The following is a 60,948-nucleotide window of genomic DNA, read 5'->3' as shown; positions in this document are numbered from 1 at the left end:
TCCTTATATAGAATATAATGATTGGTCTAAAGTTTGCAGCGCAGTAAAGGATACATTTTCGACTTGATAACTATATATTTTCAAGCTGTTAATTAGTATTAACAGTCAAGTCGAAATCTCGGGAACTATAGAAGCTTAAAAATTAAGATTGTTTCTGAAGATTACTGGATATTGCCCCACTCTCCCATACGTTCTAAAGATAATTAATTTTTGTTTCAATATTGGCCCGTACTAATATTAAAAATTTTAAGTATGTACTATTTTGATTATTATTATCTCTATTTTAAATGCTAGCAATAGAGAAAGCCCTTTCAACGGCTTGCAGAAAACCGTTACTCAGCTTGTGTACAGTGCGGACAAGAAATTTCAACATTTGAGTACTATCGGTAGAAGGTAAAACAAAAAAAATTAATAAAATGAAAACAAATTTCAAATTTTACAAAAGTTGTGGGGGTTAGAGTGGGCGTGGCGGTTTTTTGGCAAATCGATACAAATTTACAGGACTAATAAAAACCTTCTAAATATTTTTCAAAAGTGTGGGTGTGGCAATTATGGGCGTTTTGTGGATGCGCTAAAATCAGTTAACAAACTGGCGCTCCGTTTTAATCTTTGTATTCTGCATTTCTTATGTCTTTCTAGCCTTTATAGTTCCTGAGATCTCGACGTTCAGACGGAAATGGGCAGATTGACTCGACTATTGATCCTGAGCAAGAATACATACTTTATAGATCGGAAACGCTTCCTTTTACCAGATACATACTTTTTAACGGATCTAGTATACCCTTTTACTTTACGAGAAAGGAGTATAATAAAACCGGACAGCGCTACAGTTTTGTTTCTCGACTATCAGATGCCCGTTATTTAGATAGTGGGATTGCACAGAATTTTCACAATTTTGTTTGGCAAATGGATAGAAATAGGCAAAAAAAAAGGTGGAGTCAGAAAGGCATGGCCGAAATGTTTTTGGTTTTCCGATAGAAAATGGGTAGACTAATAAAAAAAATAAAAGTATCCATGTTTATTAATATTAATTAATTTAATATGTGACAACAGTAATTAAGCATGCGCTGCGGGTATGCCTTTGGAATCTGCATGGCCAATCTTATACGGACGGACGGAATATAAATAAAAGAACATATACTTTACATGCTTTTACCTATTACAAACTTTTTAACAAATCTAGTATAATCTTTTACTGTACAAGCCACGGGTATAAAAAGGCTTTATGATCAAAAGCGTTTGTGTTTAAATTGAAACCCCGTATTGTTTTAGAGCAACCAATATTCGAGCAGTCTCATATACTAATTAATTCATTTAATGATAAAGTTAGAAGCAAGCAACAATTAAGTTTTGTTTCACAAAAAAAATTATTTCTTGAGAGAGGTCACAATTCGTAGGTTTAATATAGATATTTGTTACAAGAAAGTATTAGTCTAGTACTATTAAGTATCAAATAGTTAAGTTTTGGTTTTTATCGCATCCTATAAGTTTCTAGTCAACCCCCAACAAACTTTTTCGTGCAAACGAGGCACAAAAAGCTGGTCATATTACAGTCCTTATGCTTACAATTAACCGTTCGTAGGTGTATCTCAAAGAATGATCTTTGAAATGCTGAAGTGCGAAAGGTTTCTCATAGCCTTTTTCAATTTGGGTTAATGTTGTACTGACTTATTATTTTTATATTACTGTTCGATGGAACAAAAAGTTAGAAATTATAAATTTTTAAATTAAATATTTATTATGAAAACAGTATAAAAGTAGGTTATGTAACAAAGAACATTAAAAAACTAACATTAACAGTGCAACCCCATCACAATCATTTTTGGAGCTAAAAAAAAATTAAATGTAATGTATTACAAAAATAATAATCTACTTCTCTCATTAATTAACAGGTTTGCCGCAATGGTTTGGTTCAGTTGATTTGTAGTAGAAAAAGTCAAATATTTTAGCGAATTTGGAAACACTCAAAAGAATACCTGAAAGTTGCAAAACATTAAGAGCTAAGCAACAATAGAAATTCTTATAGCACAAAATTGTTTTGAGTAAGTACTTGACTTTAATAATGAAATTTTCGTCAAAATGTAAATCGTCAATTATAATTCTAACAGCGTATTGTGTTAGTATTAAAATCGGTGCAGGCGCGCATGTACATCATATGATATTTGTTTGGCATTTTTAAATGAAAAATTATCCGAATCGTAAGTACGAGATATTTACTAGACTAGACAATAGTTAAAATTCAAAAATGTAATTTAAAACATCATATATGTAACATTATTTTAAGTATCAACTTTGCTACTGTGATGCATTTGTGCTGCCCTCCGACTTGCTGACTTCTTGTGCATGACTTTGTGCAGATTGCTGCGATGAGAAAACATCAGAAGTCCACGCCCCAGTTGCTGCCGTTGGAGTTGTGGAGTCTTTTTGGTTATTACTATTGCAAGAATCAAAATTAGCACTGCTATTGCTGTTGAGCGCCATTCGCTGCATTTGGCGGATCACTGTAGCGGCGTAGTAGGCTTGCTAAAAAAGTAATTAAAAAATGTATACATTGCTATTATAAATACTCTATGACACCCACCTTCCAACGAGATTTTGCAAAGTTTTTCTTTAATTGCTCTGACACGGTTCCGTGAATGTTTCTGCTGCTGGCCTCATTTCCTGATATCCTGGTTTATAACGGTAAACAAAATGTAAAATATCCTGTTGGTTTTTATTTGACACTTACCAAGCATGGGCAAGTGCTTGCTTGCAAGTATACCGCTTCTCAACCGTCACGCACATAAGGTTTTTAATGAAATGCTTTGCGGACTCGCTTATTTCATCCCAATAGGGTGAATCGAATTCGAAATCGCCTAAGATCAAAATAATGTTGTTAAATACTGATCAATCATAAAGGGAGAAAGAATGATTCACAAGCTCGGATTTTCTGAAATTATTTACTACTAAACCCAAAAGTAAAAGAACTAATGGTATATAATCTTTTGCTGCTTCCCTCTTTAATGTCGTCTAACAAATTAGTTCCTTTAAATTTTATTAAAATGTTAACAATACATTATAAAGGGATTATATTTATTTCATTAAAACGATCGCTGCTAATAAAGCGCGTCTTTGATACGAAATAGTATATTGTCAGCCGTTCTGCTTCAGATTTAAACTGAGACAATAGTTTACGCAGAATCAGTCGGACGACAGCCATTTTTGTACTAATCCAAAGATAAATATTATTTATATGGTCGCCTAAGTCTCCTTCACTACATTGCAAACTTCTAGTTGAAATTATTTTATCCATTAGATGATTACTTCGTAAGTATTCTGTCGCCAAGCGATAATGGAGCGTATTACTGCAGACATTAATTAAAACATTAGGGAACGCTATAGTCGAGTTCCCCGACTATCTGATACCCGTTACTCAGATAGTAGAAGTACGAAGGAAGTACAACTTATAGTTGTTGACAGCTCAAAGAAGCTGGGTCCGCAAAAATCGAATTTTTGAAATTTGAAAGGTGGAATCGTTTGCCCACGTCCAGTTTTCAAGATATTAAATTTCGAAAAATTTCAAAAATTTTCGAACTTCAAAAAGTTGAGTTTTTTTAACCTTTTTTTTTTAAATCGCAATAACTTCGTTTGCCCACGTTTGCCCACTTTTTAGAATTTTGAAAAAACTTTTAGTTTAAAAAATATAAGCACTTAAGGAATTAAGCATTTTCCATACCTCAAAACTAAAAATTTTCAAACAAAATCGTTTGCCCACCCTTTAAAAATACTTTTTATCGTTTGCCCACCCTTTAAAAATTGTTTTTTTCGTTTGCCCACCCTTAAAAAAAAATAAAAACGTTTGCCCACCTCTTAAAACTAAATATTTTAAAACAAAATCGTTTGCCCACCCTCTAAAAATGCTTTTTATCGTTTGCCCACCCTTTAAAAATGGTTTTTTTCGTTTGCCCTCCCTTAAAAAAAAATAAAAACGTTTGCCCACCTCTTAAAACTAAATATTTTAAACAAAATCGTTTGCCCATCCTCTAAAAATGCTTTTTATCGTTGGCCCACCCTTTAAAAATTGTTTTTTTCATACCAGAAAGGGATTTTTAAAAACAGACAAGTGTTTTTCCATTCCTAAAATTGGATTCTTAAAACAATTTACCTAAAAAATTAACCCTTTGTCACAGGTGCGCTGCCACCTCCATCGACATAAGCAAAACGACGCTGCCATCAGTTTTCATACTTGCATCTCATAATTTACGCGGAAATCTTTCTCTATCTCTTTCTTACTCCCAAAAAAACGATCAAAGGCCAGAGGTGTTGTTGCATATAACCAACATATACATATAAAAAAAACACATACACATTTTCGGTTCTCCTATCTGCACTGAAAAAATCAAGTTGAAAAAAAATGAAAATACATAGTTTTAATGCTTTTGAAAACTCCAAATTATGTTGGATAACTTTATGGTAAAGCAAACAATTGCTTTTATTTTTATTTTTTTTTAAGGGTGGGCAAACGAAAAAAACAATTTTTAAAGGGTGGGCAAACGATAAAAAGCATTTAAGAGGGTGGGCAAACGATTTTGTTTTAAAATATTTAGTTTTAAGAGGTGGGCAAACGTTTTTATTTTTTTTTAAGGGAGGGCAAACGAAAAAAACCATTTTTAAAGGGTGGGCAAACGATAAAAAGTATTTTTAAAGGGTGGGCAAACGATTTTGTTTGAAAATTTTTAGTTTTGAGGTATGGAAAATGCTTAATTCCTTAAGTGCTTATATTTTCTAAACTAAAAGTTTTTCAAAATGCTAAAGGGTGGGCAAACGTGGGCAAACGAAGTTATTGCGATTTAAAAAAAAAAGTTCAAAAAACTCAACTTTTTGAAGTTCGAAAATTTTTCGAAATTTCATATCTTGAAAACTGGACGTGGGCAAAAAAAACTAATTGGTGGGCAAACATGGGCAAACGATTCCACCTTTCAAATTTCTAAAATTCGATTTTTGCGGACCCAGCTTCTTTGAGCTGTTGTTAACGGTTTGTGGAAGTTAGAGAGGGCGTGGCAAAAAGATTTTTGGCAAATCGAGAAAAATTTACAAGACTAACAAAAATTTTTTAAAATATCAAATCAAAAGTTTTTTGGCATATTGATAAAAAATTACAAGGCGAATAAAGAAATGAAAAAATATTAAAACATTGTTCAAAAGTGTGGGCGTGGCAGCCTTTGTCGGTTTTGTGGGCGGCACAGTGGGCGTGGCAAAATGTTTTTTAGCAAATCGATAAAAAATTTACAAGACTAATAAAAAATGAAAAAATATCAAAACATTTTACACAAGTATGGGCGTGGTAGTTTTGGGCGGTTTGTGGGCGTTAGAGTAGGCGTGGAAACATGATTGATGCTGTCTGTATGCTTAATGTCAACTTTCTAGCTTTTGTAGTTCCTCAGCGTTCTCAGCGTTCATACGGACGGACAGACGGACATGGCCAGATCGACTCGGCTATTGATCAAGAATATATATACTTTATATGGTCGGAAAAGATTCCTTCTGCCTGTTATATACTTTTTAACAAATCTAGTATACCCTTTTACTCTACGAGTAACGGCTATAACAACTATAACATAGATAGACATATCTATACCTATACAAACTTTAATTCATAAATTTTTTTTGTTATATAAATCAAAGATTTTGAAAAACGCGTTTATTAGAGAATCCTGCCTTAATCAAGATATGTTAAGTTTTATAATCTTGCAGGGGATATTATAATTGTTTTTAACAAATCTTAATCGAGGAGGATATTAGAAGGCTTAAGGCTCGGACGAATTTATTGTCATCGTAATGGTCTTCAAGGGTATACAATAGAATCCTACGTGAATCAACAGTATTTTTATTTACGTTAAGATATATAAAGTTTTAAAAATCTTAAAAAGCTTATGTGTCAATTATTCCAAAACATAATTCTTATTATTATTATATTATATTATATGATATATACATATTTATATATAAATTTATATAAATATATATATATAAATATATATATATAAATATATATATATAAATATATATAAAATATATATATAAATTATATAAATTTATATATATATAAATATATATAAATATAAATATATATAAATATGTATAAATATAATATATATAAATATATTAAATATATAAATATATATAAATATATATAAATATATATAAATATATATAAATATATATAAATATATATAAATATATATAAATATATATAAATATATAAATATATATAAATATATATAAATATATATAAATATATATAAATATATATAAATATATATAAATATATATAAATATATATAAATATATATAAATATATATAATATATATAAATATATATAAATATATATAAATATATATAAATATATATAAATATATATAAATATATATAAATATATATAATATATATAAATATATATAAATATACAAGACTAATAAAAAATATATAAATATATATAAATATATATAAATATATATAAATATATATAAATATATAAATATATATATATAGACTTACAAAAATATGTAAGTTATATATATATATATGGAAGTTATCATGGAATCTGATCATCCTCGGTAAAGTTTTGAATTCATTTCATTATCAATGCCTCTAATTAAAAGCTCTGCAATTTATATATTGATATTATTTTTAAATATTTAAAAAAAACTTCTATATTTTTAAAACTTTCATATATTGTCCCAAATCAGGAATGTTGAAAATTATCAGAATTACCACACATCCACAGTTCGAATTTTAACCACAGAAAATGTAATCTAAATTATTTTTTTTTTCATCGTTAACACATTTGGGCTGTAGTTATTTAAAAACATTGGAATCATACTGTAAAAATGTTTTTAAGAAAAAAATTTTTCAAACACTGTTGATTTGTGCAGGGATCTATCTATAAACATCGGCTTACCGAAGTTAGGTTCCTTCACTGTTTTTTTATAACACCTTTTAAAATCTGTGCGAAAAGATTAGCATCATTTTCGTCATAAAACGGAGGGTAGCCGCATAAGAGAATGTATGAAATCACTCCAATACTCCACACATCGACGGCTTTTCCATACGGTTTTTGCGCTAGCACCTCAGGAGCTACATATCCTGGAGTTCCACATGCTGTAGCCATAATTCCAGAATCCTCCATTTTAGATAAACCAAAATCGCTAATCATTATTTTGCTATCTTCGTCGGGACTATAGTAGAGTAAGTTTTCCGGCTGTAAATAATCATTATTGGTTTTTAAAGTTTAATGTTTAATGCTTATAGTTATTCAATATAAATACTTTACTTATGTGCTATACTTTATAATACCGTGCTTAGAATAGGATTGGGTTAATTTTATTTTAGGCAGAGTAGAATGTGTGAAATATCGCACCGACACAATATCTGTTTATTATTATACCCGTTACTCGTAGAGTAAAAGGGTATACTAGATTCGTTGAAAAGTATGTAACAGGCAGAAGGAAGCGTTCCCGACCATATAAAGTATATATATTCTTAATCAGGATCAATAGCCGAGTCGATCTGGCCATGTCCGTCCGTCTGTCTGTCCGTCCGTATGAACGCTGAGATCTCAGGAACTACTAAAGCTAGAACTACTAAAGCTAGAACTACTAAAGCTTGAGATTAAGCACACAGACTCTAGAGACATAGATGCAGCGCAAGTTTGTCGATTCATGTTGCCCACTCTAACGCCCACAAACCGCCCAAAACTGCCACGCCCACACTTTTGAAAAATGTTTTGATATTTTTTTCATTTTTTTATTGGTCCTGAAAATTTCTATCGATTTGCAAAAAACTTTTTGCCACGCCCACTGTAACGCCCACAAACCGCCCAAAACTGCCACGCCCACACTTTTAAAAAATGTTTTGATATTTTTTCAATTTTGTATAGTCTTGTAAATTTCTATCAATTTGACAAAAAAAATTTTACCACGCCCACTCTAACGCCCACAAACCGACAAAAACTGTCAGTGTTGAACTCTCCTTCGCACTTCCACTAGCTGAGTAACGGGTATCAGACAGTCGGGGAACTCGACTATAGCGTTCTCTCTTGTTTTACATTTGTTATAGTTGCAGAAAATGTGTAATGTGTCTCTCATTTACATAAATTATTAATTCTATAATTAAATTATTTTTTATTTTTTTTGTATAGGCATATACGCAACATAAACATGTCCAGCATGCCGGAGATATAAAAGTTTATGACGAAATTAAAATCAATTTATTAAAAATAAGACGTACAAAAAGACTTGGTTATCCATTTTTTGAAAGACAAAAAACCGCGTGGCTGATATATATTACTTTTCGTTAAACCTTATACATTTCAGAGATCCGTTGCCTATACATCTATATATTCAAGATATAAATCAGACAAAATTGTATTACCTTAAGATCACGATGAACTACACCTTGCTCATGCATATAATCAACCGCTTCTAGTATCTGTCTTATGAGATGAGAAGCGTCCTTTTCAGTGTAGGATCCCTTTTCTACAATGCGATCAAAGAGTTCCCCACCAGTAACCCTGTAAGTACCAAAAATAAAAGTAAAACCACTAGATACAGATTGCATTAACGTACAACTCCATAACGAGGTACACCTTTGACTTGTCCTCATACGTTTCCAAGAGTTGCACTATATTTGGATGAGTTAACCTGAAAGCAAAATTGTAATCACTTGAATTTCTGTGGGTATCATCACCATAATAAACAAAATACAAGCAATAATTGTTCGCCCTCGAGGGATGTAGGAAATCCGAAAATATTTTAAACACACCTTTAACTCAATACCTAACATAAAGTTCAGCCCTGAGACGCTATTTTAATATAATGTGATGTGATGTGACAAAAACCTCAAATCGCTGTTTTAAGACTGATTTCTATATGCGAGTGCAAAAGTTCAAAATGGGATTGGGATATGAACTCACCGCGTTCCATTTGGACATTTGCCGTCGAAATGATTTGCACTGAACCTAAACATGAAAAGAAAGTAAATTAAGCAAACAACAAGAACGAGTTTGTAAAACAAGAAAATAAATATAAAAAGCCAAGGAAACTAACACTATGCAACTAGTGTACGCTTTGCTAATATGTTTCTATTGAAATTTATATATTTCGAATAAAATCTTAATTTTAAATGTATGTACTAGGTATATATACATATTTAATTTCTTAATCAATATCAAGTCGTCTCGGAGTAGCGCTGTCCCCTGTCCCTGTTAACTTAAATACAGCACACAAATTTTTGCAAATTCACCAAACAAAAAAGTATATTTGTAATATTTTTAAATGTGTTATCTTCAATAAAAAAATCAGATCTATTAATTTGTATAAAGATAAGATTATTTAATTAATAATTAAATCCCTTCTTAAATTTGAGTCGGTAAAAGCTCTTTTCCACTTGTAAGTACGAATTAAGCATTGGTTTGTTTTAAAGCATTTGTTTTAAAATTATTATTAATATAATTAAATTTAATTTAAATCGATATGTATATTCTTCCTTTGCGGAGTATAGAATATTGTTATAAGTAATTAGTATATTTATTGTTAAAATTTTGAAACATATTTAAAAAAAATATTTTTTTTTGCATTTCTTATTGCAAATGAGCTCGGTTATCTTATCTTGTGAGATTTGTTGCTCTCAAGGGCGAGATCGGTTCTTCTCAATATCAAGGTCGGGTCGTCTTGTCTAGATTTTGAGCTCGAAAATGCTCAAATCAAGTTTCTTGAGCACGATTTTTTCTCTACAAAAATTCTAGATCGAAATTTAAGATAAAAACCGATATGAAAATGTATTTTGTAAATAATCATTACGAGGAGTATACAACAAACTCTAAAGAGTTAGATACTTTTTTACGAAAATAATTCGATACCCGTTAATCCGCTAGTGGGAGTACGAACAAGAAAAATAATAAAATTAAAAAATTTTTAGTGTGGCCGCGACAGTTTTTGACGTCAGGTCGTAGCAAAAACTTTTTGATATATCTATAGATATTTATTATATAATAAAAATAAAAAAGGTAAACAAATTTTTCAAAAGTGTGGGGTCGCAGTTTTGGGCTGTTTGTAGGCGTTAGAGTAGGTGTGACAACCATCTAAGCAAACTTATATTTTATGGAGAGACGAACATAGCCAATTCGACTCGGCTTGTGATTCCTTCGACCTATTTAATACTTTTCACAAACCTAGTATACCCTTTACCTTTTATTAAATAATGAATATCAAAAGTGCGACCTCTAGGTCACAGGGGTAGTCAACTCCGATTGCGATCGCTCATAAACATAATTTTGCAACTGCACTATTTTCAGCGGAAGTGGTTTCTTCAAATTAAGAAGTGTATCGTGAAAGATTGAACGAATTGTGGGTATTCCTTTTCAGGTTGAAACAAGAAAGAAAACTGCTTTGGCAAGCCAAAGGTTATATTCCTAGCAGTAAATAAAAATTACTTTAATTTAAGAAAAGTATGACCTATTTTCAAATATATTAGGTGATATTCCGATACTTTTTGGTTTATACCGAATTAGAATGCTTTATAAACAATAAAGCAAGAACAATCCCCACTAATCTCATGGTTCCAATATAACATAGTATGTTATTTATATATACTTACATGGATCAACCAATGAATAAAATAATAAATGGTCAAAATATTTTAAATTACTTAATGGTTGGTCGGTTAATAAATATTCTTTTTTATTGAAAAATACGCGCTTTGCACCGGTAAAGTGTTATTTTAACTTTTTGTTAAATGTAACCGCTTATCTGAAGGTTTTTTTATAATCTATTGCGGTCATCTATATATATTTTTTCCCATAGAAATATATCTGCGTTTAACTTATCACGTTAACTCAAGTTATATCAAATGCAAAAGATACTATTGTCCTAATCGTAATATATTTATCAAAACCTTTATTTAGTAATCTTTCTAATAGAAAGCGTAATATGAACTAAAATAAGTTAGTATTAAACAAAAAGTATCCCTGTATGTTTTTCCCCATTCTATTAGGCCGAACGACACACTTGAATACTGAGTACTATTGCTAATGCTAAATTTCATATTTTATTTCCGTTTACGTTTACAGGCAAAAAATATATTTCGCTTTTTATTTTATTTATTACGGGTTTTCGGTTTAAAATTCCTTCATCGTCAACTCTAAATTATTAAGGTTCTTACCTTCTCAAAACGCGAATTTCATTCTCCAGAGATTCTTCCTTTCCCTTTAAAGCTTTCTTATCGATTATTTTCACTGCAAAGTGTTCTCCTGGCGGATCTTTGCTTTCAGCTAGGCGTACTTCTGAAAAGGCTCCACTTATGAAGCGGTGAAAAATGGTTAGTCATTAAAGTACTTTTAAATGTTCCTGCATAGCACGTACGTCCCAAGAAGTCCGTGAAGATTATATTTCTCTTCAATCGACACTTGCTTATTGAGCTCCTTTATGTCCTTCGCCTTGGCTTTTTTGCCCGAATCCTTTTTGCCAAACAAAGGCATTTCTAAGCAAGTAGACTTCGACGTATGTTTTTAGTTTTCCAAAATTCGCATGGTTATTGCGCTTCAACAGCTTAAGTCAGACTTCCCACAGGTTTCTAATAATTTTACCGACAATTCTTATCAGCGAAGCCGAGCATATACCTACAATCACAGGTACATACATACATATGTAGCTAGACACAAAGTTATGCAGTTGTTTTCGGTTTGGAACTCAATTATAGCGCTCAGCAAATGAGTTCTGCTGCCAAAGGTTAAATTTTAGCTGATTACCTTATAATGAGTACATCTGTAGTACATACACTGGTGTGTATATATTATATACATATATATATATAAATCTGTTTAAGCAGTAAAATTTTAATCTTATTGAATGTTTTAACTATTTATATCAACAAGAACGAGCAAGTTCTATGTACATAAGTTGCTTCACTTTAAACAGAAAAGAATTAAAGACGAATTTTCAAAATGTCCCCCATATTGAAGACTTTGTTGCAAGCCAACGCGTTTTGTTTTTTTTAAATACATCTAATGTATCAAAAAACTGTTTACAGGTCTTATTGTTTACACAAATGTTTATTTAGAATTCTCCGAATAAATATATACTTGTGCGTTGCACCGTAACGATGCCTGTTCTAAAAGAGTACACACGCTAGGAATTACAATTACTTTTAGTATTGATTTATTGATTTTATTCAGGCGCTGGCGCAACCATTGTGTCAGTGTTGGTCAACCAGCATTTTTTTTCTTATAAATTAGATAGTTTTAATTGTTAATGCAATTTTTATATATTTAGAATTTTTTATATTTATAACTCAGCCGAAGGCCACCGCAGCTATGGCTGATACCCATTTTGTCGCTTAATTTACAAATTAAGTATACAGAGAACAATAAATAAATAATATATAAATTCCAACTTGGAAAGCACCATGTTGCATGAAAAATAGCATCAAAAAGGGGATTGCAAGCTTTTACCATAAATATTAGTACAACCAGCACTAAAACATTCACTTTTCAAGTTCTGATTCTGATATGTATACCACACGGTATGTATACTTTATACGGTTTAAATCTCTCTCTTAAATTAAACTCTAAAGCGACATTAAGTAAAGCTCGTCAAGAATATAAACATATATGTATGAACGACACTTTCTTCCCTACTGTTTCAATTTTCTAACTAAAAACAATTTAAACAAAGGTAACCATAATTGATAACATGATACTCATGTTGCCCCAAATATGCCCCGGCAACACTTTTTAAAAGTGTTTTGATATTTTAAAATTTATTTGTTAGTCTTTTCAATACGTACGTTTTATGAATAGAGGATATATGTAAATCAGTTTAATTTATTTAAATATTTCAAGTTTGCCCTGCATTAGTTACTTATAATATGCCCATTTAATTTTAAATTATGTCAGCTTTATACTTAGTGCTGTGGAGATTTTGGGTTCAAAGTCTCATACGATTTTTACATTAAATTAGATTTATTATTTGATAAATTTATCAATGAATTTAACAAAAAATAAATTATTTAAAAAATATGTAAAACTCCTAACTATATCGAATTCGTGTAGATATTTTAGAAGTAAGTCTGGGAACCTGTCTGGAACAGGGCCGATATCTCAATACCCCAAGAACATCCTAAAGAAACAGCTGGAAATTTAAGCGATGTGAAGCTCTGATCAAAACAACTACCAATATACTGAGTCTTAAGAAAATAATGTAGGGCCATTAAACTTACTGTTGGTGTTGTATAATTTAATTTTTTTGTTCTGTTTTTGTGAATTATTAGCCCCTTAAATAATTGAAGTACATTTAACTTTGTATAAATGTGTGACTGTGGCAGTGGATAATCTATCCGTTTGTTCGTTAGACTGAATTGAAATTTTGCAAGACAAATATAAAGAACAAAAAAATGAAAACTATTTTCTAAAAGATAATGTTTGAACGTTTTACGGGTTTAGTGGGAGTTAGAGTGGGTTTGGCAACGTTTCGAAACAAACTTGCATATCGTAAGCGTCAGTATAATTTGCATTCTCAATCTAATAGACAAATATGCCTAGTCAATTCAATCATAGACATACTTTTCTTGCTTAACATCGTATTAATATTATCACTTATAATCTCAAAATTCGAAAGAGATGAAAAGTAATAGCGTGTTTCTTTTGGCACATGCAAAAGTTTCCAAGAAAGCCCTAGTATTAAGGCCATAAAACGGGCGTCCAAAACAAAAAACCCAAATTTTTACAGGCACACATTTTTTCCCAAAGACCCAAAAAAAATACTAAGAACCTCCCAAGAACGATATAATTTTCTATATTTTTTGACCTATCGATAGACCGTCGCGTTTTGTTTACATTGGAATCTAAAATGAGTTTTAACTAATGCAGCAGCCACACCAGCTACTGTAGCATTATTTAAAATTTTTAAAATTAAATTTTCCATGTTCATATATATGTGTTCCTAATAGTTATATATTTTGGTGCACCATCTTATTTTTGGGCCAATTTCTGTTCTCCTGAGTACTGTGGCTTATTTCAAAGTCACTTGTTAAATCACAGCAGCTTAATAATTTAAAAGGGTCTCATTTGGGTGGTGGATTTTTTATAGAATACCCTGATTATTTATGACTATTAAAGCTACCAAATCTGGATTTTTTGTTCGGAAGTATTTATAAGACTAATTTTGGTTTGTTCAAATTATTGCGGTCTGGTCACATATGAGGACAGTAATTACATTTTTTATATATAAGATTGTTTTTCTTATTATACGAGGTAATCTGTTTATTCCGAAGTATGTTAAAAATTTTCGACTCCTGCTAACATAACGTGTTGTCGAGGTACGAAAATTTGTGTCTCCAAGCTTACAATTACTTTTGCTAAGTAAGTTGCTCGCAAGTGTTAATGCATATGTACATATACATATAATTTTCACATAGAAGAATTCCACATTAAAGAATTTTAAAATAAACAATATAAAATCATCCTTATAATTTTGGCTTTTGCTTCGCGAAATATTTGTGAGATGTAAGCACACGCCTGTGAGTGGTTGAGTGCAGTTTTTGGTCTAGATTTGCCCAACTGTGTTCGTCGACTGCTAAAGCAGTCAAACGATGAATTTTCAATTCAATTCGATCAATTAGACACACAAGCCATCTTAGGAAGGTCGATTTGAAGGGATTCGATTTGTAGGAGCTACTACAATGCTCTCGACTACAATGCCCCGCAGTCCCCCTCAAGCACAGCCGCAACAAAACTCCGATGCCTCAACAAGTTCATCTGGGTCGAATCCTGGAGTTGGGATTGGAAATGGGATCTCGGCCACCAACATAAGTTCTCCAAAGAACCTTAAAAACGAACTCTTTTCTACTATGTCGCCGGGTAAGTGTTATGTATTGATTTTTCATTGTGCGGAAATATAACAACTCTCTATGTTTACAGATCAAATAAAAGTGACACCAGACGAAGGCACAGAGAAAAGCGGACTATCAACTAGTGATAAAGCTGCACCTGGAGGAGTCGCAGTCGGAGGAGGCGGAAATATTTCGTCTGAGGGACCAACTATGCTAAGGCAGAACTCTTCGAGTAGCATCAACTCGTGCCTAGTCGCTTCTCCACAAAACTCCAGTGAACACTCGAATAGCAGCAATGTATCGGGTACAGTGGGCCTTACTCAGATGGTAGATTGTGACGAGCAATCGAAGAAAAAGAAATGTAGTGTGAAGGACGAGGAAGCTGGTAAGACTGCCATAAAAATTGCTTAAAAAATTCAGACATACTTACTTTTACTTTCTCTACTTATTTAATTTGCTTTCCTCGTAATATGTACAATTTTAGTTATAAAACTGACCAACTTGTAAACTTGGCTAAAATTTCGAAATCTGGAATCAATAATATAAACAGCTCGGAACCGTAATTAAACTCATAAAAATATTCTTACACCTTGATGGAATTATTTATGCATACATATCATAGATTTACACAAACATCTCGAAAAAGAGAAAATTGGTTTGATAAATATCAGTTTTGGATAAAAATTTCCCTGCTTTACTTTCTAGAAAATATTTATTAAAAAGTTGCAAAGTGGAATGACATAATAACTGAATAGTTTCCGAGTTAAAGCATTAAAGAATTTTGAATAGCCAAGTCATGCAGTAGCGCATTGCTACACGTGGTGTAAAATCCCTTTTTATTTTAATTCTGTTTTAATATTCCATAATTTATAAATTTATAAAAGTAACCATAAATGCCCTATTTCAGAAATATGTTCTAATAAAGCAAAAGGACTAGCAGCTGGCGGTGGCTGCGGAACAGGGTCTACATCCAGTCTGACTGTCAAGGAAGAGCCCACTGATGTCTTAGGCAGTTTAGTAAATATGAAAAAAGAAGAAAGAGAAATTCATTCGCCAACGATGTCTCCTGTCGGATTTGGTTCAATAGGTAATGCACAGGACCTCTCCGCTACGCCGGGTAAGTAAACTTTTAATGATTATTATACATTTTCGTTGTAGATTATAAATGTAGTTCCAGTGACGCTATACAAAGCGCACAAAATCATGATCCGTGGAGACATGGTAAAAGTTTCCTTAACAATAAATATAAACCGAGTTTTTTTCTTTTTAATTTGCTCCATAAAACTGGGTTTCTGATAGTCAAAGAACTACTACAGCGTTCTCTTCTGCTTTGTGTTTTAAATGAATAAGTAATACTTCCTAATTTGTATAATAAAATTTATTAAATAAACGGAATTTTAATATAAACATCCAAAATCTCTATAAGCGAAGGGACTATTATAAAAAACCGTATTTTAAATGATTAGTTTAGGGAAAAATGTCATTTCAATACATACAATGAAATGTAGGAAATCTTCGTTTGAGCTGAACCACTTAAATTTTAAAATTTGTTGTTTGGCTTAGCGGAAAATTAGATTGTTAGCCATTTGGCTCAATTTTAAATACTAATCACGGTTTTGGAATTTAATTTGTATAGCTAAATTTTTTCTTTCGATTAAGATAGGACAACCGCAGCAGATTTCTATTTCTGCGTGTATATATACAGCTGCGAAAAATAAAATAGCAGCACTTGCCCAGTAAAACTTTGAATAAGTCTCCTACCTACAGTTTGGGTTTTAATGGAGCTGAAATACCTTTTTAGAAAGGTTAAACAATTCACATTTTAGGAAATAAATAAAATAAATAAAAATAAATTTAGGAAAATATCTACAATTGTTTTATTTATTCGTATCTTAAATGAGGAACTTTGTTAGGAACGACAAAATTAGGCGAAAAAAATAACTTCAATCTTAAACTTGATAGTAACAAATTCACTAATATCAAATGTTTGCGTATTAAAACTACACCCATCCCACTAATATATTTAATATTTGGTAGTGTATCCCTTAATACCAATAACAGGAGCTCAACGTTTTGGCATGGAATCATCCAAGTCCTGGCACCGTGCTAGGGATATTTTGCACCAGGACTCCTTAATTATATCCCAAAGTTTTTCGTTCTTAGTTGGCTTTGAAGCTTCAACTGCATTTCTCATATCTGACCAAGAATTTTAGATGGTATTACGACCTGGGGACTGTGCAGGCCAATCCAAAACAGGAACAGATTTATTTTGGAACTTTCCTGCTGGTGTACTTGGGGTCACAGTCTTGTTGATAGTATTTGGCAAAGGGTAGCATCACCGTCACCAAAATATCCACAAACACATGTTGGTCCATGATGGTTTTTATCCAATGTATTTCCCCAACTACATTGTACGAGAAACAACATCGTATCCTTCGTGTTTAATTGCTTCTACTGTGTAATTGGCTTATATTCGGTGTTCCTAGGGCGCCTTACATACTATCAAGATCCATTGCCACCAAAAATAACAACCTTGCTCTCATTTGACCATAAAAAGTTCCTCCATTTTTCGCATGGCCAATTTAAATGTTCCTTGGCAAACTTAATGCGCTTGGGTTTGTGTATCCCATTTAAAAGAGGGACTTTCCTTGGACTACAGCCTTTTAAACCATGTTTCTTTAGACATGTGTGAACTGTTTGCAATGTTGCGGATATGCTGAGATCATTTTTCAGTTTGGTGGCAGCTTTAAATGGATCCTTACTGCTCTCGGGCATTTTGAAGAGATGGGTGCCCAATGATTGTTTTCTCCCACGTGTTTCGAGATTCTCTTTGTAGGTGATTACATTTCGTATCATTTCGTTTGAGCATTGAAGGATTCGACCAATATTTCTGTGTGATTTTCCTTCAGAAATTGGTTTTTTGATCATGTTACGTTTTTCTGAAGTGCAATGCTTTCTTCGTCCCATTTAAAAATTTTTTTTAAGGTATGTTTCAAAAATAATGTTGGAAATGCTTTTCACTAAAACAAACCGCTTACAAGTATTAAATATTTGAAAAAATCGGTAGTGATGCTATTTATACCCGTTACTCGTAGTGTAAAAGGGTATACTAGATTCGTTGAAAGCGTTTCCGACCATATAAAGTATATATGTTCTTAATCAGGATCAATAGCCGAGTCGATCTGGCCATGTCTGTCCGTCTGTCTGTCCGTATGAACGACGAGATCTCAGGAACTACAAAAGCTAGAAAGTTGAGATTAAGCATACAAACTCCAGAGACATAGAAGCAGCGCAACTTTGTCGATTCATGTTGCCACGCCCACACTTTTGAAAAATGTTTTGACATTTTTGTATTGGTCCTGTAAATTTCTATCAATTTGCCAAAAAACTTTTTGCCACGCCCACTCTAACGCCCACAAACCGCAAAAAACTGTCAGTGTTGAAGACTCTCCTTCGCACCTCCACTAGCTGAGTAACGGGTTTCAGATAGTCGGGGAACTCGACTATAGCGTTCTCTCTTCTTTTGATTTTACCCCAGTCTAGACCTTGCCGTTTCAAATAAAATTATAAAAAATAAATTTTTTTAACATTTTTGTATGGGAAAAATATTGTATTTCGTACTACGGTACCGCAACCTTAATTTATTTGATCGAGAATAAAATACTTTATGGTGCTGCTATTATTTTTTTCGCAACTGTATATGTATAGTAGCCTTCGCACACTCCTAGTGCGCTTTGAGACTACGAGGAGTTCCGCCCACAGTCAATTTTGTATTTATGTTCCTAGTTATTTTATGCTTTTATGGTGTATTTTAATAATTATTTCTTTTTTTTTAATTTCACTTAGTCAAAATAGAAAGAATTTCAAGCGACAGTACCACGGAAAAAAAAACCGCCTCCTTGATAATGAATAATGATGAAATGGGCATGGATGGCTGTAATCAGTTGAACCCCGATTTTATTAGTCAATCTTTAAATAATCCTCCAATTTCGAGCATATTAGTAAGCGGAGTAGGACAAGAACCCGGTATCGGAGTTGGAGCTGGGGCAGGGAACTTATTGACAGCCAACGCCAATGGAATCTCCCCTGGTAGCAGTAATTGTTTGGATTACATGCAACAGCAAAATCACATTTTCGTGTTTTCAACTCAGCTGGCCAACAAAGGGGCCGAATCTGTTTTAAGCGGTCAATTTCAAACTATTATTGCGTATCACTGCACCCAGCCAGCAACAAAAAGCTTCCTGGAAGACTTTTTTATGAAAAATCCTCTAAAGATGAACAAGTTGCAGAGGCACAATGCCTTGGGAATGCCATGGATAGGCATGGGACAAGTGGGACCAACTCCTCCTAATTCTGTAGCAAAGATAACACAACAGCAGCCACATTCAAAGACCGTAGGCCTATTGAAACCCCAATTCAATCAGAATGAAAACAGCAAACGTAGTACTGCAAGTACGCCTAGCAACTCTTACGTCGACCAGTCTGAACCTATGGGCAATGATACTGAACTGATGTGCTGGGATGGCGGAGCCCCAAACACCAGTAGGTCTGCCCAAAACTCACGAGACCATGTAGACAGTATTAGTACACCCAGCGAGTCACAGGCAATAAAGATACTGGAAGCAGCTGGCGTTGATTTGGGATCGGTTACAAAAGGAAGCGATCCATGTCTAACGCCTGAAAACAACATTGTATCACTGCAAGGTGTTAAGGTTCCAGACGAAAACCTTACACCACAACAGCGGCAGCATCGGGAAGAACAGTTGGCAAAAATAAAAAAAATGAATCAATTTCTTTTTCCTGAAAATGAAAATTCAGTAGGAGCTAATGTAAGCTCACAGATACCGAAAATTCCAGGTGATTTAATGATGGGCATGCCGAGTGGCGGAGGCGGATCTAGTATAAATGCGACAATACGTCAACTGCATATGACTGGTAACACTAAATCTGACCTCTTGTCGGGGACAAGTTCGGGACTTTCGGAGGATGTAATGCTTCCTGGAGATGTTATATCAGATATGGGTGCTGTAATGGGATGTAATAACAGTCAGAAAAACAGCGTGCAATGTGGATCTGGAGTAGGAGTTGTGGCTGTCACAGGAACTACTGTAGCTGGAATAAATGTCAATATGCATTGCTCAAGCTCCGGCGCTCCGAATGGCAACATGATGGGAAGCTCAACGGATATGCTGGCTTCGTTTGGCAACACAAGCTGCAACGTCATCGGAACGGCGCCAGATATGTCTAAGGAGGTTTTAAATCAAGATAGTCTAACCCATTCACATCAAGGGGGAGTTGCTCAAATGGAGTGGTCAAAGATTCAACAACAATTTTTCGAGGAGCGTCTCAAGGGGGGCAAACCAAGACAAGTCGCCGGAAATGTAGCACCGCAACAGCAAACTCCTTCTGCAACTGGTGGAAACTCGTCAGGCAGCCAGGTGCGAACCCTGCAAGGTCCTCCTCCTCCTTACCACTCAACCCAGCGATCGGCGTCAGTACCCATAGCCACTCAATCACCTAATCCCTCGAGTCCAAACAACCTATCCCTGCCGTCACCGCGCACAACTGGAGCAGTCATGGGCTTGCCAACCAACTCTCCCAGCATGGATGGATCAGGATCATTATCTGGATCTGCTCCACAAGCTAATACGTCGGCGGCTCAGGCTGGCACAACAACAGTGCTCTCAGCAAACAAAAACTGTTTTCAGGCAGACACCCCATCGCCGTCAAATCAAAATCGAAGTAGAAATACCGCATCATCAAGCGTTCTTACGCATAACTTAAACAGCAACCCAAGTACCCCTCTATCCCATCTATCACCAAAGGAATTGGACTCATTCGGTCAGTCCTCTGCTGGTAATTAAAAATGTTTAAATTACAAAAAAAATTTATTTTAATAGATAAATAAAAAATATCACGTTAGTAATAATTATAAAATTATAAATATAATTATAAATAAATAAAATATTACGTTAGTAATAATTTATTTATAACATTCCGGGTTATGTTATTGGATAAAATACGAATAGCGTTTATTTTAAATTCGTTTAATATTATTTAACAAAAAAATTATGTTTTCCGGCACGATATATATGTATATTTATATATGTATTATTGTAAGGATCACTAATTAAGTTGTTTATCTCATCATAAACTCTCGACTTATAAATATGTCTGAAAATAAATGATTTCGGGACCTCAGATCCATTTAAAAACCCCGAATTCTACAGGTTCAGAGATAATAAACAATGTTGAATTTTGTTGATATGCAGAATATTATTACTATTTAACATGAACGTTCATATTTGGTTACTACAAAATCACTCTTATTTAAATAAAATCTCTAAAAAGATGTTTACAATAATATTTCTACAGCTGACAACATAAAAAGTAGGCGACCAAGCCCCCAGGGTCATCGGTCACCAGTTAATACTCTAATAGAGGCAAATAAAGATGTAAGATTTGCTTCCTCCAGTCCTGGTGTGATCTTTAACCCACACCCGCATATGCAAAGCAATTCGAATTCAGCATTAAACACCTATAAAATAGGCCCTACCAATATACAGATGGAGGTAATATTTAAATATTTGATTTAAAGTTTCTGTGTTAATTTATCTTTTTTATCAGCGTCAAACTTCAGCACAAGGACAATCTGTACAATTTAGTCGGCGCTCCGATAATATTCCGCTAAATCCCAACAGCGGCAATCGGCCGCCACCAAACAAGATGACTCAAAACTTCGATCCAATCTCTTCTTTGGCACAAATGTCCCAACAACTAACAAGTTGCGTGTCGAGCATGGGAAGTCCAGCCGGTACTGGTGGTATGACGATGATGGGCGGTCCGGGACCGTCTGACATTAATATTGAGCATGGAATGATTTCGGGATTAGATGGATCAGGAATAGATGTGATAAATCAAAATAACTGTCATTCAATGAATGTTGTAATGAACTCAATGGGTCCGCGAATGCTGAATCCCAAAATGTGCGTACCAGGCGGTCCAAGTGGACCGCCTGGCTTTAATCCCAATTCCCCCAATGGTTTATTAAGAGAGAATTCCATAGGGTCTGCTTCAATACCTGGTTGTGGGTCAGCAAACTCTACAAATTTTCAAGGCATTGTGCCGCCCGGCGTCAGAATGATAGGTCGAATGCCAGTCAATTTTGGTTCGAATTTTAATCCTAATATACAGGTAAAGGCGAGTACCCCAAACACCATACAATACATGCCAGTACGGGCACAGAACGCCAACAACAATAACAACAATGGAGCTAACAATGTGCGAATGCCACCTAGTCTGGAGTTTTTGCAGAGGTACGCTAACCCACAAATGGCTGCTGTAGGCAATGGATCGCCGATATGCCCAACATCTGGTATCGACGGTGGTTCTGTTATGCCCGGAATGATTGTGGGACCAGGAACAGGAGCGATGCTTATGAATTCTTCTGGAGATCAGCAACAAAATAAGATCACAAACAACCCAGGAGCAAGCAACGGCATTAACTTCTTTCAGAATTGCAATCAAATGGGTATTATGGACGAAGAAAGTGGATTAGCCGGTCATGACGGCACAATGAATATTGCTCAACCATCTATGATAAGGGGCATGCGTCCACATACCATGCGACCACATGCAATGGGCCCGCGGATGCAAGCCGTTAACAGACAAAATCAGTATGCGCAGTCATCGGATGGTGTTGACTGTGTCGGGGATCCCTCAGCATTTTTTAATAACGCTACCTGCAATAGCACTGGACCACTTATGTTTGCATCATCACAACAGTCAAATCAGCCTAAGTCACAGCACCTGAAGAACTTACCTAGTGGAATGTGTCAAAACCAATCTGGATTGGCAGTGCCACAAGGGCAGATCCAACTACAGGGGCAAGGGCAGGCGCAGGGTCAGGCTTTAATTGGACCTACAAATAATAATTTAATGCCAACTGGCGGCAGTGCTGGTGCTTCTAACGGCGTCTCTGGCATCAATTTCGTTGGACCCTCCTCTACGGACCTGAAGTACGCCCAGCAATATCATAGTTTTCAGCAGCAGCTATATGCCACCAACACCCGAAGTCAACAACAACAGCAGATGCACCAGACCAACATGATAACAATGCCGCCGAATTTATCCCCGAATCCAGCGTTCTTTGTCAACAAATAAACGTCTTGATTTTTGCTGCCCTCGCCATGTATTGTTTACTAGTCTCCAAAATAAGGAATACATCTCTAAATAAGATTTTGTTAAGCTTATTTCCGTAGATGTTTTTACAACGGAGAAAATTACCATTTGGATATGCAAATGATAACGTTGGACACAACATATTTTATTTGCAACTTGTAAAAGTCACATCTAAGTTAAATGTAGAATCTGTATTTGAACATAAAAGGTCATCGCTCCGCGAATATGTACAAATAATTGAAATTTTAGTTACCAGCAGCTATTTTCTGTTATTATTTAATATGTGCGCTGCTCTCTGTGTTAAAAGAAATTAAATATATATATATATATGTAAAGCACTTGATATATAATGCTCTCAACTTTATTGTAATCAATATTAAGAGAACTGTAAATTCTTCCATAAAAAAGGAATGCAAAAACGACTTTGTAGTGTTTGTGTTTAAAGAATGGAATTAGAAAATTCTTTCATCGGTTGTCTAGCTTCGATTCTAAGACCTTGTTGGCTGGCATGGAATGATAGCCATCAGTGACTGCCATATTGGGATGAGAGTCGCAGCTGTGCTACTATACAATATTATACACTTCAGCCGAAAGTACTTACAGGTACGCCCTCACTTCTTCGGCGGCCATTCGAAAAAAAGTTAAAGATAAAAAGTGGCCGCGTACCTGCTCATTAGAGAATTGGCGATCAATAGCTGGGTTGCTCTTTGCTTACGATGCAATGAACGGAAACATTTATAGTCCTTAATTTTTTCGCACCCGGGTCTTGAACTTACCTAGTTGGGTAGCTGAAAGGCTTAAATTTAAAAAAACATTTGTAAAATGGTATATGTAAATATGTAGGATATAAGCGTATAGTATATTTCGAAGTAGCCAGATATGGATTAATCTATCCATTGATAAAGCAAGAATGTTATGATTAAACATGCACACTGCAAAGACAGTCGCAAGTATCCACTTTTGAAAAATGTTTAAATAAAATAATATCGCCAAAGTTAATGTGTCACAGTACCGGTTCTAAAATGTGGTTCTAAATGAGGTGCTCCGAAAGTAATGTTTATATATTTTCCGCTTGCAGTCGTGCTGTAGGGCGAACATGGTATAGGTGACCACGCTCTACATGCTTTCAGTCCCATGTATCTCAGATGTGACCTCTCTATCTTTCAAAAATTTACCGTTAATATAAATAAATGCTCCTATTCTATCATTGGAAGTCAGTTAGCAGCTTCTAATATAACACTGCGGTTTTGACCAGTTCCAATTTCGGTTGAGATCATATTGGCACTTTTGGTGGTTCTTTTTTCTTCACCTACCTTTTCGCTGGGAAGGTTTCGGTTTTTCTTCTTTCATCTATCTTTTAACCATTCTCCGCGTTCTCGAGCTCTCACCTTTTTAAACTCAGCGACACATTTGTTCCGAGACCCTTCCTTTGCCTTCTGGCATCATCTTAATCAGTTTTCCTTTGCATTTCTCTACGGTTTCCTCTTCTATGGTCCTCCTCTTATAGATAAGCTCTTGCGTTGGGGAACCTACGATGGATCTAACTTATTGTGGTTATGCAGGAAGTTGCTATTACAGTCGGAAACACCACATAATTTTAGTAATTAATGTTACGTTTTGTTTTGAACCACTTTAGTTCTATTTGCTTTTATTTTGCCGCAGTGACTTGCCAACATTATCATTTTTCTACCTTTTTTAAAAGGGAGAGTTAACTCTATTGCATTTTCTTAATATTCAGCATTGTGACCCAGTTTAGAACGCCTTATAACTACATGTGTATAGTGTTTCGGTGAGGATACCTCATGGATTCCTAGGTGAGCAATGTCTTATTGTTTTCATTAAAATAACATAAGCATTTCCATTAGTTTTGTTTAATTAGCAATATTTATTATATGTATGTATGTTATGAATGTTTCTAAAAAGTTAACTACTATTGATGCTCTTTGAAAAGTATTAAGGACAGCGTCTATTTAATCCATACGCAGTACATGTGCTTAGAAGAAACGATGACGTCCTTATAGCAACTACCCGTAGAGTATATTGGTATATTACATTCGTTGAAGAGTATGTGCAGGGAGAAGAAAGCGTTTCAGACCGAAAACAGTGTATATATTCACGATCACTAACCGAGTAGATCTAGCCATATCCGTATAAACGTTGTGATCTCGGGAACTATAAAAGTTAGAAAGTAAAGATTAGACATGCAGATTCTAGAGATGCTTATGCTATGCAAGTTTGTTTCAGAACATTTTTTTATGCTAACAAAAACTTGTCCCACGCACTTTAACCCTTAAAACTGGTACACCCACACATTTAAAATTATTTTTTTGCTATACGGGTATATTCGTAGAGTAAATGGGTATACTTGATTCGTTGAAGAGTATGTTACAGGCAGAAGGGAGCGTGTTCGACCATATAAAGTATATATATAGAATGTTGAGATTAAGCATACAGACTCCAGAGACATAGACGCAGCGCAAGTTTATTGACCCATGTTGACACGCTCACTCTAATGCGCACTTGTTTTTATATTTTGTTATATTTTTGCCCACTCTAACGCCCACAAACCGCCAAATTCTGTCAGTGTTGAAATTTCTCCTTCGGACTTCCACTTGCTGAGTAACGGGTATCAAATAGCCGGGGAACTCGACTAAAGCGTTCCCTCTTGTTTTTTTTCTAATTTTATTAAATATCTTGCCCATTTCTATCGATATGCCAAACAAATTTTGAAATATCTTTCCAGCACTCCCGGAAAAGAAATCCAAAAAATCGACTATAGTGTTTTCCCTTCTTTAAATTTAATCTTAATATAAAGCACAGTTGTTCAAGTAATTCTGCAAAAATCTTTCGTCAACACCTAATAGGATGCACACATCAGCAGTGTTGCAAAAAATATCTTTTTAAGCATTATCTAAAAGTGTGTGTGTGCTGACTGGAATTTTTTTTGATTTCATAAATTAAATTAAATTAATTATTTAAAAAGTTTAAGTAGTAAAAAAAAACTGCAGTTTCTTTCTAATAAATTAGGAGATGGGTGATATAAAGAAAAACAAGAGAGAAATCTATATATACATACATACAAACATATGACATAGTTTTAACAAAGTAAGCTTACATTCTGATTTTAAATGTTTTAAACCTACATACATATGTACCGTGTTAGTGGGAAACTCGTAGTTATTGACAGTTTTACTGTTCTCATGTTGATTTCCCTAAGTGGCTAGAGGCTTATGTTTTTCGTCTGAGTATAAAATCTATACATACATATGTACATATTTACAATAATATTACCAACATAAATATGTATAAGCAAAGAAGACACAGCGATTGCACCGTTATTGAGTGGCCGCATCTGATTACGTTCGTGTTGGGGGTGAGTATTCTGGAAATGAAAGAAAACAAAATGGTTGGCCGAACATTTGTTGGAACCATCTACAGTACAAATCCACCCCCATTTTGCGGAAGAGTTTTGCAATTACAAAAACAAGTTAAAAAAAATGAAAAAAGCCGACAAATGGGACACTCCTATTTCTGCGAACTAAACAAAATGGTGTAGAGAAAAAAATAAATACATAAACCGTTGAAAGAACAGCGCCTTACAAATGCTAATTTATAAAATGTGTATTATTTAGGTATTCTTAAGGTCAATTTGGTACAACCCAAATGGTATGTACACGTGTTATAAAGTATATTAAGCCAATAAAAATTGCACACTGCAGGATACATTTTTAAAAATGAAGTAAACATTTTTTGCAAACTCTCGCCAATTGTAGGGTTTTATTAGAAGCATTTGAATGATAGGCTCATAGGCTTTATGGACTTATGTTTAGTTTTTAAGAACCATTGCTTTGTTGAAAGAAAATATTACATTTTTTTTGTGCTCCGGAAAATAAATCGTTTCCATCCCTATATAAGATCTACATATATAGCTATCTGTCTAAGATAACTAGACGTCTTGAATTGGACAACAATATGCTGAATCCCCTACAGGAGTATTCAAATAGTTATTTAAACCTTATGTATATACAACAACAGTTTGTTGCTAATAAACATGTCGCTTTTGATCATTTGCCAATTCCTGTTTCGTAGTATAAAATTTAAATTATTAAATGCCAAGACGAAGAAGGAATTCAAAACAGGCTAAACAAAATTACAGTTTACAAGTTTTATTAATGGAAGCTATACATATAATAACTTTGCGTAAGTTCTTAAAGAATATGTTAAACCGTTTTAAAATTTATGAGTGTGAAAGCTTTTGGCATATCGATAAAAATTTAAATGACAAAATCCAACCAATTTTCAAAAGTGAGGCGTGACAAATTTTGTGAGGTGATGCATTCTCAATCATAACTTTCTAGCTTTCATAGGTCACGAGACCACATTGTTCATATGGACGGATGGACGCGCGGACATGGCCAGATCGAATTGCCTGATTCTTATTGTCGGAAACGGTTCCGACTCCCTGTTATATACTTTTTATAATGCTATAATTATCATTGACAATTTTTTAGTGGTAACCTCGATGCGTATTTGAGTAAGTATCGCATACTATATATAAATAATGCGGGCTCTATAAATCTGGGCTCTTCTGAATATGCATTCAATGCATACAAAAATTAGGTATGTTTATCCGAGACTGAAGAAGTGTGGTAAGCTAGATTCCTTGAAAAGTCTGTAACATAGAGAAAGCGTTTTTGGCCCTATAATATTGTATATATTGTTGATCCGGATTAATAGCTGAGTCCGTATTAACGTCGAACCTTTAATTGATTTAGTAGATTGTCACGACCGCTCTTATGCGCTCTCTTACTGGCGCTCACTTGGTTAAAGTATTTTAAATGTGTGAATAGAATTACCAATACGCACGTTCGAAATTATTAAAATTGGATCATTAGGCGGCTGTTAAAGGTTAACTGTAAAAGTTCACTGAAAAATATTAGCAATTGATATTAGTGCGTATGTAAACTGTTACTCTTTACTACTAGCTTGCATATAATTTATGCATGCTACAGGACTGTTAGCTGGTTGCTTGCATATCTTCATATAGTATTTCGCACTTCTTTTAACTGATTATTATTATAATCAATTTATATAACAGTCGCAGCCCTCGACTGTAGCGTTCTTCCTTGATTTCACTGCAATATAACTTTTTAATAACTGATAGCAATCTGCACGGTTGTCTCCATTGCATTCATTCCAGCACGTGAGTATTATACGACCATACAGTGATACCCTTTTGTATAAACAAACACACGAGTATACACTACGAGTATTAGACTTATTTTCCAGCAAATGTAGATATCAGTATTCTACAACGTAAACGTTGGTCGATAAGCACACAATTTTCATCCTCCTCCACACATGTTTACGATAGCTTCCTTAAAACTCAACTGCGGCGGTTCAAAGCGAAACCCTAAGTGAGACAATGTAAGGGAAAAATGTTTGCCAAAAGCAACTGAGACTGTATATTCACATGTGAGAGCGGACGTGTGGTGAGTTGCGCTACGGAAAACCAGGCTCGGGCCAAGGGATAAAGGAAAAAGACTCGATTGTTGCATATGTCTGATTTGAGACACAACAGAACCAGTCCGACCACTTTATAGCGGTCCTTATTCCAGTTGCCGAAGGTCGGACGCTTATGCAAATTTAAACCAACTGACCCAACCCCAACTCGCATGGCCATCTGGCTCGGCCCTGCCCAACCCGACTACCCAGCTAACTCAACCCCGATCGTTGTTCCGGATTGATTTGGCTTAGCGTGAGAAAACCAGTTTTCGCGATGTGTCCCGTCCCCTTGGTCAGACTATTAAATGTCCGGTAACTTAACGTCCAGAATGAGGACTGGGAGCTGGAACAGGACAGTCATAGGAAGACCGGAGCGCAGCTGCAAGCTGACTTAGTGACGCACATAGGACTCAGTGGGGTTGGTTATTGCCAGTTTAAGATCTCGTCATTTGCATATGGATAGTATCGTGCCAACAAGAGTGACAAACGATCCTTACTGAGATTTGTCAGCGCCTTGGACGAGCTTTCGGCGAAGCAGTTTCAGAGGTCCTACCTCAAGGTGATAGCTTTATTGACACACAATCACTTGTTATCTAGTCAATGATGTTAATTCAACAGTGGAGAAAAATCGCCTTTCCCAAGACCACTGTACAAAATTATACGCGACTGTACCGAAAACATCATTAGTGAAGTCTTCTTACGGTACTTGCTCCTGCCCTCCATCGAATAGCCAACCCATTCCATTTTCCGTCTCTTTTCGGTCCCCATCGTTTCCTTCTTCCTTGGCCGTGCTTTCCATCCACTTCTATCCTTGCGCAAGTTGATGATTTAAAAATTTAATGCCTCGCGGCTATTAATGAAAGAAAATGCTCGCGTAATAAAACAAAACGCAATTCTGGGCCAAGTCGGCATGGGGGTGGAAATGGACTTTAGAATTGAGTCGCGATGCTGGGTGGTGGTGGCTATGTGGGTGTTCTCTGCGTGTGGGTGTTCTCTGTTCGGTTGTCCAAATGGGCTTGGGCCGATAGGAATTGGGACGCAGAAAAGCGCCGTTATTGGAGGCGAGAAAAGCCAAAAGAAAAGAAATAAACATGGCGCGTGTTAGCAAAAAACGAAATTTTAAATTCAAATATTGATGAAGATGGCGTAGAAGCTCAACTCAGCGCTATCGTACTGCCGTAATGCGATGGAAACCGATTTTCCTTGGTAGAGGCAGTGCTGTCCTTGATGGGGATTTTTGGTACAAAGGATTCTGATTCTGATAGATGGAGGGTTGAGAGTGTAGGAGTATTGCTTCTGGGGTCTGGGTTTTAACATTTTCACGACGCTACTCTTAAATGGTGGTGGGTTTACGTGATATTTAAATTATTTTTCCACAAATTTCTTAAATACGTCGAATGGTTTACAGAGCCGTACGAAAGATATTATTTAGGGACTTGCATTTTCGTAGCTCAAACAACTCAGAATCGGAGTGCAAATTTTTTAAATGCAACATAATTTGGTAATTCGATGCTTTCATTACTTTAATCTGCCTAAATTATCATCTAATAGAAGATGTATACAAAAAGACTATATTTTCAGTGATACGATTGATTTTTAATACACCAACCAACGGGATTTTTCTGCAACAATGTAAAACCGGTCGCACCTATTAATGGCTGAGTTGGTCTCAGAAAGAAGACTTTGGAAATTTGGATTGATTTGTAGAAAATAGTTTATGAAATTTTCCATATCTAAACCTTACACGTTTAAGAAATGTCCCGCCTCGACTTTGACTGGAAGCAACGCGGTTTTTTTTTCCAAGGATTTGCGCGGAATTCTTTGTGCTCTTTGCTAATTTCTAAGATTTTTCACATCTATTTCATTCCAATTAAATGAAAAATTCAGCTAAATACTAAATATACTTGACCTACGGCCCCTTACTCGCATTGTTGTATATCCAAAAAGCAAATATTATCATTTTCTCATGCCTAGCTCCTATGACGTATAGGGCGTCCAAGGTTCAAACAGCTTTAATATTGAATTGTGTGGTAAGTATATGAAAGTTCGTTTTTGTAGATATATATTTCCGCTTTTATTGTATTTTTAAAATTTACGTTGAAAATATATTTTAGAAAGCGAATTTTTTTAACTGCAGCCAGTAAGGAAAATCGTGGAAATTCAAAGGGGAAAACTTAAGGAGGAGTGCGCTTTTGTTCTTCTCCCTTAAGAGAGATAAAGGAAATTTAGTTAAGGGAAAACTGAAATTCGAATAAAACTGGAAGGAATATAAAGACGAGGACTGACTTTCTACAGTAAGCGACATCTACGGTCAAGTAGACGCAGTATTGCGTTCAACGAATTCAACCACCAGATGGTGCTTGCATCCATTAAATGTAAATTTTTTAATTTACCTACATACACGACGCATTTTGACATTACCTAATCTAATATGTTTTTTTTTCTACTTTCTAACAAACGTAAAGTTTAAAAGGTACGTTAACGACTTTCGTGCTAATTTGCACGTTAGTATACGAGATATTGTTTTTTGATTCGAAAAACAGAATTTAGTGATCATAGGAATGTGTCCAAAATAATAGTTTGGACTTTCCTAAAAAGTAAAAATTTCTTTAATATCTGCTTCAATTGATTTGTACTCCATATATTTCGTGAACCCTTCGTAATTGCGTTTGCTGCTTTAATATTTTCTAAGTCGATCTTTAACTAACTAACTTACTCTTCATGCCGAACACTTCTTTAATCGAATTATGATTCCAAAGGTTCCGTTCGAAGATCATGGCATAGTCATATTCCTTAATACACAATAGTTGAATATAACGGGTGTTTTTTTTAGAGGTATAGAACTTTAAGTTGGCATTACTGTTCAAGATGGCGACCGATTTAACAGCTGTCAAGTGATTTATTCTCAGTTTGGTTTGGCAATTCGTCATGCGTGCTTACAAAATCCAACTCGTGCAAGAATTGAAACCAAACGATCATCAAGCAAGGCGTAGATTCGTCGAATGGGCCCAAAACGAGATTGCTGTTGTTCCCGATTTTTCATAAGCCTCCAAGATCTTGTGATTTAACACCGCTAGACTACTTTTTGTGGGGCTATGTAAAGTCATTGGTCTATGCGGATAAGCCACAAACGCTAAACCATTTGGAAGACAACATTCGCCGTGTTATTGCCGATATACGGCCAAATATTGGAAAAAGTCATTGCAAATTGGACGTCCAGATTGGACTACATCCGAGCCAGCCGTGGCGGTCATATGCCAGAAATCATATTTAAAATGTAATGCCACAAGATTATCTTTCATGTCAATAAAATTCATGTCAATCGAATAATCCATCGTTGTTTTATTGCAATTTAAAGTTCTATACCTCTAAAAAAAACACCCTATACATATACTTACGTAGAGTATCGTCTTTAGGCATTAATATTCAAACACAAACACCTCTGAACGATGTAAGGTAAAAGTGATAATGCCATCTGCACCTCAACAATAACTGATATCAGATTTTGAAACTGTTAATAGCAGAATTGACCAAAAGATGGATCGGAACACTATAACATATAAACAAAATAAGTTTCTTCGTTGTTTTTTTTTATCATAAAGTACTCTAATTCATTAGTTTTTTAATAATATATAACTTAATCCGTATAGCCGACCATATAAAGTATATTTATTCAAAATCAGAATCACTAGCCAAGTCTAGAAGTATAGAATCTTCAAAACTTTTTTAATAGATGGGAAGTTACATCGGGGAAATGGGTTAATGGGGAATGAGGAAATGGGGCAACAGCGGACTTCGCAAAGGCCAACAATGTGTAATTGATAGATGTGTTATTTGTTACATGTATTATATGTAATTGGATAAACAGGAGCTCTAAAATTTGGTATAGTATTTTGTAACAACTACTATGGCCTGGAATGAAAAATTATATAAAATCTGGCTAACAACTATTTAAAAAAGTTTATAAATAAAGTTTATTTCTTGTGATTTTATGGTATCTAAATCGCTAAAAGGTTGGGACCTTGCATAATTCCAGTCTAACGCAGCAACACTTACATATAAATATGTATACTAGTTTATAAATTTAAACCCCGCTGAAGTGGCATGGGTTGATCCACCAATTCCTTACAGCGGTTCACGCTCATAAATTTCTTCGAGCTCTCGCGTGTAACGCCTCTGGAGGCCTGAGCCAAACGTCTTGTCTCAAGTATGGAGGCAGCGCGAACTCTGCCGACCAATCAAATAGCGCTGCCGCCTACGTCGTAGAGCAAGTCTAATGATTTTCCTTTGAGTTAGGTGTTGTTTCGCTCAAGCGAGTGTGTATACATAGGGGTGAAACAACATATATGTATGTATGTACCAAATTAAATATGTACTGCAGCACCATAATTAGGAAAATCTCGCGAGCTGTGGTTATATACGTATTTATATGTCGTTCTAAGAGTTCGGCATTAAAGCTTTGTAAATATTCTTGAAACGCGAGAAATTAAGTAAAACCGCAGAGGAACTGTTTCATAGCTTTTGTGACTTGACTGTACTTCTAAGTTACAGTTTTTATTTGGGTTCTTGGGGACTGTGGTTCATAAAATTATATTTAAAGTCTTAAGCAAATAGTTTATTGCTTTTTTATACAACAAATCTATACCGTCAATCCGTATACAATATATATATTGTATACGTATATATAATTTTAACATTCTTTCCATGGTTTATTTTTTGCCCTGCTTATTTCCATCGATTTGTAAAAAAATTTTTGGGATGTCTGCATTCCCACTTTAAAACATTTTTTTATTTATTTTTATTTTTTGATTATATTGCCCGTAGAGTAAAAGTGTATTCTCGATTCGTTAAAGTGTAACAGGTAGAAGGTAGTGTTTCCGACTCTATAAAGTATAAATATTCTCGATCAGGATCACTAGTCAAGTCGATCTGGCCATGTCCAACTGTCTGTCCGTCCGAGTAGAAAGAGAAATTGTTTGTAATTTTCTGGCATATCGATAGCAATTGGGACAAAGGACATGGCCAGATCGACCTGGCTAGTGATGCTGATTAAAAATAAGTATATACATATATGTATATACATATGTGTATATATTATATTATATTATATTATATTATGTATATACATATATGTATATATTTATAGGGTCGGAAACGCTTACTTCTAGCTATTAAATACTTTCAATGAATCTAGTATACCATTTTACTCTACGAGTAACGCGTTTAAGAATGCAGTTAAAGAAAACGCTAGGAATAACGCGGAAACAATGTTCACCAATGGCACGCATTCGCTTAGGAGATGAGTATCAATACGGTTAGTTCCTATTGGCTTGAATGTCTTAATAAGTTTTGCTCAGACTGATGATAGCACACCCGTTTTCTTCTCCACCCATCCTTTTTTATTAAGGTTAAGGTTAAGGATTCGCGTTTTATTATCAACCGTCGCGACGGTTACATTTACATAGCCAAAACATTAAGGGTTTTCTTCTTTTTCCATTTATCAGCTCCAAATATCTTTGTGCTCTTTTTTTCTATGAGTTGATTAATGTGCAATTTTAAAAAAGGTAAAAAAGCCTGTTTTAGAAAAAATTTTATTTCAGAAAAGATAATTTACCCAAACCAGTTACTCCAGTAAATTTTCTCATGGATTTATATTTCTTTTCTTGGCACAAAAAGACAATAAAACCCAAAAAATTCTTGACCGTTGTCAGTAGTCAAGACGCCTGTCCAATTCCACCCCTTTGGGCAGCGACTTAGTTCTCACGAAAGTTTTTTGGACAATACCAAAAGAGGGAACATCTCAATGAACCAGATTGTAAAACATTTTTTATTAAAATGCTTCGGCTAAGAAGAGATTTACCGAGGAGTCGGAAGTAAACAAAACAAAACTATTTGATTAACAACATTTGGTGGTGTACAGAAAATCAAATCACCATCACACAAATCATCAATCGAACATCTTAACAAAACCCTTGTATAAAAATATAAAAAAAAAGTAATAAATAAATAAAGAAAGAATTATTAATTAAAAGAATTAAATAATTTTTAAAATTGTTGGTCTGACAACTTTTGCGACACGTGGATGTTTGAGTTAAATATGCCAAATGTTTTTAGTCAGAAATTGAGAAGGCAATTATTTATGATTTTTATATTTTATATTTATACTCGCAGTGTAAAAGGGGAATACTAGATTCGTAAAAAAGAATGTAACAAGTAAATGGAAGCGTTTCCAACCATATAAAGTATATATACACAAGTGGGCGGCAAGGTCTAAAATGAGGCGAAAACAAAAATAGCACCACTATCGGTTTTTTCAAATAATCAATAATTATCGAAGGGTTGCTTTGGTAAAAAGCATGTGGTAATGAAACTTGACACTTGTTCTATTATTTCGAAAACGATTTTTAAAAAATGTCCTTTAAAAAATCATTAAAATGGGACGTGGAAAGCACTGCACTGAAGAAAAACGTGACTTGATCAAAAAACTCATTTCTGAAGGAAATTTTTTTAGAAATATTGGCCAAATCCTTTAATGCTCAAACAAAATTATAGGAAATGTAATCACCTACAACGAGAATCCCGAAAAACGTGGGAAAAAACAATCATTGGGCACCCATCTCTTCAAAAGGCTAGTGCCCGAGAGCAAGAAGGATCCATTTAAAGCTGCTACCGAACTGAAAAATGATCTCAGCATATCCGCAACATTGCAAACAGTTCACACATGTCTAAAGAAACATGGTTTAAAAGGCTGTAGTGCAAGGAAAGGTCCTTTTTTTAAATGGGAGACACATACCCAAGCGCCTTAAGTTCGTCAAGGAACATTTAAATTGGCCATGCGAAAGATGGACGAACTTTTTATTGTCAGATGAGAGCAAGGTGGTTTTTTTTTTGTGGCAATGGATCTTGATGGAATGTAAGGCGCCCAAGGAACACCGAATATAAGCCAAACGACACAATAGAAGCAATTAAACACGGCGGATCCAGTGTAATGGTATGGGCATGTTTTTCTTACTAGGGAGTTGGACCAATATATTGGATAAAAACCATAATGGATCAGCATGTGTATGTGGATATTTTGGAGACGGTTATCCTACCCTTTGCTGAATATGATATGCTACTAAAATGGGTCTTCCAACAAAACAATGACCCCAAGCATACCAGTAGGAAAGCCAAGGAATGGTTCCAAAATAAATCAGTTCATGTTCTGGAGTGGCCTGCGCAGTCGCCAGACCTCAATCCCATCGAAATCCTTTGGTCGAATATTAAAAAGGCAGTTGCAGCTTTTAAGCCAACTAATAACGAAAGCCTATGGACCGTGATTAAGGAGTCCTGGAGCAATATAACCCCAAAACGGTGCCAGGACCTGGTTGACTCCATGCCAAAGCGTTGCGCAGCTGTTATTGCTAATAAAGGATACACTACCAAATACTAAATTAATGGGATCGGCGTAGTTATACCCGTTACTTGTAGAGTAAAAGGGTATACTAGATTCGTTGAAAAGTTTATAACAGGCAGAAGGAAGCGTTTCCGACCATGTAAAGTATATATATTCTTGATCAGGATCAGTAGCCGAGTCGATCTGGCCATGTCCGTCTGTCCGTCCGTCTGTCTGTCTGTCCGTATGAACGTCGAGATCTCAGGAACTACAAAAGCTAGAAAGTTGAGATTAAGTATACTGACTCCAGAAACATAGACGCAGCGCAAGCTTGTCGATTCATGTTGCCACGCCCACTCTAACGCCCACAAACCGCCCAAAACTGCGACGCCCACACTTTTGTAAAATGTTTTGATATTTTTTCATTTTTGTATTGCTCTTGTAAATTTCTATCGATTTGCCAAAAAACTTTCTGCCACGCCCACTATAACGCCTACAAACCGCCAAAAACTGTGTTTAAGACTCTCCTTCTCCCTTCCACTAGCTGAGTAACGGGTATCAGATAGTCGGGGAACTCGACTATAGCGTTCTCTCTTGTTTTAATATACAATCACTTGTTATCAATGAATTTGTTACTGTTAAGTTTATATTTTATGTTTAAAGCATTTTTTATGAAGTGGTGCTATTATTTTTTTCTCCTTATTTTGTCATTTTTAATAAAGTTCCTTAAATAAGTTAAGAATTCATAGAACAATTGTGATTTTTTTATTTCCTAAAAAGTGAATTGTTTAACCTTTCTAAAAAGGTCCTTTAAAATCCTTTTAAACCCAAAATTGTAGGTAGGAGACTTATTCAAAGTTTTACTGGGCAAGTGGTGCTATTTTTTTTTCGCAGCTGTATGTATTTAGACAAAAAAATATTCATTTTATTTGTTTGTAACTTATGTCTTACTTAAAGAAAAATAGTTTAATAATTTTAGTAAACAAGTAGACTATCCTAGATAATTAACTTCATTCCACTCCAAGCTTCGAGAAGTAAAGACGTGCGACTAATTAACAGCGGACCTATACGCCTTATCAGTTAAAAACCAACAACAACACTAACCATATAATAAAATTTTTTTTTCTGGACAAACAAACGACATAAAAAGAGAAACAAAAAAAAGAGACAAAGCAAAAAGGGCTAGTGCCCAATAAACAACAACAACAATGCCTCCCGATATAAATAGAATATTTAAATCATCCGACACTGGACCCAAATTCATAATCATAAAAAGAACAGACAATGAAACATTTAAAAATGTAAGCCCATTCTTAAGGAAAAAAGTTATTGACTACGCATGCAACGGTGAAGTGGAAACAGCCAAGGTCACAAAAGAAGGATCGATGCTAGTCATACAGTTACATACTTTTCAATGAATCTAGTATACCCTTTTACTCTACGAGTAACGGGTATAAAAAGTAAACAATTTGTTATTCTTCGAACAACAGATCAATGCGAACTAATTAAATGAGATGTCTAAGTACTATACTTTTGCCATCGCCCAAATTGTTGTCTGTCTAGCTTTCTTATCAGCAGAAGGATTATTGAAAAGGTAAACGACAAAACATACCCCTCGCGTGTAACTGTGAATGCAATCATTCAAATTTGTTTTAACATAAATAGTTTACTAATTATTTGACATTGCTCGACAGTTGCAAGCTAATAGTGTCTAAATACCTTTTGCCCACTTGTGTATTTCTGATGAGGATAAATAGCCGAGTCAATCTGGCCAAGTCCGTATGTCCGCCGGGATGAACGTCGGGATCTCAAAAGCTAGAAAGTTGAAGTTAAACATTCAGATTCCAGAGACGAATGTTCATCTTGCCACTAAGGAAACTGTTTTGATATTTTTCCATTTTTCAATTTATATTGATTTGCTGAAAAACTTTTTGTCACGCCCAGAAAAATGTGGAAATTTTTCGTTCGCATTTCCACTAACTGAGTAAAGGGTATCTGATAGTCGGGGACTATGGTGCTCTCTCTTGTTTTTTTCTAATTTTTTACTTAAATCTTCCGATTTTTAATATGTTAAAACAGAAATTGTATGCTCTTTAACAAAAAAAAATGGTCTATACCGAAGTATTTAGATTAAAGACAAAGAAGTTACTTTTGTAATCATTTTTTTTCGATTAATCCTAGTAGTATTCCGCTTCAACTAATATATTTAACTGCAATAGTAGACTTCTGACCAAGTGTCATACTGATATTTTCAAATCATTCCGATACAGACGTATACTGATCAAGAATGTATATACTTTATATGGTCGCAACTGTCTACTTCACTTCATTGCTATCTTCAGACTGAAATCTTTTTTATACCGATTACTCGTAGGTTGAAAGGGTATCCTAGATATAAGAGTTAGAAAAAAGCGTCTCCGACCATATAAAGTATATATATATATTCTTGATCAGGATCAAGTCGATCGACCAAGTGGATCTGTCCGTCCGTATGAACGTCGAGATCTCAGGAACTATAAAAGTTAGAAGGTTGAGATTAGGCATTCAGATTCTAGAGACATTGTGCCAGTTAACACCCTGAAACCGGCCAAAACTATCACGCTCATACTTTTGAAAAATATTTTAAATTTAATTGTTTTTACTTTTTCTATAAATATGCCAGAAAAATTCCACAATTTCTTGTTCGCACTTAAAATAGCTGAGTAACGGATAAGACTGTTCCTCGATAATGTAACTTCTTGTGAAAAGTTGTATTGATGGCGTAAGTTATTCTTGGTAATATAAAAACGAAAATGTTACTGCGTTCTTTAATCATTTGAGTTATATATAACAGGTAAAATAAACGAATTTTTACAGTTTTAACATGCTATGCTCAATACTTCCGCTTATAACCTTTAACTTTCAAAATATTATCTGAATGACATTAAATATGGCAATGTTAAACAAGAGAGAACGCTATAGTCGAGTTCCCCGACTATCTGATACCCGTTACTCAGCTAGTGGAAGTGCGAAGGAGAGTCTTCAACACTGACAGTTTTTGGCGGTATTTGGGCGTTAAAGTGGGCGTGGTAAAAAGGTTTTTGGCAAAACGATAAACATTTACAAGACGAATACAAAAATGGAAAAATATCAAAACATTTTTCAAAAGTGTGGGCGTGGCAGTTTTGGGACAGACGGACAATGCCAGATCGACTCGGCTATTGATCCTGAACAAGAATATATATACTTTATATGGTCGGAAACGCTTCCTTCTGCCTGTTACATACTTTTCAACGAATCTAGTATACCCTCTTACTCTACGATTTACGGGTATAAAAATAATAAACTACATACTATATAACATTTCTTTCGTTAATATGTAGGTACTATACATATACCAACAATATTTTTTTCCAAATCAAATTTCCCCACTATTCTCTACACTCGCTGAAAATATATGGATTATTTTTCTAGGTTCAAGGACAAGGCAACTGTGAGTCCAGCCGTAAGAGCTTATTAGGCTGTCGAAAGAGTGAGTCAGTATTCCTTGGACGTACAATCTACCTGACAGATGCGGTATGGGCGACCGGACGCTGTTATTGAAGCATGCGCACGACAACCAAGCCCATTTGGTGGTCAGTGGTCAGTTCCGAAGAGCATATGTCAACTCTTATTGCAGTCGAAGAGCCTTGACTTCAGCTTGGGAGGTATGCTTTAGAATAAGTCTCTGTTAAGTCGACTCCAGTCAGTCAGTTAACTAGTTTAATTCGGCTAGGACTCATGAAATAGAGCTGGACACGCCGGTGCTTGGATTTTTTTCCGCAGAAGATAAAAAAAATACCGATGATTAAGACTAATATAGCTTTAAATACCGATATACCTTGTAGCCATTTAACTTAACTTCTTAAACTTAATACGTAAAAGGCGATAATAATAGAAATTAAGTTATTTAGGGGAGTTACAATACTGGCTCAAACCGTCAAGACCACATAACAAGCGGAAGGAGGTGTTTCAGCCAAAGTACAACAAAGTTGTATACAACCAGAAATATATATATTCTTGACTAGGATCACCGGCCTCGCCGATCTTTCAATGTTTATATGAGGATCAAGACCTCGGGGCTAGAAAAGCTAGAAAGGTAAAATGGCGCTGGCAGATTTACACATAGATATCAGTGGTTTTTATATGCGTTGCTTGTAGATTAAACGCGTATACCAGATTCGCTAAAAAGAATGTAATTGGTAAAGAGATGCGTTTCTGACCCTATAAAGTAATAAAGTAATGATCGGGAAGTGCAATCTCGCCCTCGTACTCCCACTCCCACTAGCTGTAATCTCGAGAAACTTGTCAATACCGTCTTCTCTTGGTTTTTAACACTATTTGAAGGAGTTCATACTTGTTTTAAATGCCTTGTGAAATTACAATTTTAACAAAAATCTTAAAGGTTGAAAATCCATGTAATCAAGAAAGATTATTAAATTTAAAACTACCATAACTATACCCATTCTATTTCCGTTCCTAAGAAAAGGCGTTTCCACACTATGTATAGCTTAGGTTGAGAGGATATTTTTCCAAACGCCAACGAAAATTCTCGCTGGCTGTGCAAGGGGCGTGGTCTCGCAGCTTGTCGCGCACGCTGTTTAAGGAAGGAACAAGTTGGTTAGGTGGGGCGGGTATTTGGGATAGGGGTGAGTTTTCCTTGCATAAGCCTAAAATTGTAAAGTTAAAATGGTAATGGCGGAAAGATTTAAAGAATTCTGACGCATAGACAGAGAACTCACAGCACCGCGACGCAAAGTCATCGGTGGAAAACGTTTTAGGGTCGAAGAAAGTTTTGAGCACTTAGTGTGCGCTAGCACATGTGTTCAAAAGTATGCACACTGTACACATTAGTAGACTGTATATTAAACCCGGGCATGTACTTGTATGGTTCCCCAATCTACATTGCTGTATACACATAAGTTTCTACATAAAATTCTGAGTATGTGCAAGAGGTTGTACATACAAAAACACCCTCATTATGTTAAGCAGCGCAGCTAGAAACTTGCGGCTATGCTTACTTTGAAGAAAAAGAAGGCGAAGAAAGAGAAATGTCTGGAAAACGCACAGTCGAGGCTAAAAGCCAACCCCTAGTTCGGCATTGGTTGGGGTTTCTCAAGCCACTGTTCTCGCGGAAAAATGACAAGGCGGGCGTGATATAAAGTAATCTCTGTCTCAGTCTAAGGTATGCGATGCGTTGCATTTGTGTGTTTGTACACACGGTATAAGTATTCAATGTATTAGGTAAATATAAATATTTTAATCGTTCCCATTTAGATTAAAAGAAAAAAAATATCGGTAGAACAACATCTTTAAAAATTCCGAGCGAGCAGATTGTGAGCTTTAAAATTGAGCTTTAAATTGGTCATAAGAATATAATATGTACATATATAATAACAAGAGAGAACGCTATAGTCGAGTTCCCCGACTATCTGATACCCGTTACTCAGCTAGTGGAAGAAGAGAAATTCAAAAAACTAACAAACGTGTTCAAAAAATTCAAAACATTCGTTAAAAGTATGTGCGTGGCAGTTTCAAGCGATTTGTGGGCGTTAGAGTGGGCGTGACAACATGCGTTTTGCTCCGGCTATTTCTCTGGAGTGTGCATATTGAATATAAAATTTCTAGCTTTTATAGATCTCCTGAGATCTCGACGTTCATTCGGACGGACATGGCCAGATAAACTCGGCTATTGATAATGATCAGGAATATATGTACTTTATATGGTCGGAAACGCTTCCCAATCTAGTATACCCTTTTACTCTACGAGTAATGGGTTTAAAAATACTACAATCAGAGAAAAAACAGATCTCAGTGATCTCGACTGATCTGAAGTCTAGACAATATCGACTCATGCTGAGCATACTCAGATTGAGATTGAATCAGTAACAGATCGCAAATGATATTGAAAAAATGTCTTCTCGCTAACGAGACAAAGCGATCTTTGAATCGAGAAGAAATGATCTCGATCCCGATTGCCAATCCAAAAGATAAATTATTTATTTAAAAGTTCTATTTATTTAACATACATTTTACATTATTTTTATTATTTACAAAATATAACATATGTATACATAATATATGTATAATTATGTATATACATACATACATACATATGTAAATAATCTTCTTAAAAATAATTAACTAAAAATTTAACTAATACCAAATAATTTGCAAAGCAAAAAACGCATTACTGTTAAAATTAAATTAATTAGTTTGGGACAAACCCGTGTGACATTCAGTTTGTTTAGTCTTACCTTCCTGTATATGTATATGTATATTTATGTAGGGATATGTCGTATATTAAATTAAAATAACATAAAATGCAAACACAAGTTTTATTAGTTGAATATTCTTCACAGCAATTAATGTTAATAAAAATATGTACATTTTTATATATTTGTATATACATAGGTGTGAAGCACATTTATTTACATATGTACATAGATAAACGCATTTATATAATATATAAATATATGTATGTACCAATGTATGAACACATTCCCGCAACCGATACCACAATTATATTAATACTTACTTTTAGGTGGGGAAGAGCTTTTAAAAGCCCAAATCGAAGGTTCTAGTCGTTGCACATAATAATTACTCACAAACAAAGTAATGGTTTAATTGACAAGAAGAAGAATCGTATAATTTGTATTCAGAAAGTTTTTAAGTACAGACGAACCAACTGACATGGCTATGTCGTCTCGACTGATGTTGTTGCTACTAACCAAGAATATATGTATAAGCATATAACATATACATACATATATACGAAATATTTCCATAGCGTAACAAACTTCTGACACAAATCAATGCCTTTTCACAGGGTATAACAACAAAAAATATTCCAAAGGTGTGCGTAAACATTTTTAGCATTTCTATAGAAATTGATAACCGAATTGTCGCATGAAACAAAATTAAAACATTTGTAAAAAATGTGGGCGTGACAACACTCTGTAACTGCACAGCCTAGGTATCAATCAAATTTTTTTAAACTCATCTTTCTAGTTTGTATTGTTCCCGAGATCATAGCGCTCATACGGACAGGCACATGGACTGTTCATATGTACTTCGCCAGATCGACGATCAATAAGATATATACTGATCAAGAATATATATACTTTATAGGGTCGAAACTTGTCCTTCAACCTGTTACATACTTTAAAAGAATCTAGTGCACCCTATTACTCAACGAATAACGGGTACACAACTATTTAATAGAGTAACAAATCATTTAGGGATTAATTTGAATATTTTGAGAGTTCTTGTAATATAAAAGTCTTGTCCTCAATAGACCATATGGCTAATAACTAATAACTAAAGATTTATTTACTTATTTGTAATATTTCTAGAACTTTGTGCACTTTTTAAGGCGTGCCTATGTTAGGTCATCTTCAACCATTAAAAATAATGTTGCCTTTTCTTACAAATTACCTCCAGACAAAAGGCTATATTAAATTAGAAGGAAGTGTATACTTCTTTTCGTATATATATACTATAATATAATCTGCAATACAATATAATATAATCTGCAATGTAATATATACATATATATTTTGAAATAGTATATCAGCAAACAATAAAAGCCTTGTATTGCTTAGTGACGTCATTGCCAGTATATAAAAATATTCGTAGATGCGTATGTCAAATAATTTGGGGCGACATCTATATCTGAAGCCACCTTTATTTTTCAATTGATTGTCTAAGCAACGGGTATTGTTTAGTCAAGGAACTTGTCTATTGCCTTATTATTATTTTTAATTTATGAGTTTTTTAATTTGTAATTTTATTTTAACCTAAAAGCTTAAAAAAAAGCTTATGTAAAAAATAGTGGAGTGGTTCGGCCTCACCGCTACCTCTTTTAAAGAAATACAAAAGGGGCTGTGCAAAACATATATTATATTAGAGCTAAAAAAGCTTAACGTGTTGAGCTTTTCCCAAAGCTTTGCCTAAGCGAATTCAAGTGAGCCTAGGCGAATTGTAAACATTAAAGCTGAGTGAGCTTGAACAAATTTTTGAGAAATATGTCATATTTGTGAACTAGTGATTTCAAACAAAGTAAAACTATATTTAATTTGCTTTAAGCATTGCCAAATTTTCACAAAGTAATGACGTTGTTTTTTACATAAGAGGGCAACAAATCAATTTTTTGAGTGCCCAAACCATTTTTGAAACGTCGGCGCTTAATTATTCTGGTGTGTGGTGAACGAGAAAGGAACTTCAAAAATAAAAACAAGTTCAGCTTTTGGCTCTGTAAAATTAAAACTCGCGCAGAGGCGGAAGGCAGAGGCAAAACGTCGCCTGCTCTCAGTCCGGGGATTGGCTTGATATCTGAAACGTAGCTCCGCCCAGCTGTTTCCGCCTTTCGTTTTCGTCCGTTTTCTTGGGACCCACGTTTTTTTTCGCTGCCGCAGCCGCAACTCCTTCTCAATCGTGGCCCATCATGCTGCCATGTTATTTTTCGTTAGGTTTTCGTTTGCTTTCTTAGGCAATGTCTTTTTTCCCCTCCCCCGAAAAAGTGCTAGTGGAGTATGGAAACGAAAAAGAAAATTGGGAAGTCCAATTGAAGGGCGGTACAGTCGCCGAAAAGTATGCATCAAAAATTATGTTCACGAATGTGTTAATTTCTGACGACCGTTGCCTGTTTTCGAGTTTGGGGTGAGAAATCAGATGGCGTGGCATTAAAAAGTCTAAGCCTATGAGTATGCTAAAGTGAGCCTATTGTTGAATTTCTGGAGCCAGCATCGTTATTTCTAAACATATTTTTTTTTTTTAATTAATTAACATCTTTATTTAATATTGTTCAGGAACAGATCTAATTAAAGCCTTTAACCTAAATGTTGTCTTAAGTAAATAATCTCTTAATTATAAAATATAATTTGTTTTCATCTTAATATATAGGAATAGGTCAAATTTCGAATAGTGAGGTTTCAGGTAAATAAATATATTCATATTAACATCTTAGAAGCAGACCAAAATGTCTTCTTTTGAGCCTGCGAATTAAGATAGCCCCCTGTAATCTCCGGGCGAGACGATTACGGTGGGCAGTTAGTCGGTCGTTGTATCTGGTTGAGAAGAACGAGATTTGGTTTTCAACGAGGCTCAGGTTTAAGTCATTGTGAAGCGTTTGGCCGCTAACGAACCAGTCACTCTAAACATATAAGGAACAAAATATAAATATTTTATAGCAAGTGATATTATCGAAGGGAGTTAAATGCACTACAAATTAGGATGGCAGTTCCCGAAATGTGTAGCAAAGGCAAAGCAACTCCAAAAATTATATTTTAAAATTTGTGTTTATGATTAGATAATTTTTCTAATGAGAAAAGAATGTTTTATCCAAATACTTTCCTGATTTCTACATCAAAGCCCCACAAAGTCTGATATTAGCACGTTAGCCAAAACTTTTAATAGGGAATGAATTGGGAATAACACTTTATGTTTTTGACGTATGGTATTATAATTCAAGACTTGGGTTCAAAGAAGGTTCGGATCGCTGCAAGAAGGGCATTTTCAACCTCTTTAAGTGTATTTATAGCTATGATTAGGATCATCTGATTCGAAACTGCCTTGTCGGTGCGTTCCTTTCCTAGCTAGCTATTTAGACGTCTCCTTATAAAGACCAAAACAGTTCGATTTAAGACTAAACCGGCTGGATTTAAGAACTATATACTTTCTAATCATTTATATAAAAAAAAGAAAATATATAATTTTTAAAGTAAAGAACTTTTTTTCAACCGTTACATAATTATCAACGAATCTAGAGGTTAAATCCTCAATATAAAAAGTTTTGGGATCACATGACTTTGCAGCTGCTATAAATTTTGATGTTTTCGCTGTTATTCTTCCAAATTGGAATAAAATGGTATTAATCACAGCATTTTACCTAAAAGCTAATTACTTGGCACAGAACTCAAAATCTTAGTTAGTGCTCCTACACATCCAGTTTTTTTGCTCCTCAATCATTGCCTTAGATCTGCAAGGCATTTTATAATGCGGCACACATTTTTTCAGGAGCCCTTGTAACCCTTCCTTCTCTACACACCGCACTGGCATGTTGTCTTTGCAAATCATAAAAACGATTGCGTCAGTGATTACTTTGGTCTTATAACCATCATCTATAATAAAAGTGAGATACGCTTTTATTATACCCGTTACTCGTAGAGTAAAAGGGTACGAGTATACTAGATTCGTTGAAAAGTATGTAACAGGCAGAAGGAAGCGTTTCCGACCATATAAAGTATATATATTCTTGATCAGGATCAATAGCCGAGTCGATTTGGCCATGTCCGTCTGTCCGTCCGTCTGTCCGTCCGTCTGTCCGTCCGTCCGTCCGTCCGTCTGTCCGTATGAACGTCGAGATCTCAGGAACTACAAAAGCTAGAAAGTTGAGATTAGGCATACAGACTCCAGGGACATTGACGCAGCGCAATTTTGTCGAATCATGCTGCCACGCCCACTCTAACGCCCACAAGCCGCACAAAACTGCCACGCCCACACTTTTGAAAAATGTTTAAATATTTTTTCATTTCTGTATTGGTCTTGTAAATTTCTATCGATTTACCAAAAAACTTTTTGCCACGCCCACTCTAACGCCCACAAACCGCCCAAAACTGCCACTCCCACACTTTTCAAAAATGTTTTGATATTTTTTAATTTTTGTATTGGTCTTGTAAATTTCTACCGATTGGCCAAAAAACGTTTTGCCACGCCCACTCTAACGCCCACAAACCGCCAAAAACTGTCAGTGCTGAAGACTCTCCTTCGCACTTCTACTAGCTGAGTAACGGGTATCAGATAGTCGGGGAACTCGACTATAGCGTTCCCTCTTGTTTTTTAAATCTATTTTCGCTGAAATCGTTTAGTGCCTTATGAAGATAACCGGACGAAGGAAAGTGAGAGTTGTACTATGGTAAAAAGAGCCATACCTAGATTACATTTAGAAATTAATTCGGAATATTTGAACGCTTACGATAAGAATATCCTCTTCAGAGGTCTGAGAAGAACAGATCCCCTAAACTCTTATCAGGCTCAAGCAAAAAGTTATGCTACATAACATTAGTTCCTAATAGTTATTTTTGAAATTCGTTAATTTGGCAACTGACAAACTAGTAACTGGTTTCAAATTATAATGTCTGAATATCTAAGCTATCGGGTGAGAAATCCTACAGGCAATGGCTTGTTAACGTCATCCAGTTTGAATTTACCTATGTATGTACTTGTTGTTAATTTGTTCTTGTATGAGATTTGAACTCTAGCACAATGTAACTATTAAGCTCCTGAAATTAAATTTGCGTGTATTAAAATGTATTATAATTATGTTCAGGATTACCGTTTTTTAAGTTATATAGCAGGGCTATAAAATAATATGAACTTGCTTAATTTTTCTTAATACGTCCTGTAACTACAAAAAAGTATATGTGCGTCTGAATAAATGTATGTAGGTATTTACGTGCACATAAGCTCACATTATATAGAAAATTATCCTGTATCTTATCTGCAAGGCTTGTGTTCATTTTTCTAAACTTCCTATGCCTTTTTTGTAGCCTGCTCGTGTACGTTTCTGCTTTTAGTCTCGCAATAAGTTGCTCCCTTTCGCTCTGCATAAATATAAAACGAAGGGGACACGGGCATGAGAATGGGCATAACTTCGCAGCGGATACAAGCGTCTTTGCACCCCTATCCCCAGTCTATAGCCCGATTGCGCATTCCCCACTCCCACTCTTCAGATCTAACGCCTTTCTCTCGTCCAACCCCAAGCCATCCAAAACCATCCAAAACCTTACAAAACCATCCCCACCTATCCCATCCGCTCCCATCCGCACCACAGTTGTTTCGCCGCTTTCCTTTTGGCATTTGGAAACTTAAGCCGCCACTTGAGTGGGTTGTGTTTCATTAAAAAACAGCACCAGCAAGCGTTTTCGGTCTCTGCAGCATAAGTATAAGTCTCCGTATACGAAAGGAGGAATAGAGAAAAAGAGGAAACAAAGGGAAAGGACGAAAAAATCCTCCGCTGGTGGAGGAATTGAAGAAAGTAGCTTGAAAATATTCAACTAAAAAAGTAGCTATGGCATTTGGCGGTAACAAAAATGGAGGCAGCATGTGTGTGTGTAATGTATATCTGTGCGCAGATGCCTGTATGTAAAGCACCAAACCATTATCTCATACACCTCGTTCTATACGCGAAAATGTGGTTGCTGTGCGGATGTAAATGGGCCCCCAGTAGAAAATGAACTGCAAAAAGGGTATGGTATGTGCATTACAAGCATTACTAGTAAATGCTGATAGGGAGTAACGGTTAAGGCAAGTGTCTCGACATTTGGATACGCCTACTAAACTGAAGGATGTGCAAGAGACAATGATAGTGACAAGAATATGTATGCTCGATGGCGTTGAAAACGCTCCGTTTTACATGTTACATATTTTTCAGTTACAAATACCTTCCCTTTCCAAAGGACGAATACAAAAAAAGTATTCAAATTAACCATGAAACTACGGTTCGCGCGATACTACAGTTATAAATTATTTAATATAAATTATACAAGTTTGTTCACTGATCTACAATTGCTGATCTACATGCCGACATGTACTTGCTCCGTTCCATCAAATTTCCAATCAGGCAATAAGAATGTTGCAATGTCTCGCCTTTAAGTATGTATGTATGTACACGTACCCATGTGTTTCTTTTCATTTCATCTGAGAACAGAAGAGAAGTTACAGTGCTTGTATATAAAGATACAGGGACTTCCGTTCCTCCCTTTTTCTTTTTAAAAAAGGGTGGTAGTTCGGTTGAATAATGAACGCTTTATCAATCCAAAAATAACGAACTTGCAATCTTAACCTGTAGGATTATGAACTTAATAGTGTATTTTAATAACTACCAATCTTGTTTGATTCAATGTCTCCAAATTGTTCTTGATAACCTCGTGAAATGTGTATTTAGTAACTTAAGATCAGTATCCCCTTTTAAATACCATTTTAAGATAAGTATTAAGTAGTTTTGCGCATTTTAAAAGAAAGCCGCATCAATTTTTTACTTTATTTCCAATGCAATAATAGCTACAGGCACAGGGTAACAATATAAATTCCTATACATTTTACAGTACAATTGCCAGATATGTACATATGTATGTACCTCTTTTATTAGTGACCTTTAAATATTCCCCGTTTTTGTCGAAATTTGCATAACAGAAAAATCAATAAAAATTCAAACATTTTATGGCCTAACCTGAATTGGGATAATCAAAATAACAAATAAATATATATTTTATGAAAATAAACTTTTTCTATTATTTAGGAACCAAATATGGAAGTTAAAGATTTAATGTCAAAGCGTTTTTTTATAAAATCAGTTCAATAAGCTAGCCATATTAATGTACATACTTTTATCGGTCAATGACACACTGGCAATAAAATTTTTATATGACTAATTATACCCGTTACTCGTTGAAAAGTATGTAATAGGCAGAAGGAAGCGTATCCGACCATATAAAGTATATATATTCTTTATCAGTATCAACAGCCGAGTCAAAGCTACCACGCCCACACTTTTGAAAAATGTTTTGATATTTTTTTATTTTTGTCTTAGTCTTGTAAATTTCTATCAATTAGCCAAAAAACTTTTTGCCACGCCCACTCTAACGCCCACAAACCGCCAAAACGCCACTGTCAGTGCTGAAGATTCTCCTTCGCACTTCCACTAGCTGAGTAATGGGTACAGGTAGTCGGGAAACTCGACTATAGCGTTCTCTCTTGTTTTGTAATGTGAATAACGACCTTTATTAGATTTACATTCATAGATGCGGTGAGCAATGTACCTTTGTCGCCCCCCTTTATAAACTTATGAGTCAAAGTCAAACATTGCCGTTCTATCAAAAGCACACATTGGTCACTAATCCATTTTTTACCAGAATGTATAGGTACATTGGCTTGCTGATAATTTCTGGGTAATGGATTTGAAGTTGGTGTATTGGGGAAATGGTGTTTATAGAAGTTACATCCACTCCACACCATTACTTCGTTTTGAAATGGTGATTTTCATTTCTTATGCACTTGCATAACATGAGTAATTAAAACCATATTCTCCATCCAAATCAAAATCTTATTGACCGCCGAACACTTTCAGCTTTGCTCAGAACTCTTCGTTTATCGTAAGAAAGAATTGCTTGTATATTTTCAGTTTTAATATTATTTTAAAAATCGTTTAAGGAATGCCATACAACTGTCTGACTTCGTAAGATTTGTTCAGCTATTTGTCTGGTTGACAAATTGCAGTCACAATATTCTTGCATATTCTTATTTTATGGCTGTTAAATTTTTGCACTTTCCATATTATATAAAATAAGTCCAACAGTTTAGAGGAAATGAAATTCGCACTCAAAGACAAGAAAACTATAGTCGAGTTTCCCGACTATCTGATACCCGTTACTCAGCTAGTGGATGTGCGAAGGAGAATTTTTAACACTGATAGTCTTTAGCGGTTTGTGTTTTGGTCTCTGGAGTCTGCATGCTGAATCTCAACTTTCTTGCTTGAGATTACGTCAAACATTGCCGTTAGTGACAGATGTCCGTCTGTCCGTATGAACCTCGAGATCTAAGGACATATAAAAGCTAAAAAGTTGAGATCAAGCATGCAGAGTCTAGAGACATAGACGCAGCGCAAGTTTGTTGACCCATGTTGCCTCTCTAACGAACACAAACCGCCCAAAACTGCTTCTCACATACTTTTAAAAAAATGTGTTGATATTTTTTCATTATTAGTCTTGTACATTTCTACCGATTTGCCAAAAAAACTATTACGCCGCGCCCACCCTAACGCCCACAAACCGCTTAAAGGGTGACTCCCACTTTTTTTTAATTGTTTTGATATTTTTTCACATATGGTATTTGTTAGTCTTAAAATTTCTCTTGATTTGCCAAAAATCTGTTTTACCATGCACTTTCTCCTTCGCACTTCCACTAGCTGAGTAACGGGTAGTTCAGATAGCCGGGGAACTCGACTAAAGCGTTCTCTCTTGTTTTTCAATTACTTATAAACGGAGTATAGGTTTTGGATGCTTGAGGTGTGGTCCGATGCGAAATTGTACGGCTCGATTCAGGGCTCCCTTTTTCGTTTCCACACATTCGGCCTTGGCTAGTTGATTTCGCCTAGTAAACATCGAGATCCGAGGAGCAGTACGACCTGGAAAGCTTGGATTACGCTGTGCAAATTTGTTAACATTTTGTTGTTGTTTGTTGATTTTATTATTTGCTGTCAATCCAACTGATATGCCACGTACAGTTAAACGGCGACAGCTTGCAAAACCCTGTAGGCAAATGGTAGATACTACTTCAAGGCAAACAAATTCATTTAGACAACATCTAAAATTAATTAATAAATTAACATTAGCATTTAATGTAGCTGGCATAATAATTGGCACAACAATTGGTTCAAATATGTCTAATTTGCTTCGCATTTAAAATATTTGTGATTATTTTCTTATTTTATAATTAAACAACAAACATTTTGTAATAATTAGCTTACCAAAACTTGCTCCCTCGAGAAAAGTCTTAAATGGTGTCAAATTCATTTTTTGGGTAAAAAGCTAAATTAAGTAAAAAAGCTTTAATTATATTTTGCTTATACTTTTACAAAAAATGCTTTTACTTTTCAATCATAAGAATGGGGGTGAATAATTTTGGTTGGTAGGTATGCATTTTTACAAGTTAAAAATGGCGACCTTCGCTATGAAAGAGTACTATATATGGGGTGGTTTTATATAGTACCGCTAAGTTGACGAGGAAATCACAATGGGTTTTAAATTTTTAAACGTCCACCCCGGAATGTATATACATATATGAATTATAAGAAAACTTTAATAATCATATTAAAATCTATGGTCAGAAAGCAAATGTATAAATTAAGCACTCCTCAAACCAAAGCATTATATCTAATCTCTGGGGGCGGTTGTATAAACAGTGACATATACTATCGAAAACCGGCTTCCTATACGATAGAAACAAAGGTATTGTTATTCTGCTACACTTGCAGAGGGAAAATCGATTTAATTAGATTATGTAGATCTAATATGTAGAGCTTGGGCTTGTCGAAGCTAGCTTTCTTTCATTGCCAATGTGTAATCAAAGTAAAAAAAGACAGAAAGCTAAAGTTTTCAATGTAGTTAAGATCATATTTGAGACTATTTACAGTAGATATATCAACAGTCAAGCCGACATACGCAAACTTTTCTTTCATTTTGAAAACATACTTCGACACCGGCCGGATAAGACACCTATGTATATAGGAATAACCCAAAAATAAGTGGGTTGCAAAAGTTACCGTTTTCGTTTTTACAATACGGTTCGTTCGCTTTTATTAATTATTAAAAAACTCCAGAGACATAGAACGCAGCGCAAGTTTGTTAACCCATGCTGCCACGCTCACTCTAACGCTCACAAACAGGCCAAAACTGCCACGCCCACACTTTTGAAAAATGTTTTGATATTTATACTTGTTACTCGTAGAGTAAAAGGGTATACTAGATTCGTTGAAAAAATGTAACAGGCAGAAGGAAGTGTTTCCGACCATGTAAAGTATATATATTCTTGATCAGGATCAATAGCCTAGTCGATTTGGCCATGTCCGTCTGTCTGTCCGTCTGTCTGTCCGTATGAACGTCGAGATCTCAGGAACTACAAAAGCTAGAAAGTTGAGATTAAGCATACAGACTCCAGAGACATAGAAGCAGCGCAAGTTTATCGATTCTTGTTGCCACGCCCACTCCAACGCCCACAAACCGCCCAAAACTGCCACGTCCACTTTTTTGAAAAATGTTTTGATATTTTTTCACTTTTGTATTAGTCTTGTAAATTTCTATCGATTTACCAAAAAACTTTTTGCCACGCCCACTCTAACGCCCACAAACTGCCCAAAGCTGCTACGCCCACACTTTTGAAAAATGTTTTGATATTTTTTCATTTTTGTCTTGTAAATTTCTATCGATTTGCCGAAAATATTTTTGCCACGCCAAATCTAACGCCCACAAACCGCCGAAAACTGCCACGCCCACACTTTTAAAAATGTTTTCATATTTTTTTTAAATTTTTGTTTTCCAAAAATCGTGTTTCCACGCCCACTCTAACGCCTACGAACCACTAAAAACTGTCAATGATGAAATTTCTCCTTCGCACCTCCACCAGCTTCCGTTAGCTCAGTAACGGGTATCAGATAGTCGGGGAATGTTATACGCGTTACTCCTGCAGGTTTCTAGAAGACCATGAAGATCATCAACCCGTGCTATTCTGTACAAAGAGCACCCACTAAAAGTGAAAGTCGCTATTATTGGGTTACACTTCAAAGGGTCATAATGTTACTCTTGGAGTCATTTAAGTTTAGTACGTTATCATACGTAATAATAAACTTTTGACATTTTTTTTATATTAGAGAAAAGAAAACAGGAAACAAAGTGGCCCTACATCTCTCCTTCTGGAATATGCATGCTTAGTCCAAACTTTCTCACTTTTTTTGGTTTCTGAGGGGGATGCGATCATACGAATAGACGGATAATCGGACGGGCAGACTTTATAATTTCGGAAACGTTACGTCCTACTTTTTACATACTTTTTAAAGAAACTAGTATACCCTTTTACTCGAATCGCTCGATTTAATATTAAACAGTGAGTTCGCTACTGGCAGATGTCGCCTGAATCCATGAACGGGTCAAGCTGGTGTCCAGTTTCGTTCTTTTGAAAAAATTTATGCTAATAAGGTTCAAAAAGAGTCCATAAAATCTATAAAACTCTAGATTTTAATAAAATGAGAAAGGGTTGAAAAACACAGAAAAAGGGGCAATAGCTCTGGGAAATTTGGTCGACCTCTCGAGCCGGCTGCAAATTCATTTTTGTTGTGTCAGAATTCAGACTTTGCTTTCTATTTTGGCGAGTCCAGCTGGCAATGTCCAAAAACGGGTTTATTTTCCCAACAGTTGAATTATAAAAACCAGTTGGTTTTTTTAGGTACAAGAATTACTTATCACTTGGATTTTTCTTGTATTCGAATTTAGAATTCACTTCGGTGGTGGTCAACTGGTCAAGTACTTCATTGCCTTGTCCTTTTTTAACTTCTCTTACGTAATGTTCTTCATCCTTCAACCCCTGAAATGTTCAAGTCGACGGAGTTCGTCGTAGAAATTTCAACATTATTTGGCATATCGAAAGAAGATGGCAAGAAAACTAATACAATTTTAAGCACGTCGAGTTCCCCAAATCAGCCTTAACCCTGCAATGAATGAAACTCCCAAGTCTTTTTTCTATTAAGCCTGAACGGGCCGGATCCGATTCACATTATCGTATTGCTGCCATTGCAATTCCAATGCATTGGAATAAACGGAAAAAGAGGAGAAAAAAATGTTCCTTTTATTGTTTCTGACCAGTAAGTGTTTTAATTCGGTAAACACCAGGTGTTTAGCTACATACAATTATAATATAATATTACATATTTATTTATATTATAGTTTCATAGTTTTTACAAAAGTCGTTTCGTCATAACGTGGACAGTGATTTTAAATGCGAGTGTACACTAATAAAAGATGGAAAGCAACAAAAGTGAGAGTGAAGGGTAAATTGTCTACGCCTAAAAGTTGACTATTCTCTTGGTGTTATAATCATGAATTGAATTACAGGCGCCCTCTTTAGGAAATAAAAACCATTGTAGAAAGTGCACATGCCCCAATATCAAAGCGACATCTGTGATTTTTTTTTATGAAAGACGAGGTTAATCGGTTTCTTATTTGAGAAGGCATTTTATTTGAAGACTATGAATCGCCAAAATTGATTAAAAGGAAAAGGCACAAAACAATTCATTTACTTCTGACCTTTTTGAGTGTGTTTAATAAATCCGATTTACTTTTAGAGGGCTGTGAAAAAAAAACGTTTCGGGAAATGAGTTATAAGGGAAATTAGTGGACGAAATTCGGCACTCAATTCGGTGGTGGGGCTCAAGAGAAGTAATTGCCGCGATTTTCCGACTTTTAAATGTCTGGTTGACTTTTTCAGCATTTTTAATGCATTCCCATTGGTCAATTACTGACATGGGACCGACAGAGTGAACCACTCCCTTTACCATGCCAGTTAAACAAACACATTATGTTGTTGGACAAATATTGTGCGCCGCACCAGCCACGACTGCTGGCCTGTCCACTGGCTCAGGAGTGCCGCAATTCACATTAATTAACATGCGGCCATGGGCAGAGAAAATAGAGATGAGACGGGGAGGCATGCTGCAGGTAAGGGTACGCGAAAGGTCGGTACGGAAAAAAACACTGAAAAGGGATTCGAAAAAAATGCTGCTGTGAATAGGGATATCCTGTTGCTTCAGCTGCCACTTAAAATCGCAAGTGTGAAAATGTTTTGGCACAAAAAACTCGTTGCTGGGCTCCATAGGCAAACCACTGCTCGCGTTTGCGTTTTACTGCCGAACAAGTAACGCACCTCTGCCCCAACCACATTTTCGATGGGCCTTGTTACGAGTTTTTTCAGCACACCGAATAATTGGACGCGGTTTCGCCCATGTATGCGAAGCCGATTATATAAGTGCCTGTTATTCAATTTGTGTTGGCAAAGATTTCATTAGACTTTTCCACCTAGGGACTAATAGATCGGCTAAAAAAATGCTATTAATTGCAATAAATTTGTTTTTTTGAGTAGTAGAACGCCGAATGGGTTAACTTTATCTGAATGACTTTGGAGCTGCAAGAAGTATTGAAGCAAGTTGTAGCATTATTTATCTCAATTCCTGTTTGTGCTTGGAGTTCTAACCTTTTCGAAATCTTCATTATCGTATATAAGTTTAATTTAATTTGAGCCATTAAATATGCAAAGATGCTATTCAGATAAGAACTACCTATATAACTTTTTAATACTTTAGATCATCACGCTGACGGTAAAATGACTTTAACATAGAACGCGATTTTTAAAAATTTACAGAATGCAGAATACGTCGCTGGTGAACATAATTCATTTGGAATTCAGACTAAAGTTTCCCTGTTTGCTGTACAGTTAGATATTAAAAGATTAGAAGAAATCACTCTTTTCCAACCTGTCAGGAAGCTTGTGAATAAATTAACTACAATATAATTTCCACGATACATTTTCGCCCAACTTAACATATCACAAATTTTTGTAGAAAAATGCTTAGTATACATATATACACTAGAATAATGTAAGTAGTTATTTGACTTTCCAGACTTACTCGATTAAAATTAAAAAAAAAAAATAATTGCGTTCGTTTTGAACACTGATGACGACTTCTAACTTATCCTAAATTGGCAAGTTTATTATACCATAATTGGGGTCAGATTTGTACTCTGCTTTAGACGCGTTAATACTCGAAAGTCCGTGTTTGAACATAGCAAAAACAATTTTAACGAAAGATATGGGAAGGGATTCAAAAAAAAAACGGTAGAACCGTTTTAAAAAAACAGGAACCCCATCTCCATTACCTGCATATCCCTGGAAGGGTATTTATTGAGCCATCCGCCTGTTGATTCACCCGCTCCTGGTTAAAACCTTTGCGAGCACCCAGACGAATTTCCTTTCACTTTTTTCTCATTGGATCTGATTCTAGGTTGAGGCACCTCCATGGGAAAGTCCTCTTCTCCTCACATGGAAAAAGGTGTTGGCTTCGCCAGCTTGGTAGGCTTTCACAGGAAATTTTACTCCCATATTCGGTCCATAAGCATCAGTGCCAAACGGCCTGCAAAGAAGTCAACTGTCGTTATCCATGCTTACTTTGTGCTACATTTGTGATCAAATTAGTTAGAAATGCAAAAAACTTGGCTAAGTATCCCAGTCATCGGCAGCTTTGCAATCTCCTCGACGCTTCCAAAGAAAACGAAACAGCTGAAATGAATTTTCGGCATGTCGATGGGTAGAGATGGGAATACCCAATACGAAATCCCGCCTGCACTTTTAATCCATTTTTAAGCAAGTGGCACTCCATTGGTTTTAGCGTGAGAGTGACTGTGAAAACAATGTTGACCTGCTAATGCGTAAATGCTGTTAGGTTTAACCAAAGAAGTGCACAATTCAAAATGTATAAAATTATTATAGGAAATCCTTATATATATATACATATATGTATAAACTTATGAGTTTTAAGATGACTTTTACGTCTTCTTTTTTGATGTGATGTTTTCTTTCAGAGAAGATAATCTTTATAAATTCATTTACAACTTAATTTCCACTCACAACTAGATAGATCAAGCACGACGCTACTTCACTTACATTTCACTATTATTTTACAGCCCAAGTCAGAACAACAGCATTGGTACAGAAAATCAAGATATACGTAATTAGTGTTAAGGATAAAAATTTCCTAGATACACATATACACGTGAAGCAGCTTTGTTAATTAGCGCCAATAACAGAAAATCTGCTCAAAGTTTCTATGCAGTATACCCATAGGAAGTCATAGCAAAGCGGGTTGTCAAAAAAATTGAATGTCGAACAAAATTGTATTCTTACCATTAATGAAATGGCTATAGACCGATCCGACCCATTTGCATTTACTACCTGCAACCGGAAAGAGTGTTAGGACTGACACGCAGTAAGCTTTAAACTGAGAACCAAGTTTGAGTGGAACGGGCAGATCCACAAAAACTTGTTTGCCGGTCTATAAAAAGAAAATGGCACCCACGACCGGGTGCGATATCACATCCAAATTCAAATAAAAGTATATTCTGCATTTTTTGATCTACACTGCGGAAAAAACATTTTGACATAAATACGTACTTTAAAAAATATTATTTTAAATTATCCTAAAAGTAAGTGTATGAATAATAAACTAAAATTATTAATTTTAAAGTGCACGTTACTTACTACTTACTGAAGGGTCAAAATAAATTTGAGTATATCTACCAACCGCTAGGTGTCTCTGCTTTTTCACTTTGGTTAAAAAATCGAGGACTCTTTAGTTTCTTTTTAAGAGGCAGCGCTCTTATATCGGCGTTTTCTCCTGTTTTACAACATTACGCGTAGTGACGGCGCTATAGTATGTATGTATATAGGAAGAACTTATTATACTCTGTGGTAGTTCGATCATAGCCAGTGCTACATTCACAAGTAAGTAAAACACTAACTTTGGGCTTAACTCTTCGAAAATGTTTACGGTTTGATTTGAGGTTTGATCTGTTATAGTTCATTCAACCAGACTTGCGCTATTTTCTTCTAGTTGTGCGATGCTGCTTTTCCAAGCATATTTTTGTGCCCTTGGAACCATTTTTATTGTGTTAAAGATTTCAATGACTAATTAAAAAATTCAGCTCGTAAATCTTTAAAAAATTTAGCATTCGTATGTTGCTGAGAAACTTATGCTATATCTGAGTCTTAAGAAATATTAAAATTTTTTATGGATGCTTCCCCAACTTAAATTGTCTAAATACAACAGTTGAAGAGGCATGGCCAATATGTATATATTTTTAAGAACGACTATGTGATACTTGTTACTCAGCTAGTGGAGGAAAAATTTTAACGCTGACAGTTTTTTTTTGCTTTTTAGTTAGTGTGGGCGTGGAAAAAGGATTTTTGGCAAATCGAGAGAAAGTTAGAAGATAAACAAAAATGTAAATAAATATCAAGACATTTTTTAAAAATGTGGGCATGGCTGTTTGTGGGCGTTAGGGTGGGCGTGGCAAAACGTTTTTTGCCAAATCAATAAAAATGTACAATACTAATAAAAGTATATGGTCGGAAACGCATCCTTCTGCGTGTTACATACGAACGAATCTATTATAACCTTTTACTCTACGAGTAACGGGTATAAAAACGCTTACAGATTTTAAATGAATGAGTTGCCATGCTCTTGTACAATCTTTCCAGACATGTGAACGCTAAAGTGTGCTTTGTAATACATCTGCTTCCTTAATCTAGCTCTTAAAGATAGTCGAGATCTCAGGAACTATAAAAGCTAGAAAGCTGAGATTAGGCATGCAGACTCCTAAGACGTAGACGCAGCGCAAGTTTATTGACCCATGTTCCCACGCCGACACTTTTGCAAAATGTTTTGATATTTTTTTTTACATATTTATTAGTCTTGTAAATTTTGCTTGATTTGCCAAACAACCTTTTCTAACTAAAAAACTAAAACAAACTGTGTTGAAATTTCACTAGCTGAGTAACAAGTATCAGATAGTCGGGAAACTCGCCTATCGCGTTCTCTCTTGTTTGTACCTCCGGTACTAAAAAGAGATGGTAAATCGAATCTTCAGGTGAATCTAGATCTAGGACTTTTTAAGTTCTTCAGTAAAAGGTTAAATGTAAAAAGTTGAAGAAAAATTCAAAAACTTAAACAGAAAAAAATTAATTTAAACATAAATTAAAATAGGGATTTTCAAGGAACTGAGTCTATATTCTTTTTATACCAATAGTATAGTAACCACCGAAAACTGTCACGCCCTTTAGAAAATATAGTCAAGGAAATCGACTATAGCGTTCTCCCTTGTTTGGAACTGAACTACGTCTTCCATGGTGTAGGTTTCCTAAAGCAATAAAAGTGGTACGTAGTCGAAACATGCACATGGCTCGTCCCTTCCCACATCCATTTTTCTGTTGATTTTTCTGCTCTTCGCTGAAATTAAATTTTAAATTGTTTTCAGCAGGCCCAGAACTGGGCCGCGTCCGGTTTAATATTATCAGAGTGTTACCAACCCCATTCCCCAGCCCGAATGCGGCTTTTCAAGTAACCCTACTCTCCTCTCCCAGAAAAAGGCCGGTCGACAATCACAAGTTTTGTCAGTGGCAGCATCGTCTTAGGCTTATTCTCCCCTCAATTACATTTTATTTGCGCGGAGCTGTCTCCCTACCCCGTTCAAACTCCACACCACTTTGCTCAACTCAACTCAGCTGAACTCAAACTTGGAGAAAGGGGGTTCCATTGCCATGGCATTGCTATCGTCATCCATCAAGGCGGCCTTGGCAGCCCTCGCTTGCTTTTCTTGCGGGAGGAAGCGCGCCATGCCAACATTTATTCAAAACAGAAAGTATAAAAAATAAAGAAAAAGAAAGAATATAAAACAGAAACAACAAAAAGGGCAACTACAACTAACGATGACTTGGATCTCGTGAACAGAAAGGGTAGTCGGCTAGCCGGGCGGTCGGTTCACCGGACGGTGGGTGGGTGCGTATAGATTTTTTGGATGGTGTGTTCTGCGGATGGGTGGTGGGCAGTTGGATGGTTGTGTAAAGGGGCTGCTTCTACTATACCAGTAAAACAAAATGGCAGTGTGACTGTGTCAAGATTTTATATTTTTTATGAAGTCTTCGCAAACCTTTTTTTATATTTTAACGAAGCTATATTTTTAGCTAGTTTTTAATACAATACGATAACCCGGTTATCTATTATAGATAATTTCAGTAGTCCCTGTGGCGCAGTTGCCAAGTTGAATTCGAATGGATATGGCTGGAATAGGAAAATTTATAGTTTTTTTTGGACCACGACTTTAAGTTTTTGTCAAATAAGCTATGAAACACCAGCGGGTTTTGGGTTTGATCAAAAGGTGCAAAATTCAAAATAAATTTGAACGTAGAATATGTAAATGATTCAAGCCCGAGGGATGCAAAGCTGTGGGCAAATCAGTGTCCGAATATCAACCCTTTAACACGTCGAGGTCTTGCGTTTGCCTGACCCATCTACCTACATATGTCTGTCAGAGTGATTACTTTTCCTTTGTCCCGAACAGCGCATTCTGACCCTTTTGCAGCTAGCTGTCCGCTTTATGCATAAATTACTGAGAAGCAGCGACCCTAGGCGCAAACGGGACACCACTGAACCACTGACACTGATCGCTGATACCGGTACTGGTACCGTTACGCACTGGAGCCGCGTTCGCACCGGCGCCGGTGCCATCTGGTTCATTGTCCCCTTGAAACTTAAATGAGGAACTGGACCGGATTGGGGCTGGGTGACCTGACCCTTCAGGGGTTGATACTGCTGCCAATTGGCTGCGCTTGCGCCTGCGTGACCTTA

At 35.4% G+C, this 60,948-nt stretch overlaps 2 protein-coding genes across 8 annotated transcripts; one reads left to right on the top strand and one right to left on the bottom strand.

Moving 5' to 3' along the window:
- Positions 1-1,715: 1,715 nt before the first annotated feature.
- Positions 1,716-12,168, bottom strand: LOC120454926 (calcium/calmodulin-dependent protein kinase type 1). Of its 4 annotated transcripts, XM_039640680.2 has the most exons (10): positions 11,787-12,165; positions 11,401-11,657; positions 11,201-11,335; positions 8,955-8,999; positions 8,608-8,682; positions 8,414-8,552; positions 6,977-7,241; positions 2,729-2,855; positions 2,582-2,669; positions 1,716-2,523 (listed from the first exon to the last, which is right to left on the bottom strand). In XM_039640680.2, the coding sequence occupies exons 2-10, from the start codon at positions 11,514-11,516 to the stop codon at positions 2,296-2,298; spliced, it is 1,218 nt and encodes a 405-aa protein (XP_039496614.1). In that variant the 5' UTR covers positions 11,517-11,657; positions 11,787-12,165; the 3' UTR covers positions 1,716-2,295. The 4 variants fall into 4 exon arrangements, 3 of the variants coding, with proteins under 3 accessions (XP_039496614.1, XP_039496615.1, XP_039496616.1); XM_039640681.2 differs by lacking the exon at positions 8,955-8,999 and having other exon boundaries at positions 11,787-12,162; XR_005616697.2 differs by lacking the exon at positions 6,977-7,241 and having other exon boundaries at positions 2,502-2,669; positions 11,787-12,168.
- A 2,059-nt stretch (positions 12,169-14,227) lies between these two features.
- LOC120454922 (protein BCL9 homolog) lies at positions 14,228-23,469 on the top strand. 4 transcript variants are annotated; one of them, XM_039640670.2, is made up of 7 exons: positions 14,228-14,396; positions 14,743-14,894; positions 14,955-15,251; positions 15,774-15,983; positions 18,713-20,722; positions 21,242-21,438; positions 21,494-23,469. In XM_039640670.2, the coding sequence occupies exons 2-7, from the start codon at positions 14,885-14,887 to the stop codon at positions 23,027-23,029; spliced, it is 4,260 nt and encodes a 1,419-aa protein (XP_039496604.1). In that variant the 5' UTR covers positions 14,228-14,396; positions 14,743-14,884; the 3' UTR covers positions 23,030-23,469. The 4 variants fall into 4 exon arrangements, with proteins under 4 accessions (XP_039496604.1, XP_039496601.1, XP_039496602.1 ...); XM_039640667.2 differs by having other exon boundaries at positions 14,657-14,894; XM_039640668.2 differs by having other exon boundaries at positions 14,234-14,353; positions 14,657-14,894.
- Positions 23,470-60,948: the final 37,479 nt, after the last annotated feature.

Source organism: Drosophila santomea, chromosome 4 (genome assembly GCF_016746245.2).
Source record: "Drosophila santomea strain STO CAGO 1482 chromosome 4, Prin_Dsan_1.1, whole genome shotgun sequence".
Classification (NCBI taxonomy): domain Eukaryota; kingdom Metazoa; phylum Arthropoda; class Insecta; order Diptera; family Drosophilidae; genus Drosophila; species Drosophila santomea.
The sequence above is the reverse complement of the archived record's forward strand: the minus strand, read 5'-3'. Positions and strand labels throughout refer to the sequence as shown.

Coding starts and splice junctions, on each gene's coding strand:
- LOC120454926 (XM_039640680.2), bottom strand. CDS start 11,516: ATGCCTTTGTTTGGCAAAAAGGATTCGGGCAAAAAAGCCAAGGCGAAG. Junction 8,683..8,954: donor AAATGTCCAAATGGAACGCG/GTGAGTTCATAT, acceptor TTTTGCTTTCAG/GTTAACTCATCCAAATATAG. Junction 8,553..8,607: donor GTGTACCTCGTTATGGAGTT/GTACGTTAATGC, acceptor TGGTACTTACAG/GGTTACTGGTGGGGAACTCT.
- LOC120454922 (XM_039640667.2), top strand. CDS start 14,717: ATGCTCTCGACTACAATGCCCCGCAGTCCCCCTCAAGCACAGCCGCAA. Junction 20,723..21,241: donor ATTCGGTCAGTCCTCTGCTG/GTAATTAAAAAT, acceptor ATATTTCTACAG/CTGACAACATAAAAAGTAGG. Junction 21,439..21,493: donor CTACCAATATACAGATGGAG/GTAATATTTAAA, acceptor CTTTTTTATCAG/CGTCAAACTTCAGCACAAGG.